At 38.5% G+C, this 60,948-nt stretch overlaps 2 protein-coding genes across 4 annotated transcripts; both read left to right on the forward strand.

Annotated features, from left to right (window-relative positions):
* Positions 1 to 19,372: 19,372 nt before the first annotated feature.
* Positions 19,373 to 23,693, forward strand: LOC124086433 (protein PET117 homolog, mitochondrial). The gene is made up of 2 exons (XM_046434621.2): positions 19,373 to 19,568; positions 23,535 to 23,693. Exons 1-2 carry the CDS (start codon positions 19,473 to 19,475, stop codon positions 23,682 to 23,684), a joined length of 246 nt encoding a protein of 81 aa, XP_046290577.1. The 5' UTR covers positions 19,373 to 19,472; the 3' UTR covers positions 23,685 to 23,693.
* A 272-nt stretch (positions 23,694 to 23,965) lies between these two features.
* On the forward strand, positions 23,966 to 60,736 carry Kat14 (lysine acetyltransferase 14). Of its 3 annotated transcripts, none has more exons than XM_046434590.1 (10): positions 23,966 to 24,238; positions 26,092 to 26,210; positions 31,143 to 31,264; positions 39,293 to 39,474; positions 41,951 to 42,370; positions 42,580 to 43,148; positions 54,934 to 55,070; positions 55,511 to 55,686; positions 56,998 to 57,188; positions 60,009 to 60,736. In XM_046434590.1, the coding sequence occupies exons 1-10, from the start codon at positions 23,980 to 23,982 to the stop codon at positions 60,180 to 60,182; spliced, it is 2,349 nt and encodes a 782-aa protein (XP_046290546.1). In that variant the 5' UTR covers positions 23,966 to 23,979; the 3' UTR covers positions 60,183 to 60,736. The 3 variants fall into 3 exon arrangements, with proteins under 3 accessions (XP_046290546.1, XP_046290555.1, XP_046290563.1); XM_046434599.1 differs by having other exon boundaries at positions 41,954 to 42,370; XM_046434607.2 differs by lacking the exon at positions 60,009 to 60,736 and adding an exon at positions 55,928 to 55,974 and having other exon boundaries at positions 56,998 to 57,132.
* The last annotated feature ends 212 nt before the right edge of the window (positions 60,737 to 60,948 follow it).

A 60,948-nucleotide genomic window follows, 5' to 3' on the forward strand; every position in this document is an offset into this window, starting at 1 on the left:
CCTGCTGTCAGGCTCAGAGAAAAGATTGTTGGAATACTTTTGTTGCAATTGTTCATTCTCTCATTTATCATATGGTACACAGCAACAGATTTATTTTATTGTTTGTTAACACTTTTTATTTTGTAAATTTTAAAATAATATATGCATATGTGTGTATATACATATAGATAAATATATATGTATATATGTGCATATATATGTGTGAAAAAAACACAAAGAAACAGGAAACACATATATGCATATATATGCGCATACACACACACATACACACACACACAAACACACACACATATGTATAACCATAGGCAGTCTTTTAGGTATCCCATAATGGTTTTAATGTGACATTCTCTAACAACAAATAATGCTGGGTATTTTTTAATATGCTTATTTGCCATTTGATTATCCTCTTCAGTGAAATACCTGTTTATATGTTTTGTTAATTTTTAATTGCATTATTTGCTGATTGTTGAGTTTTCCAGTCTTTGTATATTTTGTAAACAAGTATATGTATTGAAAAAAAAACTTGCCCAACATACAAGAAAATGTGACCAAACATTGCCATGACTTATAAAACTCAAAGAATCAATACCTGCAAAACAATAACACAAATCAGAGCTACAGCAGATTAAGAAATGAAACAACCAAAGAGATGAAATGAGTAACTTCAGCAAAATGATGAACTATGAAGCTCAAAGCTCTTGTTCACTTACAGAAGGATCAAGAAATCAACCAGAAACCATATGCCCCAACTTTATGAGAGATTTTGAAAATAGCCAAAGTTCTACAGTGGCCAAGCCAAAACTCAAGAAAAAAACAGCTGCAAAATAGTAGAAAAGTTTTATAAAATTTTACTTGCTCTTGCCCACTGTTGAATGGCACAGTGGTGGTTTTGGTCTTGAGCTGTAGCAGCCCAATACAAAACTGTCATCTATGAACCAGAGAGAACAGAGCAGAGCTTATTTGTGAATTATTATGTAAGTCAGTTCTCACCTGGCAAAGAAATACCTGAAGGACTTGTTCGCTATCTTGCAGAGCTCAAAATATAGACAGGAAAAGCAAAAAGCAGTGCTCATGAAAGCTACAAAGGGACCTCAGACCAACAGATGCCTGAGGCAAGCAAATATGGAGAGATGGGTACACTAGGTAATCCATAGTCCAGAGGAGAAGCAAGGGTGAGGTTATTTGGGAAATTATGGCATTCAAAGGCAACTATGTATATGTGGAAATTTTTTGCATTCTTAGCCTAAGATTTCACATTAGGCTTGCCTCTAGGCTCAGAACAAGCCTAACTAACTGGTGAAGAACTGTCCTAACACAGAAGTGTGCAAGGAATGGGAGTGAGAGATGATTATTCTTCCTCTTCCTTCTCTTTATCTTTCTCTCTTTCTCCTTTCTGCTTCTTCGATTCTTCATTTTTGATCTGTTTTAGCTCCTGGTATTCAAGGATATCTCTAACAATATTGTCTCAACATTAGGAGAAAAGCAGCGAAGACTTCAGTAAACACACAAGACAAAGGATACCTTTGCAATAACAGTTTGGAAAAATCTCAAATCAAATGGATGACTACAGCCTTCAACCATTGAAAAAAGCAGACCTTGATAAAGGTGTAGAATGTGATTTCCACATAATCATGTGCCCAACTTCTAACAAAAAGTCATGAGACATACAAAAATCAGGAAAACTTGCTCACTGAAAAGAATAATATAGGGGCTGGGGTAGTGGCTCAGTGGTAGCGCACTCATCTGGCATGTGTGAGGCACTGGGTTTGATCCTCATCACCACATAAAAATAAATTAATTAATTAAATAAAAGTACTGTGTCCATCTACAACTAAAAAAATTTAAAAAAAGATATAATGGTCTAAAATATTTTTTAAAATAATAACAATAAAATAAATTGAAAGTAACATGAAGAAGACTATATATTGAACTTACCAGGCAAAGTATTTAAAACAACTGTCTTAAATATGCTCAAAGAGCTAAGGAAACGTAGAAAAGGAGAAGAAAATGAAATTAATTATGAAGATTGAAATGGTAGCATGTGCCTATAATCCTAGCTACTTGGGGGGCTGAGGCAAGAGAATCACAAGTTTGAGACCAGCCTTTGTAACTTGGTGAGATTCTGCCTCAAAATATAATAAAAATTGTGGCATATGTAGCTCAGTGGTAGAATGCATGCTTAGTGCATGGGAGGCCTGGGTTCAATCCATAGTACTACAAATAAAAAGAGGAAGAAAAGAAGAACAAAATAATGTCAAAAAGATCTAGAAACTATGAAAAGGAACTAAACATATTCTGGAGGTGGAAAGTACAATAGCTCAATTCTAGTGAAGTTAAACAGTAGATTTGAACAACCAGAAGAAGGAATCAGTGAACTTACAGTTAGAACAGTTTACATTATTGGGTCTGAAGAGTAAAAAGAAAAATAATGAAGAATGGTGAGTTGATACTAAAGAACCTCTGGAACACCTTCACTCTGACCAAAATACATATTATAGTGATATTATTTGAAGAAATAATTGTTAAGTACTCCCCAACTTGATGAGATACGTTTATCTACAATCCAAGAAGTTCAGCACACTCCAAATAGGATAAATTCAAAAAAACCCACATCAAGAAACTTTATAATCAAATTGTTGAGAGACAAACATGAGATAAATCTTGAAAGCAGACAGAGAAGTGAATTTTCATATGTAAATGATTCTCAAAGAGCTGATTCATCTAAGAAACCTTGGAAACCATAAGACAATTAGATGATATATTTGAAGTGCTGAAAGAAAAAAAAGAATACTGTCAATGAGTTAGATATCTGGCAAAAGTGTCCTTCAAAAATGAGGGAGAAATTGCAGGGCATGATAGTGCATGCATGTAATCCCACCAATTCAGGAGGCTGAGGCAGGAGGATGGCAAGTTCAAGGCCAGTCTTAGCAATGTAGTGAGAGCCTGTCTCAAAATAAATAAATAAATAAGCAAACAAATAAAAAGAATTGAGAGTGTAACTCAGTGGTAGGGCAGCCCTGAGTTCAATCCCCAGTGCTGGGGAAAAAATGAGGGAGATATTAAGAGATTCCCAGATAAGTGAAAGCTAAAGAAATGAATTATTACCAGGCCTATCCTACAGAATGTTAAAGAAAGTTCTTCAGGTTGAAATGAAATCATGCTCGTGGTAACTTGGAGTCATATTAAGACATAAATGTCACCAGTCTAGGCAAGTACATGGGGAAATTAAAAACCAGTATTGTTATCTTGGTTTATAAATCCACTTTTGTTTTCTATAGGATTTGGAATAGAAATAGATAAGAATAATTATAAATCTGTGTTAATTTGGGGCTGGGGATGTGGCTCAAGCGGTAGCGCGCTCGCCTGGCATGCGTGCGGCCCGGGTTCGATCCTCAGCACCACATACAAACAAAGATGTTGTGTCCACCGAAAAATAAATAAATATTTAAAAAAAAAATCTGTGTTAATGAGAAAGATATATAAAAATGAATTTGTCATATCAATTAACATAAAGTGGAATTTTTAGAGGAGTAGTATTTTTGTGATTGAATTGTGTATTAATTAAAATGTTATAATTTGAAGATGTTATATGTAATTTCCACAAAAAACCCAAAGGAAATATCCATTGAATGTATGAAAAAGGAAATGTGAAGGGAATAAAAATGTGTTGCTACAAAAAATCAGTTTAACACAAAAGAAGGCACTGCTAGAAGTAGTGACAAAGAAATATGAGACCTATGGAAAACAAAGAGCAAAAGGGTAGAAGTCCTTCTATGTCAGTTGGTAGTTCTCATTAAATGTAAATTAATTAAACCCTGTAAACAAAGAGCTGAGATTGGCAAAATGAACAAAAATGACCCAATTATATGCTATTTATGAGAGTGCAGTTTATATTTACAGATAAAATTAGGTTAAAAACAAAATCATGTAAAAGATATTCCATGCAAATAGTAACTAAAAGAGAAATGGAATGGTTATACTAATAAAAGACCAAGAAGAATTTAAGTAAAAAACTGTTACAAGAACATAAAAAGGTCATTATGTCCTAATAAGAGATCAATTTACTAAAAACTGAAATAATTAAAAATGTGCACCAAATATTAGAGCTGTAAAATATATGGAGGAAGCATTTGTTGGGGGCCATGGCCAAGTCGGGATGGTGCCTGGCATTTTGCCAGAAGGAGTGGTTGAGAAGTAACGCCATGGAGCCATTAAGATGATGATAATTGAGTTAAGCTGTGTATAATTATTAAGATAATGACTGGTTGCTGTAACTGGATGATGCTAAATTGAAACAAGCAGTGTATTTAGTTGTGTATATAAACCTCTGCTGTCCGGCAATAAGGCGGCTCCTGCTACCTCGGGTGCCCGCTACTTTTGAGTTCTTGCGGAGTTCCTGTTGGCTCTTGTGGAGTTTCCGTGGAGTTCTGGAGAGTTCCCGTTGGGTTTGGGTAATAAAGTAGTTCCTGTTTGAACCTACAAGTGGCTCGTGACCTCCCGGTTATTTTGTGCCCAGCCAGACTGCGGCAAGCATTGAGAGCATTGAAGGGAGAAATGCATAGTTTTAAGATGCAGCTAGAGGCTCAACACCACTTTCAATAATGGATAGAATAGCCAAGCAAAATATCAATAAGGAAATAGAGGTTTGAACAATATTATAAACAAAAATATCCTAACAGTCCACCCAACAACAGCCAAATATACATTTTTTCCCCTCAAGTACATTTGGAAATTCTCCAGGACAATTGTTAGACCACAACACAATTACTAACAAATAAAAAAAGATGGAAGTCATAAAAATATATTTTTGAGTCACAATAGAGAGAAACTAGGAATCAATAACAACTAACTGGCAAATCCACAAATGTGGGAAGATTAAATTACATATTTTGAAGCAATTAAAAGTCAAAGAAAAGATCACAAAGAAATTAGAAAAATGACCTAAAACAAGTGAAAATGAAAGTATAACAGAGGGCTGGGGATGTGGCTCAAGCGGTAGCGTGCTCGCCTGTCATGCGTGCGGCCTGGGTTCGATCCACAGCACCACATACAAACAAAGATGCTGTGTCCGCCGAAAAAACTAAAAAATAAATATTAAAACTCTCTCTCTCAAAAAAAAATTTAAAAAAAGAAAGTATAACAGAAAAACTTATGGGATGAAATGAAAAAAGCATTAAGGGAAAAATTTTATAGCTGTGACCACATACATTTAGAAAGAACAAGGTTTTTTTTTTTTTTTTTGGTGCTGGGGACCTTGTGCATGCAAGGCAAGCACTCTACCAACTGAGCTATATCCCTAGCCCTAGAAAGAAGAAAGATTGTAAATCAGTGAATTAACTTTGTACCTTAAGGAAAAACAAACAAAACCCTAATCCAGCAAAAAAGAAGAAAATTGTAAATATTAGAGCAGCAATAAATAAAACTGAGACTAGAAAATTAAAAGAGAAAAATCAGCTAAGCCAAAAATGTTTTCTTTGAAAAATTTCAACAAAATTGAAAACTGCTTAGCTAACTGACAGTGATAAAGAGAGAACTCCTTACTAACATCAGAAAGTAGAGGTGTTACTATTGATTTTTTAAAAGTAAAAGGATTATAAGGGAGTACTATGAACATCTGTATATTGAGAAATTGGATAACACAGGTAAAATGAACAAATTCCTACAAACATACAACCTTCCAAGACTGAATCATGAAAAAAAAAAAAATGGAAAATTTGAGTAAGCTAGTATGGAGAATGAATCAGTAATCAAAACTCTTCTAACAAAGAAATGTCCTGGTCCAGATGGCTTCTGTTTAAAAGAGAAGGAAGTCACGTACAGCATTGCACTCTTATGATCCCAGGGACTTAGGAGGCTGAGGCAGGAGGATCTCAAGTTCAAAACCAGCCTTCCAGGAACTTAGTGAGACCTTCAGCAACTTAGTACCCTGTCTCAAAATAAAAACAAAGGAAAAAAATAACTGGGAATATAGCTCATGGTAAAGTGCCCCTGAGTTCAATTCCAGTACCAAATAAATAAATAGATAATTTTTAAAATAAAAAAAAAGTAACACCAGTCTTTCTAAAAGTTTTCCAAAAAAATTGATGTGGGAACACTTCCTAACTAATATTATGAGGCCACCATTGCCCCAATACCAACACCAGAAAAGAAACCAAGAGAATAGACCAATATTTCCTATGAATAATGATGCTAAAGTCCTTAACAAAATATTAACAAATAGAATTCAATATTATTTCATGCAAAGTTATATACCTTGACCAAGTTAAATTTATTCCTGGAATACAAGAATGCTTCAATATATGAAAATCAACAAGATAGCATCTTAGAAGCAGAAGGCAGCTTTTAATAGACACTAATTCCAGCTTCTTAATCTTGGACTTAGCCTCCATAGCTATAAGGAATATTTTTTTTTGTTTTTATAAATTATCTAGTCTCAGGTATTTTATTATGGTAGTACAAATGGACTAATAGAGCCAAATATGAAAAGCCCACACAGTTAATATCATACTCATTGTTGAAGGATTGAAAACTTTCCCTTTAAGATCAGTAATAAGGGCTGGGGATGTGGCTCAAGCGGTAGCGCGCTCGCCTGGCATGTGTGCGGCCCGGGTTCGATCCTCAGCACCACATACAAAGATGTTGTGTCCGCCAATAACTAAAAAAATAAATAAATATTAAAAAAAAAAAAAAAAAAAAGATCAGTAATAAGACAAGGGATACCCACTTAAATTTTTTTTTTTAAATTTTTTAGTTGTAGATGGACACAATACCTTTATTTTATTTATTTATCTATCTTTTTAATGTGGTGCTGAGAATCGAACCCAATACCTCACATGTGCCAGACAAGCACTCTACCACTGAGCCATAACCCCAGACCCAAGGATACCTACTTAAAAAAAAAAAAAATTGTTGTTGTTGTAGATGGCAAAATGCCTTTATTTGTTTATTTTTATGTGGTGCTGAGGATCAAACCCAGTGCCTCATGTGTGCTAGGCAAGTGCTCTACCACTGAGCCATAACCCCAGACTCAAGGATACCCACTTTTGCTACTTCTATTCAACATAGTATCGGAGGTTCCAACTAGAATGATTAGGTAAGCAAAAATGCATTCAGTTGGATACGAGGAAGTAAAATTATTTCCGTTTGCATGAATTTTTTTTTTTTTTTTGTGGTGCAGGGATTGAACCCAGGGCCTTTGTGCATGCAAGGCATGCACTCTACTGAGTTATATCCCCAGTCCCCTGTTTGCATGATAATATATGCAGAAAATCCTAAAGATTTGTTTCACAAGAAAACTTTTGCAGCTAAACAACCAATGAAACAAAAGATTCAGAATACAAAATCAACACACAAAACTGAATTGCATTATGAATCAGACATTGCTTTCCTATGTTCATATATGAATACATGACCAGTGTAATTCCACATCATGTACAAACAAAAGAATGGGAAGTTATAATTCATGTATGTATAATATGTCAAAATACATTCTACTGTCAAGTATAACTAAAAAGAACAAATAAATAAAAAAATGAATTGCTTTCATACACAATAACAATGAATAATCCAAGAAGGAAAATAAGAAAACAATTCCATTTAAGACAGTATTAAAATAGGATATTTAGGAATTAATGAAGGAGGCAAAAGATTTTTATGTGGAAAACTACAAAACATTCTAAAAAATTTTAAAAGACAATAGATGGTACAAATATGTAACAACAAATACCACCATTATGTACAACTATAATGCATCAATAAAAAATATGCCAAAAAAAGACATTAAATGGAAAGTCACCACTTGTTCACAGATTAGAAGACTTAATATCAGTGAGATGACAATGTTATGCAAAGCAATCTACAGATTTTATATAATACCTACCAAAGTTTAAACATTGCTTTTTTTTTTTTTTACAGAAATAGAAAACTAACCTCAGATTCATATAAAATATCAAGTGACCCCAAGGAACTGAAACAATCTTCAAAAGAAGAACGAAGTTGGAGAACTCACATTTTTTGATTCCAACACTTATTATAAAATTATAGTAATCAAAACAGTATAGTACTGACAGGCATAGGACAGATACACAAAGGAATCTAACTGATTAGAGAGCCCAGAAATAAACCCATATGCAGTCAGTTGATTTTCAATGATGATGCCACGATCATTCAATGGAGAAAGAACAGTCCTTTAAAAAATGTTTTGGGGAATATTGGACACCAATATGCAAAATAATGAAGTTGGACCTTACCTTACAAAATATACATAGATAAACTCAAAATAAGTGAAAGATCTAAATGTAAGAGCTAAAGCCATAAAACTTATAAGAAAACCCAGAGGGAAAGCTTTGTGACATTGGATTTGTCAATGGTTTCTTGGATGTGACACCCAAAGCAAAGGTACCAAAAGAAAATATTAGATAAATTGAACTTTAGCAATTAAACACTTTTGTGCACATAGGGACACCATTAAAAGTGAAAATAGAAGAAAATATTGTGAATCATGTATCTGATAATGTATAAAGAAGTCCTGTGGGCTGGGTATATAGCTGTCGGTAGAGTGTTTGCCTCACATGCACAGGGCAATCCTGGGTTCAATCCTCAGCACCACAAAAATAGGGGTGCGGGGGAGAAGAAGAAGAAGTCTTGGAACTCAACAACAAAAATGAGTGAAGGACTCAGACATTCTCCAAACAAAATTATGTAAGCAGCAAATAAGCACATAAAAAGATGTTAACATCACAAGTGATTAGGGAAGTGCAAATGAAAATCCCAGTGAGATACCACTTCTAGCTATTATATTATCAGAGGAGGGAAGAGACAGATGGAGGGCACAGAGAGAGAAACAGAGAAGGGAGGGAAAGAAAAAGGGAGGGAGGAAGGAAAAAAGAAAATAAATGTTGGTGAGGATTTAAAGAATTGGAACCTTCGTGCATTGCTGGTGGGAATGCAAAATGGCACAGTCACTGTAGAAAATAGTCTATCATTTCCTCAAAAAATTTTTTTTGGGGGGTACTGGGGATTGAATACAGGGGCACTCAAACACTGAGCCACATCTTCAGCCCTTTTTTAGAGACAAGGTCTGGATAAATTACTTAGAGCCTCAGCCTCCCAAGCCGCTGGGACTACAGGCTGTGTGGGCCAGCACCCAGCTCCTCAAAAACTTGAGTGTGTGTGTGTGGTTTGTATTGGTACCAGCATGGAACTCAGGAGTACTTTACCACTGAGCTACATCCCCAGTCCTTTTTATTTTATTTTATTTGGTACTAGGGATTGAACCCAGTGGTACTAAACCACTGAGCCATATCCCCAGCCCTTTTTTATTTTTTATTTTGAGATAGGGTCTCACTGAGTTGCTTAGGGCTTTGCTAAATTGCTGAGACTGGCTTTGAACTCGAAATCCTCCTGCCTCAGCCTCCCAAGCTGCTGGGATTACAGGCATGCACCACCATGCCTGGCTCCTTTTATTTTTTATTTTGAGACAGGGTATCAGTAAATTGCTAAGGCCCTAAGTTGCTGACTCTGGCCTTGAATTTGTGATCCTCTTGCCTCAGCCTCCTGAGTTACAGGATTACAGTTGTGCACCACTGTGTCTGGCTTTACAATTTTTTTTTAAGATGAGATATGAGTTAAAAGCATTGGAAAAAATAATAGGAATTTTAAAAATACATTCTAAAAATCATTGCCAAAGTATTTTGTAAAGCTAGAATTGAAACTGCTAAAGTGAGAAACATACTGAATTGAATTGAGAAACATGGGTAAATGCAATCAAAGTGACCAGAGTTAATAAAAAGATGAGAAAGAAAAATGATAAGTGTGGAAGGCAAGCAGAGGAGACCCAATATACACAAAATTCATGTTCCTGCTGAAGAAAATGGAAGAGATAGAACAGAAACTATATTTACAGATGAAATTTAAAATATTTTCAGAGATAAAATTATGAATCTAAAAATTGAACGGGGACCTCCTACCCATGGAAAATTGGCTCCAAAACAGTCTAGTTTTTGAAGTTATTGGTCTTCAGAGATAAAGTATACTTTAAGCAACTAAGCAAAGTAATGTAAGTAATGGAAAAGGAGATTAGACTGGCCTCAAAGTCTTTATAGCTATATTAATATTGGAAGATAGATGAGTGAACTTTATATAGTCTTCATGAAGAGTGTCAAGAAATTTATACTCAACCAAACTGTACCCCAGGTACAAATGTAACACAAAAATATTTTTGTGTGTGCTACAATTCAGGAAATACATTTCCTACAATGCTTTCTTAGCAATTCATTTTTTGGTGGGTGGGTACGGTACTGGGGATCCAACTCAGAGGCACTCAACCACTGAGCCACATTTCCAGCCCTGTTTTGTATTTTATTTAGAGACATAGTCTCACTGAGTTGCTTAGCACCTTATCCTTGCTGAGGCTGGTTTTGAACTTGCAATCCTCTAATCTCAGCCTTCTGAGCCATTGGGATTAGAGGTGTGGGCCACTGCACTGGCACTTTAGCAATTCTAATAGAGGGAAAATGGAGAAAATATCCTGGAGATCTTTAAATGGAAAAGATTCATTTAAGGGGCTGGAGATATAGCTCAGTTGGTAGAGTGCTTGCCTTACATGCACAAGGCCTGGGTTCTAATCCCCAGGACCACACACACACAAAAAAGATTCATTTAAATATGGAACTAGGTAATATTAAAGCAAATGTGGTTACAGAATAGAATGTAAATATTATAAACTTTCATGGTGAAGGAATGATATAACCAACAAAACTTGGCTGAGAAAGAGAGAGGAGATAGCAAGTAGGTTATGTATGCTGATATCTTCCATCTTTGGAGCTGATGGCCAGGAAAAATGCCATTTAAAGTTGATAAATATTAAAGGATAAAGGTTAAGACTAAACACAATATAACCCCCACCAATGAGTGGTATGGCGGGTGGATATATCATGTTTATAGAAAGGAGTAAAAAATAATAATCTAAGGAAGATCCCAGGAAAGAGTGTCAACTGTGACAGGAGAATCTGTTTTTGCAAATGTATGAAACAACTTCACTGAAGGGGTGAGAAAACGGTTCTGAATTAGTAACTTTAGAATGAATGACGTCACAAAATAAAACAAATAGGAAGTGCACATAAGCACAGTGCCCTTGTTCTTTCCTGCAGGGCTACAGATAACAATCCTGAGACTGCTGTACATGTATACTGAAGCAAGCAATTATATAAATGATGGCAATGGTGGGAGCCAAAGGTTGGAGTAGGAGTTTACAGATAAACAAGTGGAGACAAGAATAATCCACATGATAATGAACTAGAGTTGGAGTCCTCACTAACAACTGATGTTTTACTGCATATAGATTCAGATGATTACACATAGAAAAATTTGTAGGAAAAAAGAGAAATATTTACAGATATGTGCACATATACAGGTTGGTATACATGTATATATTTATTTGATCCATCAATTTAGAGGATTTAAATGAAAGGACAATCCATTAGCAACAAGCACACCTTCTTGCATAAAAAGAACCAGGGAAGCCAGGCACAGTGGTGCATGCCTATAATCCCAGAGGCTCAGGAGGCTGAGGATCACGAGTTCAAAGCCAGCTTCAGCAATTTAGTGAGGCCCTAAGAAACTCAGTGAGACCCTGTCTCTAAATAAAATACAAAAAAGGGCTGGGAATGTGGTCCAGTGGTTAAGCACCCCTGGGTTGAATCCCTAGTACCATTAAAAATAGTAATAATAATAAAAGCCAGGGATCCTTGGAGGAATGGCTAATTTTAGGACTAGGGCACAACATTTATAAGGGGGGACATACCATAGCACCAGAAAAGAAGGAAGTGTTAATAAAGAAAAGCTCACGTTGATGGGATTTGTCAAAGGAGCCCTGGAGCCAAATGAAAGAGCTCCCAATGGCCAAAGCAGGAGCCATCTGAGTATAAAATATAGTAATGTTATATTATAACCCAAAGTATAAAATAGCCATGAGTACATGTTGATATACATAAATGATTGAATAAATTTTAACTGGGGGGTGGGGAAGAGAGAAATCTCCCGCACAGAATTCCAAATTAGTTTTGGAGATACATTATTGAGTTCACAGCAATTAATCCTGGTGCTGGAGGAAAAACCGGCGGTTTTGGATTTCCTAAGAATGTCTATTGTCTTCAACCTGTCACCTTCTGTGTTAGTTTTCAGTCACTGTAACAAATACCTAAGAAACTTATAATGAGAAAAGTTTAACTTTAGCTAATGGCTTTAAGAGTTTTCAGTCCATGGTTGCTTGACCCTGTTGTTTTGGGTCTGTGGCATCACCTCATGGTGGGGAGCATGATGTGAAACAAGGCTGCTTACCTCGTGGGTGGGAACTGAAAAAGACAGAGGTCACTCTATCCCCTTCAGGGCAGTGACTGCAAGATCTACCAGTAGGCCTTCCCTCTTAGAGGTTCCACAACATCCCCAGAGTGCCGACTTGCAGAACTAGCCTCTAACACACAGGCCTTTAAAGGATATTCCAGATCCAAGTGATAGCACCTCCTATGGGATTTTCAAGGGTAGTTTTGACTATATATTTTAAAATTTTGGCTTCAATATGCTGACGGCACCCTTAATAACCTCAGCCTGAGGAAGCTGGGATTCAAAGACACTGGCCACAGGTGGAGCCTACTACAGGGCCATCCACAAGGAAAGGCTTTTTTGCTTTTATTTATTATTCATTATTTATGTACTTATTTGTGGTACTGGGCACTGAATACAGGGACATTCTCCCTCTGAACTATATTCCCAGCCCTTCTTATTTTGAGACAAGGTCTTGCTAAATTGCCCAGGCTGGCTTTGAATTTGTGATACTCCTGCCTCCTGAGTAGCTGGGATTGCAGGTGTGCACTCCAGACTGTTTTTTTTTTTTAATTTTTTTTTTTTTTTTTTTAGCTTTAGGTGGACACATATCTTTATTTTTTATTTTTATGTGGCGCTGAGGATTGAACCCAGTGCCTCATACATGCTAGGTGAGCATTTTACTGCTGAGCGACAACCCCAGCCCCACACTAGACTCTTGTTTGCCTTTTAAATGATCATAATGGTGCCTTAGGGGGTGCCATGTGGCATGATATTTCTGCAATCATCTGATACTGAGTTGGAAACATTTACAGGAAAATCAGTCACTGATGCCAATGCTGCCAACACCCTCCACCTTCTTCCCAAACAAACCCCCCCTCCCTCCTCCTCTTTCATTCTCAGTCCTGCCCCATATAATCATTGCTTTCTAATCATTACTTCATGCCTCTCCCCTCACCTGTTAAGTTCATGCCCACTGTGGATTCCACCTTAAACCTCTGCCTTCCTCTGAAAACCATCTAGTAGAGTACTAATGATTACTATTCTTTAAGACAGAGGTGACTTGAAACTCATCTCTTCCATAATCACTACAAGGACCTGGCCCTGATTCAAGCCAAATAACGTAAGCCAAATAACGTAAGCCAAATTACACATTTCAGTGGTGAGAGCATTTTTCAAGTCCCCACCCTGTGTGAGTGAAGGTGGAACAAGCATTCTGTGACCACATTGTTCAAACATGGGGTGATGACTGTGTTCCCTCCTCTTACTTTTTTCTTTTCTTACCACTGACTACACCTCCAGTCCTTTTTATTTTGAGACAGAGTCTCACCAAGTTGCGGAGGCTGGCCTTGAACTCATGATCCTTCAAGCTCAGCCTCCTGAATTGCTGGAAAATTATAGGCAAGTGCCACAGTGCCTGACTTAGTTTTCAATTCTTGATTCTTCTCAAGCCCTGTACTGTTTGATGTTGCCTCTTACTTACAGGAGGCTGAAGGGGGAGGAAGAGGGTAGGATGCTGTTGTAAAGCATTTGGAGCAGCCATTTTTCCCTAAAGGAGAGCAGTGGTTACTCTGGGCACACCTAGGTCAATCCAAAATTGAGAGGGGCATGTGATTGAGAGCTGATGTGATCTTGGATGCCAAGACATTAGAATAAGCCTTGGTAACATCTGTAATCCCAGCTACTCAGGAGGTTGAGGCTGGAGAGTTGCAGGTTCAAGGCCAGCCTGGGCAATTGTTTTTTGGGGGAAAAGAAAACTAGAATAAGGGCAGATAAACAAGGTTCAAAAATTCTAACCTAAAATCATATTAAATTAGCCATGCTTCCTAACCTTTGTCCCACCCATTAAGCATAAAAAATGATAATATTTGTATAGCTTGCTGAGATCAAACTTGAAGGAGTTTATATAATTCTAAATGAAGCTTCAAGGATGATAATTACATTTCCTTCACTTATGAAAAGGAAAAATAAAAAACACATCATATAATTACAAGACAAAAAGGAAAAAGTATTGAAGTAGATTTAAATACCAAATTTGTGTAAAATTTCCTGATAACATTTATAATAATATTTCTAAATGAAAAACTAGAACTTGCTTTTTAAAGTCTAATTTATATATATAATTTTTTTAAACAGTACCAGGGATTGAATCCAGGGGCATTCTATCATTGAGCTACATCCTCACCCTTTTTATTTTGAGACAGGGTTTCACCAAGTTGCTGAGGCTGGCCTTGAACTGCAATTACAGATGTGTGCCACAGCACATGGCTTCCTGAATTTGTATTTAAAGGATCTAACATTTTTCTTCTATAATCAATGTATTTTTTTTTCTAGTAATTGTGAGTGAATTTTGAATCCAAGAGAACTTAGTCATACCAAATATAGATCATCCTAGACTTAGGTTTTACAATTTTTGGACTTTACGATAGTGCAAAAGCAATATATATTCAGTAGAAACTGTAATTAAAATTTAATTTTTTTGGCAGGGTAGAGGGAGGATTGGGGATTAAAGCCAGGCCCTTAAAAATGCTAAGCATGCAGTCTAACACTGAGCTACCCACCCAGCCCCAATTTTGAACTTTGATCTTTTCCCATGCTAACAAAGTGCAATGTGATCCTCTTCATGATGCTGGGAGGGCAGCATCGCACAACTCCAAGTGAGCCACAGTATCATAAGGGAGACAACTGACACTCGATGGTGTGCTATGTGGCTTAGTTGGGATATTTCTTCGAAAGGTGAGGTGTATTCAGTGCATTTTCAATTTACAACGAACTTGTTGGTACCTAATCCCATTGTAAATTGAGGAACATCTATATTTTGAAACAGTGAAACTCTAATTCACAGCTTGGGCAAGCACTGTCAGAGGGATCATACTGTCACCATCTGGGATCTCACCAAAAGCCTATTCAGCTACAAACTGATATTTTCAAAACATGTGAAGACAAGGATTCAGAGCCACTGTCCACAGCCGAAGAGAGAGGAGCCCTCCCTCTGCCTTCCCCCATCTCCTTCCTGCAGGATTGAGGGGGTCCAGGTCTTCTGATAGACCTGGGGGCCCCTGGGGGCTCATTGGCTGCAGTGCTCTCACATGCCTTTTGCCACATGCCTCACTTTGGTGCAGTCATACTAGTAATTAACCATCTCAACTAGCACACCAAAAAGAAAAAAGACATTATTCTCCCCATAGTATAGAGGAGAAAACTAGGCTCAGAGAAGTAAGAGATTGTCCCCAAAATGTTCAGCATGGGATCAGCTGCATTAAGCTAAATGTTCTACTTCCCACCGGTTTCTTGCTCGCAAGGCCAACTTCTGATAATGACATCCAAGCTGCAGGGCTGCAGCAGCTCTCCTGCTTGAAGGGAAGCATGCAAGACCCAAATATGGAATCTTAAAAGGCACGTTTCAGCTCAAGTCCATTTTCAGGTGAGCAAATAGCATTCCCAGAGGGCAAATGCCATTACTTGTGTATCAAGTGACTGTCATTTTGTTGTTGTTTTCTTCTATGTTTCCATTCCCCCTCTCTCACCTGTGTGTCTATTCATATCTCTTTCCCTCCCTCTCTTCCTAGTTTGTAATGGCCATCTTCTTGCTGTGTCCTTACATGGTAGAGAGAATAAGTTCTAGTTTCTTTCTCTTCTTAAATAGGAATCTCATCAAGGGACTCTAGCTTCATGACCTCACCTAACCTTAATTACTTCCCAAAGTCTCCACCTAATACCATCCCTTTGGTGATTAGGTTTTCAACATATGAATTTCGGGGATGGGAGAGGTACACAGCATAACAATTCGCTACTTATCAATATCATTTTTGTCTGTTTTACTGTGATTATTTGACACACCAATCTGTCTTCCTTCCATGAATTTAGTTGCTTGAGGGATGGAGGGTGACCTTGAATCCACTCCTCCTGGGACATTCCCAGTTTGTTGGAAGAAGGAAAGTAATCAACACAGAAAAGAGCTGATCAGCAAGTCTGGATTTTTCTCTTTGAAACATATTCATTTATTCATTCATCTTCAACTTAAAGAAACTCTTTAAGTTTTCCTAGAAAACTATTTTTATTCTAAAACATTGCATATGCTTAAAAATGTACTTAAACTAGATGGAAATTATTTTAAAGAGAAAAAATTACTTTTCAATGTTTGATGGTATGCAGTCACTCTCTCAACTCAGTAATTTAAGTGACAGTAATCATACAAAAATCTTGCTTAAGTTTATAAATATTTAAACAGATAATCCACTTTTTAAATTTCAGTTCATACCCAAAGGATTTTTTTTTAAGTAGAGTTCTTTTCAAGAAGACAAGCTGAAAAATCACAACAGAATGAAAGGTCATCTAATGACCTGATAAGGACATGCATCTCTGTTGAACCCTCACTGATCTATAGGGGGAAAATATCTGGGATCTACCACAAGTAAAGAGCAGTCAAATTATAATATAATTATAAAAAATATAATAAAATATAATTCTATTTCTTTAGCTTAAATGTGTAAATACACCATAAATTAAAATGGTTCTCATTCCAGAGTTCATTAGGAATGGAACTTCATTTTCCAATTTTTAAAAAATATTTTTTAGTTGCTAATGGACCTTTATTTTATTTATTTGTATGTGGTGCTTAGACTTGAACCCAGTGCCTCATGCATGCTAGGCAAGCATGCTACCACTGAGCCACAACCCCAGCCCTCATTTTCCAATTTAATAGTACATTCTCCTCAGGCTGCAAAAAACAAAAAAACAAAACAAAAAAAGTGCTGTGGCTGGACTGACATTTGAAAAAGGTATCTTTTAAAATTTTTAAAATTGGGCTGGGGATGTGGCTCAAGCCGTAGCACGCTTGCCTGGCTTGCCTGGCATGCCTGCGGCCCAGGTTCGATCCTCAGCACCACATACAAACAAAGACGTTGTGTCTGCCAAAAACTAAAAAATAAATATTAAAAAAATTTTTTTTAAAATTATATTTCAATATTTTTTAAAAATATATTTTAGTTGTCAATGGACCTTTATTTTATTTATTTATATGTGCTGCAGAGAATAAAACACAATGCCTCACACATGCTAGGCAAGTACTCTACCACTGAGCCACCACCTCAGCCCCTACATTTCAATATTTGAGTGATATTTGCCTCATACTATTTATGCTCATATTACAGAGCCTGGAATGAACACAGATTAATGGTGGAGAAGCACTTAACTCTAAGCAAGACCTACCCCTAATCAATATGGTATGTAACTATTTTCACAGAAAGAAGCTTTTTCAATATGTATTTTAGTGGGAAAGACTGATTTAACGTTAAACATGTCTTTATGTACTGCACTATCAGACACTTAGAGTTTTCTGCCATGCGTGGTGGCCCATGTCCATAATCCCAGCTTCTTGGGAGGCTGAGGCAGAAGGATACAAAGTTCAAAGCTAGCCTCTTAGTGAGGCCCTACCTAAGCAATTTAGCGAGACCCTGACTCAAAATAAAACAAAATAAATAGGACTGGGGATACAACTCAGTGGTGAAGTGCTCCAGGTTCAATCCCAACCACCACCCCCTGCCCCGCAAAAAGAAAAAAAAAAGTTTCTGGGAGGCCATACCTCTTTATTCTAGAGAAGTGAAAATGATGCCTTACCTAGTTCTTAAGCTACATTCTATCATTTGTTTTCCTAATAATATGATTATTAGCATTACTGATCAAGAACTGAGGCTTCAAGGGTGTAAAAGTGATCTCTTAAAAAATTATGTGGGCAGCTCGCCTATAATTCCAGCCGCTCTGAAGACTGAGGAAGGAGGATCAAGAATTCAAAGCCAGCCTCAGCAAAAGCGAGGCGCTAAGCAACACAGTGAGACACTGTCTCTAAATAAAATACAAAACAGGGCTGGTGATGTGGCTCAGTGGTCGAGTGACCCTGAGTTCAATCCCTGGTACCACTGAAGCCAGATTTAAAGTTAGGTAGTCAGTGTAGTTAGGTAAATAGGGTCTAATAGCAAGTGAAATCTAAAATGGAGGCCATGCTGAGAATGAATTCTGGGAAACGCAGGACAACTCATGGAATGTTAATGAAGTCCCGAGAAAAGCCCTAGGCCCAAAGTCCATCCCAAAGAAATGTTAATGAACAGCAAACTTAAAGATGCTGACTTGGAAGTGCCCAGATTACTTCTTTGGCCCACCTGTGTCCCACCCCTAAGGCCTTCCCACCTACATTCCATCAGCGAAAACTATAAAAAGGGGAAACAACCGCACTTCCACATTCCATCTCTTGGGTCCCTTCTTTCTCCAGGAGAAGTCTTTTCTGCTGTCCTTTAATAAATTCTAATTTTCCACTCTGACCTTGCCTCGGGGTACTTCTCTGGTGTTATTCTTCAACATTGGGGAAGCAAAGACTCGTCACCGGTCAACAGCGGTAACACCACCCCCACCAAAAAAAAAATTATTAGGGCAGCTAGGGGAGGACAAATTTCCTATCAGGAGGTGTGGCTGCCCAGTTAGCATGCTTTTTAGACACTTTTGGGTTTTGAGAAAACTCAGAGCTTGACGGTCCCCCCACCGGGTGAACGTGAAGTCAACTGTATCTATCACGTTTAATTATGGGTCCTCAAGCCAAAACTCCACGACTCCCACCCGTGTCCCTGGAGCCACCAAACTACCGATGGTGGCATCTACTCCACAAAAGGACAACAAGGGCCTGTGTTTAGGTGAGGTATCCAGCAAAACACCTGGGTCAGCCAGATGGTCAGAAGTATAGGTGTGGGAGAAGGGTCAGCATGCTACTCCAGTGTGAATAGCGGACCCTCTAGGACACTCCGGGCCGCTGGGGTGAGGTGGGGACGAGACCGAGCTCAGGCACGGAATGCCGAATCTGGCAAGCTGCTGGGGTCACCTTTGGGTCGGAGCTTTTTGTAATTGAATCGGGCTTGTTTTTCTGCCCGCCGGGTAGGAAAAAGGTCCCACTTGTCCCAGGGGCCCTTGTCAAGCCACTCAGTGAGCAGAGCAAGGGCGCATCTCGGTGCTCGGCTCTCGATTGCTTGAGCCTGGAGGCGGGCAATACACAAAAAATCTGCGCTCGAGGTGTCACGCCTGGCCCGAACCGGCAGCGACGCGCTCACGGCTGTGGCCCCGGCGCCTGGGGCTGGCGGGAGGCGGCCAGGGCGGCTCGCGCGGGGATGTCGAGGAGCTCGAAGGTGGTGCTGGGCCTCTCGGTGCTGCTTACGGCGGCCACGGTGGCCGGCGTGCACCTGAAGCAGCGGCAGGACCTGCAGGTCGGTGTCACGTGACCGTCTCTTCCGGGGCCCTTGGGCTGCAGCCTAGGGCCTCTGGTGGGCTCTGCCAGCGTGGTCCCCGGCTGCTCCCCACGACTTTGCCCCCTCCTTCTCGCCTCTGGGCTCGGCGGTGGCGCGCCCTGCATCCCCACGCATTCGCGGCCGTGAACCTGAGGTCACCCCGGCCTACGGCTCCCGGCGGCCAAGCAACCCCGAGTCCTGGCTGACCCTCTGCTGGCCAGCGCCCAGGAGCCAGCTCCAAGGGGCCTTTCCCGCGAACGCACGCTCCTGGGTGCTCAGCAGTTCTGTTTTCAGCTCACAGCCAGCCCGCTGCCAAGCGAACCTGTCGCGTCCCGCTTGGGCCGCTAGAAAGTACCAATCAGGGAAGCGCTTTTTTTGCGGGGGTGGGGTGGGGGCTCAGTCTCAAGTTATCCACCTCTCACCACCCCTCGGGCCCCAGGTTGGCGCTGAACCCTAAGGCGGTTGAGTGCTAAAGATTTTATCCGGTGGTAAAGCTGGCTCCTCCTCACCCACCCACTTTCCGTGCCTTTTGGCCAAGGTAATTTGATGAGATGTTTGTAATTTTTGCTTAGGTGAATATTGACTATGGAAAATGTAGACTCTGGGAATGATAAAGATACAGTCCTCCAAATTTTCTTTTTGGTACTTCTATTTCTGGAGATGTCTGTGACTTAACTAATCCATGACTGACCGTCAGTCTCTCTCTCTCAGTTCGTATTTTCTTTCTCAAGTTGGCATATCTTTAGTGATTAATCACTCTCTGCCAGGCATAGCGCTAGGTACTTTGGGAATACAAAGACAAAGAAACAACCGCTCCAAAGTCTGTAAAGAATTTGCAACAGTGCTAAATATTGCAAGCAGTTCATTGTTGAACTTTCAAGTAACACCTTCTCAGGTAGTTGAGTAGAACCTAGTTTGCCAAGGGTAGATGTAATGATCTGAATGATCAAGAGTCAACAGTCTTCTTAATTTACTTGTCCAGGATTTGGACTATGCTATGTGGTTGGTATATGGAGATGAAGCAGATGAGGTCTTTGTCATTGGTGTTCATAACCTGTGGAGACAGGAGAGAAATCTTGTAATGGCACAAGAATTTTGTGATGGGGTTGGGATAACCACTGATGAAAAGGCACAGAAAGATTAGAGATTTGGGATTAAAGTATGTCTATAAGAAGGTAGCTTTTGGAATAGAGGCAGGGTTCTTCCTGTGTTGAAGGAAAAGATGATGGTCCTGAGAAAAATTGAGATGAAGGGGGTGTCTTTCTGCTCTCTGGGTAGGAAAGAGATGAAGAAAAAGATTGCCCTGTTTTTACATCCAGACCTTCACTAGGTACTCTCTAACAATGGGAAAGAATAGAACTAGAAGTACATGGTAGGTGTGTCTGAAAGTTGAAAGAAGCAAGAAGTTAAATAGTGACTACTGTTTCCTGACTGGAGTCTACCACATACCAGACACTCATGTTCAGTACTCATGGGTTACTCTTCCTTCCAGAAACCAAGTATAGATGGTCCCTAACTTACAACTCTTCTACTTAAAATATTTTGACTTTACAATGGTGAGAAAGCAATATGATTTGCACTCAGTAGAAACTGTACTTCAGATTTCAGTATTTTTCCAGGATAATGATTAGGGACTGTAATCCTCTCTTGAGATGTTGGGCAGGTGGAGTAAACCACAGTTCCCAATCAGCTACACAGACATGATTTCAGGTAAGTGGTGCTAAGCTGTAATGTTTGGTAGGTTGGGTGTATGTAACACATTTTCTTTTCTTTCTTTCTTTTCTTTTTTTTTTGGTGGTGCTGGGTATTGAACCCAGGGCCTTGTGCATGCAAAGCAAGCACTCTACCAACTGAGCTATATCCCCAGACCAACACATTTTCAATTTCTGATATTTTCAACTTTAAATGGGCTTATCAGGATATACCTTATCTTAAGTCAAGGAGCATTTGTAGTGCTACATGAGCTAGAGTTCAAGGTATCAGAGTTGAGATAGTGAGGAGGTCTTAGGTGGTAAGAGAGGTTCAATTCACAGGAAGGATGTATGAAGCAGTCACCTGGAGAAAGATAACAAATGATGGAATGGCAAGTAAGATCGGAGCACATGCTGACATCTCTGAAAAAGGAGATGAGGACCTGGGAGGCAGATGTAGAAAGAATGATCTCAACCAATGGTATAGGCTTTGGGAACAGGATGTGTAAATGTAAGGAGGTTGGTGACAGGTAGACCTGCGGTGGGGAAAATGGAGTAAGCACCTGTTGTTGTCTCAGTAGGGATCTTGCCAAGGACACAGGATTTAAGAAAATCTAGTACCAGTTGAGTTATCAGTCCTGGGACTCTTAAATTTCCCAACTCCCTCATAATAGCCAATGAAACTCCAGGCCTGGAAGATGTCCAGCAAGTAGGTACTAGGTGAGTTTTTAAAATGGATGAAATTTTTTTTTTTTTTTTTTTTTTTTACAAACCAAACATACTCAGCCCTAAATTAATTCTATTTTTAAAAACTGCTGTTAAAAATTTATTGGGGGGGGGGGCTGGGGATGTGGCTCACGCGGTAGCGCGCTCGCCTGGCATGCGTGCGGCCCGGGTTCGATCCTCAGCACCACATACAAAGATGTTGTGTCCGCCGATAACTAAAAAATAAATATTAAAAAAAAAAAAATTTATTGGGGGATGTGGCTCAGTGGTAGAGCACTTTCCTGGGTTCAATCTCTAGCACCAAAAAACCAAAACAATAGAAACAACAACAGAAATGCCTTATCACCTTACTGAAGTATTTTTGAGCTATGAACTATAAAATATTAGTTATTAGTAATGACTGAATTGATATTTTAAAAAGTCTCAAGCTGGGCATGGTGGTAAATGCTTGTAATCCCAGCTACTTGGGAGGCCAAGGCAGGAGGATGACAAGTTCAAGGCCAGCCTGAGAAACTTAGCAGGACCATGCCTCAAAAATAAATAAATAAAAAAGGGTGGAAGGTGTAGCTCAATGGTAACCCCTGGTTTCAGTCCTCAGCATCCCACCCTCACACACACAAACACACACACAAGTCTCATCTTAGGTACCAAGTCTGCATTCTGAAATTTCTCCTTTTTAGTGCTTATTAAGGTAACTAACTACTATTGATGGGTTTTATTTTTACCTCTAGAATTAGTAGTCTTTAAAAAAAAAAAAACTTTTCTTTTTACATAATTGATAGTATTTTGTATAATTTCTACCTTTTCACTTTATATACTAGAAGTCCAGTTCTTTATGTTTTTTGGTTTTTGTGGTGCTGGGATTGAACCCAGTGCTTTGTACATGCTAGGCAAGTGTTCTACCCACTAGACTGTATCCTCAGCCCATTAACCCAATTCCCCCCCCCTCCTTTGGTGGTGCTGGGGATTGAATCCAGGGCCTTATGCATGCTAGGCAAGCACTCTACCCGCTGAGCTATATCTCAGCCCCTCTTTGTTTTCTTGTACCTAAATTGTTAAGATAATTTGTTCAATTTTTAGTAACCTTTCTTTTTCTCTTGATGTTTATTATTCACCTAGGATAACTGTTAATAGAAAAGTAGTTCAGACTATTACTGTAGTAACAGCTAATTTTTAAAGAATCTTATATCAGCTGGATTTTTAAAATTCAACATAGTGCCATATAAAAAATTTTTTTATTTTTATTTTTTGTTATTTCCCAATAAGTTTTCTGGACAAAATGTTTAGGAATATCTTAAAATGAGAAAGAAATCATTTTAGTAATGATATTATAGTGCACTACCTAATTTATCTGAAGGTTTTTTTTGTTACATTTTACATTTGTACAGAAAGTTAAAATAGTAATTGGGTATTTGGAATCTGAACATTTTAAGTGTATTTTGGTAACACTGTTATTTGGATTTGAATGGCACAAGGATAGGAACCACCTGTTCAGGGTGTTACTGAAATCTGTTTCTTTCGTTTTTAGAGGCTTCGTGACGGAGTGATCAGAGATATTGAGAGGCAAAATCGGAAAAAAGAAAACATTCGTCTTTTGGGAGAACAGATTATTTTGACTGAACAACTTGAAGCAGAAAGAGAGAAGATGTTATTGGAAAAAGGATCTCAAAAAACATGACTTCAAAGGAATGTGAAATAGCACTGAAACCGTGTGTGTTATGTATGTGTGTTGATAGAGAATAGCTTAGTGAGATCTTCACCCTTCTTGTGACAGTCCTTTTAAATTTGGTAAAGGACAGTAGATCCTATACTCTAAATGACTTTAAGAATCCCCTATGTTTGAGCAAAGAAGTTGTGGGCAGACACTCTGAAGAGTTTCTACCTGTGTGATTCTGATAGAAGCCTCTTTAAGTTCAGCATCCAGAGTTAGAACTGTTACTGAAGAGCACTTCTGAACTTGTGAAAAGGGAGGGATGGATAGTAACATCCACCTCAGTAGTTTGATAAGTCGACACGATGATGAAGCCACAAGAACATCTACCTCAGAAGGGCTGGAAGAGGGTGAAGTGGAGGGAGAGACTCTCTTGATTGTTGAATCTGAGGATCAGGCATCTGTGGACTTATCTCATGACCAGAGTGGGGATTCCCTCAACAGTGATGAAGGAGATGTGTCGTGGATGGAGGAGCAGCTGTCCTACTTCTGTGACAAGTGCCAAAAATGGATACCGGCCAGTAAGGAGCTTCTCAATTCCTTTATTTGTCAATTCCTGTGTGAAGGTTTATTTTTCCAACCTGTGAAAGAAACATGAATGTAAAATAGATCTAAATAAAAGGATAATTATTACATTCATTAACTTAGATGATCAAATACAAATTTATATAACACATAGACACATTTGTACTAATAAAAATTGTTGCCAACCACTATTCCATTGTTAAATTAATATTCTTGATGGTGACCCAATAAAAATTAGAAAATTAGAAATCCTGTGTTACTGAAGGAATTAAACCACATTTTTCTAACAAGATTATGTTATGGACTGGGGTCCAGATTCTAGCCTGAGTGTAGAATTAAAAGTTCAAGTTCAAAACCATTACTGTGGTATATTTAACTTATGTGGAAAACTATCATCTGTCACTTTAACTTACAGTTAAAGTGAGGTTAGAATTAGTAGTTTGAAGGTATTTAATGGCCTTTCCTAGGACCAGTCTTGTTTCCCACTTGCAGTTCTCTTTATCTGCTGACAAGAGTTATGCACACACATCTTGTTTTTAGCTACCAGCTTCTTAACTCCTGAGCTTGCTTTGCTAGCCATCATATAATTTGCACTAAAACAGGATTTTCCATCAGGCAAGAAACTAGAAAAGACGTGTGCTAAAGAAATGCTTTGTGTAACGGAATTCATAACTAAGTGAAATTTATATATTATACATACATTTATATACATATTATATATATGTGTATTATATATATTTATGTATAGTGAAGTGACTAATTTTCTGGTATGTGGCTGTGTTTATGAATGAGTTCAACTTTTCAAATGAATAATTACTATTAATAAGTTTTTTAGCTGGCTTTTGTGGTCTTGTTTATTAGTGCAGGGTTTTGTCCTGAATATCTTGGTGGCTGTTTGTCCTTAGAGGATAAATTTTAAACACCCTGTGGTCAGACCCCTGCTAATTTCTTCAGCCTCTTCTATCCTTCACATTAACAGAACTTTATTGGTAGGATGAACTTTTCATTTTCCACAAACAATTCTTTCTTATCCCTGGGACTTTGCACATTTTTATTTCCTTTCTGGAATATGTATCTCAAGGGTACATATGGCCCCCAACCCCACCACCAATTTCTAGTCTTCCCTCAGGTGCCTGTAGACCTCTCTTCCCAACTTAATCTTGTCTCCCTTTTATGTGCTCTCAACTGCCCTATGGTGCATATCATGTTCCACTCCTGTGATTTTCAAGTCCCACAAAGCATTAGCATCATCACCTAGGGAACCTTAATGCAGAGGCCTAGGCTCTACCTCAGAGACTGATTCTTTTCATCTGGAGAGACCTAGACATAGTTAGAAAAACAGCAGCTCCTTGAGTGGTTCTGATGCACCATAAGAGGGGAAAAGTTCCATGCAGCTAGTACCTATTGCCTATTTTCTCCTTTGCTGCCCTCCCTGACTTCTAGACCAGTGAGAGCAGGCACTATGCCTTTGTCTTGGTTATTGTATACCCAATGGTTCCTAGCTCAGTGCCTGGCAGATTGTGGGAGATCAAACGTTTTTTGAAAGAATGCTAAAGGGACCCGCCTAGAAGAGTCCAGGTATGTAACGATTGGAAAATCCAGTTAGAGCAATCATACCTGCTTTTCCAGTACCTTTCTCCTAAAAGTTAAGGATCCACAGATCCTTGTAGGGGTGTATATCTGATGTTAGAAGAATAAAACTCCTCTCCCTTTCCCAGGCCCATCCTGCTATTGTGGGTTGGCTGATAAACTCAGCATACTTAGAAATCTGGTTGACAAACTGATTAAACCTTTGGGTTGCCTGTGCTCTAGATAAACCTGTGATGTGACTTTTTTTTTCCCTCCCTAGGTCAGCTGAGGGAACAGCTCAGTTATCTTAAGGGTGATAATTTTTTTAGGTTTACTTGTTCTGATTGCTCGGCAGATGGCAAGGAGCAGTATGAGAGGCTGAAGCTGACATGGCAACAAGTGAGTAAAAAGCTCTTCTCTAGAATGTCATTTTGGGTCCTCCAGGAAATTTGTTGGAATGAGTATTCAGAGCAAGGAAACTACCAATGAGCTTTTGTTGTGTTTTAAGAGATACCATTCATTTCACGATGAAAATTGGATATGGAGTGTGTGGACAGAGGAATTCTTGGTAAAAATAATACTTGATGTTAACTTAGTAAATTGGGTTTAAAATTCTTGAAAATGTCATGTAATTTTATGTATATCTAACACTAAGCTCTGATTTTAATTGAAAGTATGGTTTACATTTTTTCTATTAGCAATTTTTAGAACAGCAAAATCCATAGGATGGTTACATTGGAAATAGATTTGGAAGAAGTAATATAACTAGATTGTAAATACCAGTGTAACCCAGCCTTTCTACATTTGAGCTCAGATGTTTATTTTTTTGTTGATGAATATTTAATATCTACTTTTAACCATCTCCAATACCAGCACTCTAATCCAAGCCACCTATGACCTGAGCAATAGATTTTTTTTTTCAATTTTTTGTAGTTGTCGATGGGCAGAATGCCTTTTTTTTTTTTTTAATTTATTTTTATATGGTGCTGAGGATCAAACCCAGTGCCTCACACATGCTAGGCAAGCACTCTGACACTGAGCTATAGCCCCACCCTTGAGCAATAGCTTTTTTATTTATTTATTTTAGTTATAAGTGAACACAACACCTTTATTTCATTTTTATATGGTGCTGAGGATCGAACCCAGGGCCTCATGCATGCTAAGGGAATGCTCTACCTCTGAGCCACAACCCCAGCCCAAGCAATAGCTTTTTACTGATCTCTGACTTGTGCCCAAGCAATAGCTTTTTACTGATCTCTGACTTGTATTAATTTTTTTAGTTTTGTTTTTGTATTAATATTTATATATAATAAGCTACCAAGGTGTAAATAGTCTTTAAGTTGAAAAAAACAAATGAATTGCTCAGTTTTTGTGTACATCCATTTGTGTGTGTGTGTGTGCGTGTGTGTATTTTGTTTTGTTTTTTTTGGTGCTGGGGATCAAACCTGGGCCTTGCCTATGCTAGGTTAAGTGCTCTATTGCTGAGATACATACCCAGCCCTCAGTTTTGATGTGTATTTAACAAATACTCACTCCTCAGTCCCTGTAGTGAACCAAATACTTTTCTATTCTAGATCTTCGTTTACTGTGGTAAATGAGACCACAAAGGCCACTGTCCTCAGGCGGCTGACATTCAACATTTACTTTAGATAATAAACAGATAAACATGATAATTACCCATAGCACTTACCACTTTGAAGAAAATAAACAGAATGATGAGAAGGATTTTAGATTATACCATTTTGGCCTTTATGGTGTTCCTTGTAAATTGTTGCCATAGCAGCCTGAGACTATTATCTTAATTACTAGTACTTTATTAGACTATCTCATGAAATCTGTCACTGGTGAATTTAGAAAACCTTTTTTGACTTGCCAAAAAAAAAATTTATATATATGTGTGTGTGTGTGTGTGTGTGTGTGTGTGTATGGAAATAAGGGAAGTTTGAATTGAGGATATAATCACATGAATATTATTGGGATAGTTTTCTCAACGTATACATGGGATAATATATATAGGCAAATCATGTTAATATTAATTGAGCAGATTTATATTTGGCTGACAAGTGGATTCTCATAAAAGCAGTAAATGGAAAAGCAGCAAAATATTTGCTGTAATTTGTCATTTTTAAGAATGGGTTTCTGGGGGCTGGGGATGTGGCTCAAGTGGTAGCGTGCATGCGTGCGGCCCGGGTTCGATCCTTAGCACCACATACAAACAAAGATGTTGTGTCCGCTGAAAACTAAAAAAAAAATTAAATATTAAAAAAAAATCTCTCTCCTCTCTCTCTCTCTCTCTTTAAAAAAAAAAAGAATGGGTTTCTGTGGAGGTTGTTTTTAAAAGAAAAGCTAGCTTTTTTATTATATTGCTCAGAATATACAATATTGGCTCAATTTGCATATTTAATCAGCATCACTTGAAAAATATTTTTTCACTTCCAGAAGACTATCAACCGTGAATAATACCCTGGTAGGATGAAGTGACAACTTAGGTCACACACATGGTTCTCAGCAAACTACTGACCAGTATTTCTAGTTACATCTGAAAAAGCCCATAGTTCATCAAAAGTCTGAAAGAATCAGTTGGTCTTAAATAATTCCATTGATGTCTCCAAATACTTAGGATATTGGAATGTGGACTTTCTCTTTTTTAAGTCTTAAACTCTGACTTATCAAAGTAATAAGTAGGCTAGGTATGGTGGTACATGCCTGTAATTCCAGCTTCTTGGCAAATTGAGGCAGGAAGATCATAAGTTAGAGATCAGCCTGGGCAACTTAGCAAGACCTGTCTCAAAATGGAAAAATAAAAGATTGAGGATGTAGCCCAGTAGTAGAGCACCCCTGAGTTCAGTCTGCAGTACTGGGGGGAAAGAAAAGTAATAAGTAGAAATGCTTTTAACAAACAGCATTTCATTTGTATTACAAAATACCAATAGTGAAGAGTCTGGTTTCTGAACCAAAAGGCCCCTTCCTTCTAAACCTCTTCCTCCTTGGTGACTCTTGAGAACAAGTTTGATATATAGAAGAAAATTTATCAAACATTTAAGAGGGAGGGGGCATTTTTGCATTCATGTACTAGAGACTCATGGCACAGGTGAAAATATCATGATCTCTGCTTATTTTTTATCTGATTGTTTTTCAACAGATAGTTCCTGTGGCATTGCCAATCCTGAGCTAGGCCTTGGGGATACATTGATCCACAAGGCTGGCTTCATTACTGATGAGCTTAGTCTGGTACTGTGAGATTAGAAAACTCAACTGGATTCATTCTTTCAGATCACAAATGCCAGAAGAGGTGGAAAAACAGGTTCTTTATGTATTAGAATATAGTTTGTCCAGTAAATAATAAGTGATGATACTGAAAAATTATTTTCAAGTAGGTATGTGAACTTTAACTTGTAAGTCATTAAATATCTCAGGCATAAAGGAAAGTACTGGAAATATAATAACAGATACATACCTATGTTTGAGATTGAGTGAATGCATGTTTCTGAATACTCTTGTATCTGAGAGTGGGAAAAGCTCATTCTGTAATCAAAGTATTTATTGAACAGCATCCATCTCTAGAACTTTTATCTTCTCTCTGTGGGCATTAACTGTTAAGGAAGTAATTTGTAGGGGCTGATGTGGATCAAATGCAAAATTAAGAGAAAGACTTTTTTTTTTTTTTTTTTTTTTTAGAGGAAGACTTATAAAATCTGGTAATGGGGTGAGTTGTATAGTACACTCTCTGCAAGTGTTGTGTGTTTAAGGATGGCAGAAATTGAAACTCAGTGAGGTATCAGAATTTCTGAGCCTATCTGGTGTAGACATATCTCTTCTCATAGAATTATTAGGGATTTAACGCTCTGAATAAGATGCTGGGGCCACTAATTGCAGTTTTCCAGACTTCTAAAAGCTGAAGACTTCTCCTTATAGAAAAAGTGTTATTTAAAAATCTTTTCTAGATTCTGTGTCCTCTTTTCTGTTTCTTTGGCCCAAAATAAGTTATGATTTTTATTAGGTGGAAAACATGGTTTTGAATAGCTTCTACAGTTTTGTCCACTTACATAAAATTAAATATATAAAACATCTACATAAATGTGAGTGCAAAGAAATGTGTTTGGGCAGCCAGTGATTGATTGAACCCCAGGCCTTCCCCATACCAGGCATGTGCTTTACCACTAAACTACACCCTATCCCCTAAAAGTGGTTCTTTCTTTTTTGTGGGGCTGGGGGGATACCAGGGTTTGAACCTAGGCACACTCAGCCACTAAGCTGAATGTGTGTGTGTATTTTGTTTTTTGTGTTTAATTTTTTCTATTTTATTTAGAGACAGAGTCTCACTAAGTTGCTTAGTGCCTCTCAGTTGCTGAGGCTTGGCTTTGAACCCGTGATCCTCCTGTCTCAACCTCCCAAGCCGCTGGGATTACAGGCATGTACCACTGCATGTAGCAAAAGTGGTTATTTCTTTTCTTTTCTTTTCTTTTTTTTTTTTTTTGGTGCTGGGGATTGGACCCAGGGCCTTGTGCATGCGAGGCAAGCACTCTACCAACTGAGTTATACCCCAGCCCAGTAATTTCTTGATGGTGGATTTCAGTGATTTTTACTTTTTTCTTTTCTCTTTTCTGTATTATTAAAATATTTTACAATGAGCATGTGTTATTGATATTCCTGGAATAAACTCTCTGTCCAGGGCCATGAATCCTTGTCTAAAAATAATTAGATTAGGAGTTTGCACACTGAGCTTTGGGGTGACTTGGAGCCCACTGTGTATGGGTTGAGCAGCCAGGCCTTTTTAGTTCTCTGCCTCTTGTGTGGTGATGATTACATTTGAAGAAAGGTTTCCATAGCTTACAAATGGCTAAATCACTGAGTATATAACCTCTAAGATCATTTTCAGCTCTGAAATTCTGATTGTTTTGTTTTTGCCCTATAAAGAGCTTTGAAAAATATATATGCAGGGGTGATTTTCAAAATATTTTGTAAAGGGTGGCACCATTTAGTCAAAAAATGCTGACTGTGTAGGCATACAGTTGTCCAGTAGTTAACCCTTCATTTAGGGCTGTATTTCATAGAGGGTGGGGTGCTTGCGACAGTGCCTGTTCATCAACCCTCTGAGGTAACTTAGCTTAGCCACGCATCTGCCCTACCTGTGTTACGCTGCACGTGATATCTTACAAAAGCAAAAAAGAAAGCAAATAATTCACCCAGAATATGTCAAAGTATCATCCTTCCCTTATTCCACCATTCCTTACCATTCCTACTCAGAATTTAAACAATGCTTTAACCCCCTTCAAGATTAACATCCCTAATCATGCCTATCTCAGGACTCCTGTTTTATTTGTGTTTCAGGTTGTCATGTTGGCAATGTACAACTTGTCTCTGGAAGGAAGTGGACGGCAAGGTTATTTCAGGTGGAAAGAAGATATTTGCTCTTTTATTGAGAAACATTGGACTTTTTTACTAGGGAATAGGTAATGTGGTTTTTAAAATCTTATGCTTGAAGGATATAAAAAACAAATATATATGATTTGACTCAGCCTAACATAGCCCTGTTATTAGAGATTCACAGGATTTGTTTGTGGAAATCATAAAGAATTTTTGAATTCCAGATTTTTTGTTGTTGTTGTTGACTTTTTTTAAAAGCCCTTTTTTAAAATTAAAAAAAATTTTTTTTAGTTGTAGTTGGACACAGTGCTTTAATTTAATTATTTTTATGTGGTGCTGAGGATTGAATCCAGCACCTCACATATACTAGGTGAGCACTCTACCGCTGAGCCACAACCCCAGCTCCTGTTGTTTACTTTTTTAAGTTAGAAAGATTTGTTTATGAAAAATCAGAGTAGAATTATATGCTATAAAATTGTAGGTTTCCATAGTTCTCTCATTCTACTGCAGAGGAAAGTGTTGGTTTCTACCAACTATGATATTTTTTTAAGTAATTCTTTGTTAAAAAAAAAAATTGAGAGTTTTACTAAATGGGGGATGTTCAAGTGGTGGAGAAATAAGTGGGATTATTATGTCCTTTTAAAATCAATGACTTACAGGTCAGAAGAAAAAAAAGATAATGGTAGTTATTTATATTGCTCTTAATTAATTGAGGTATTATTAGAATTTGTTTTTATTAACTTGGAAAGGTAAATACTTTTGTATACTACTTGATATTTGTAGTGCTTAGCAAAGTCTTGAGTGCATTAACATGTAAATGGTTTACTCATTAATTACTCTTTTTATAATTTTGCTTTAATTTTTGCTGGAGAGTGTTCCTCCTTTGGGTCATTACACATAAGGATCAGTATCTGTCTTAGGATGCACAGGCACTGAGACTATTTGTTAAAGATCTGTGCCAATTTAACAAGAATTTTATTGCTATTAGGTGAATTTTGTTTAAGATTCTGATTGTGTCTGAAGTCCTGTATAAGATTCATAAATCTTGCATAATTACTGGGTTTGGTGGCACATAACTATAATCCTAGCAACTCAGGAAGCTGAGGCAGGAGGATTGCATGTCCAAAGCCAGCCTCAAAAGCAATTTAGTGAGGCCTTAAGCAACTTAGCAAGACCTTATCTCAAAAAATAAAAAGGGCTGGGAATGTGCTCGGTGGTAAAGCACCCCTGTATTCAATGCCCAGAATCCCTGTCCCCCCCCCCCAAAAAAAAAAAACCAAAAACTTACATTCTTACATAGTTAGGTCAGTGTAGACACAACAGAGCTTCTCATAACTTCAGGTCAAAGTTGGGAATTGTATCTGTCCTCACTGGACTCACCACAGCCTCTGTTAACCTTCAGTTCTGAGAAATCAGTTTGCTCAGGTTGCAGAGAAGAAGGGAAGGCAGTGGAAAGGAGGGGCATCCTCTAAAGATTTGCTGTGAAGAAAAAAACAAAATAGACTCAGAACATTTTACAAAATGGGATTATTTTAGTTATTGAGTTATTTAGTGCTGAGAGAAGAACTGACACTATGATTAGCTCTTTCTCATAAGGAAAGGACTTCTGTTGTCTTGGTTTAATGCTTTAGCGCTATTTATGGAACTTAATATACCCCATTTATAAGGGACAAAAAAGAGAAAAAACTGGTAAAATTAGATCTTGGAATTTTTTCATGATCTCTGAGTGCTGTTTTATTTAGTGGATTATTTTCTGGAAGAAATTGGATTTAAATAGCCTGCTCTTAAGAATATTGTTGTATTTTAATAGAAGTTGCTCAGTTTCATTTGTTCATTTCTAGAATATGTTCTGAGAGGAATCAGCTAAAGCTTTTTTCTTTTTAACCTTCTAGTGAAACGCATTCATTGCTTTCCAGCTTCTATGTAGCTTAACTATTAAACTAGAGGTATTTTGCTATATTGGCATATCACTTGAATTATTATTTACTTAATATTTCTATTTAATAGAAATATTAAGTAAATAATAATTACTTAATTATTAGTCACTGATCTGGGCATGGTGGCAAACGTCCCTAATTCTGGCATCTCCAGAGACTGAGGCAGGAGGATCACAAGTTCAAAGCCAGCCTCAGCAATTTGGCAAGGCCATAAGCAATTTAGCAAGATCCTTTCTCTAAATAAAAAATGAAAAGGGCTGGGAACATGACTCAGTGTAAGTGCCCCTGGGTTCAATCCCTGATACCAACAAACAAACAAACACCCCCCCCCCAAAAAAAAAAAAAAAAAAAACTATACAAGAGCTTAATTAATTAAGGTTAATTGCCATTGTGCGTATGATTATTTAATCTACTTTTACAATCCTGTTTTGAATTCTTGTAGAAGGTATAGTTTTGATTACTGAAGAATATTTTGAATACTTTCTTCTATTATCATATTTCATTGACTTTAAGATGCACAATTTTCACATTTTGACATTTCTGATAGTTGGATACATCTTACAGTTGATGATATGTCATAATTTAAATTGGTAGCCAACTCTTTCATATTTGTACTTAAAATGGTGTATCTTAAAGTCAATGAATGTTAGATTTGATGGAATGTGATAGAGTGCATTCATATGAATTACAATTCAAAAAACTGAGGTGGGTCCAGGGAAAGCAGTATAGGAAGCACTAGAAATTTGTCTCCCCACCTAGACAACAGTAGCATTGATAGAAATCTGTTTCTGAGAACTATTTTGGAACTCTGGAGTCTAATGAAGTCTTACAACTTCTAGGAGAAGGCTTGGACAATAAATTGTGATTTATTATGGTCAGTTTAATTATTGACAATAGCAACTACTCATCCACCACCTCCAGCCCTCAGATAGGGAGCTATATGCTTGTGTTTTTTGTTTGTTTGTTTTTGTTTTTGTTTTTGTTTTTGTACTGGGAATTGAAACCTAGGGAACTTTACCACTCAGGTATAGCCCCAGCCCTTTTTATTTTGAGCAGGATCTCATTAAGTTACTCAGGCTGCCCTTGAACTTGAGATCCTTCTGCCTCAGCATCCCCTGTCACTGGGATTATAGTATATATTCAAAGAAATTGAAAGCAGGGCCTGAAAGCTGTGTTCACACCCATGTTCATAGCAGCATTATTCACAGTAGCTAAAATTTGGAAGCAATGCAAGTGTCTATCAACAAATGAATGAATAAGCAAAATGGAGTATATACATACAATGAAATATTATTCACTTATTTATTTATGTATTTATGTGGTGTTGGGATTGAAGCAAGGACCTTGTGCATGTGAGGCAAGCACTCTATCAACTGAATTATATCCCCAGCCCTATTTATTTATTTTTCAGTTTGATACACAGTCTTGCCAAATTGCATAGAGCTTCACTAAATTGATGAGGCTGGCTTATAACCTATGATCCTCCTGCCTCAGCCTCTGGAGTAGCTGGGATTATAAGCCTAATACCACTGCATCCAGCATTATTCAGGTCTTAAAAAAGAAGGGAATTCTGGCACATACTGTAACATAGATAAGCTCTGAGGATATAATGCTAAATAAAATAAGCCAGTCACAAGAATACTGTATGTCTTTATTTCCATGAGGTATGTAGAATAATGAAAGTCATAAATAAAGTAAATAGAACAATGGTTGTCAGGGTCTAGGGAGGAGGGCAGAGGGCATAATTGGGAGTTATGTGTTTAAGGGATATAGGATTTGTTTTGCATTATAAAAAGAATTTTGAAGCTGGATGGGGGTGATGATTATAGAGGATGAATCTTCTATAATCAAGGTGTTGTAAGCTTGGTTCCTTTTTTTTTTGGTATCAGGGATTGAATTTAGGGGAGTTTAACCACTGAGCCACACACCCCAGCTTATTTGATATTTTATTTAGAGATAGAGTCTCACTGAGTTACTTAGGCCCTTGCTGAGTTGCTAAGACTGACTTTGAACTCAGGATCCTCCTGCCTCAGCCTCCTGAGCCATGGGTTAGTTCCTTTTGAGGGCTGTGAGAAACGGTCTATTCCAGGCCTCTTTCTCAGCTTTGTTAGTCTCAGATAATCCTTGGTTTGCAGATAGATGGCTTTCTCCATGTGTCTTCACATTGTCTCTCCTCTGTACACATTTGTCTCTATGTCCAAATTTTATTGGATAGTATCCAACTTAATGACCTCATTTTAACTTGATCCTCCTACAAAGATGCTGTTTTCTCATTCACATGTCCTAGGGGTTAGGACTTCAGCATCTTTTTGTGGTGGGGAGGTAATAATTCAATCTGTGACAGTGATCATTAACTTTATGAACACTTAAGTTATTCCAGCTTTCCCCCATTTAAATCAAACTTGTAAAGAATTTTCTTATGTATACATGCTCTGTAGTTTTGAGATTAGAAAATTTCTGAGGTCAGAGGATACACATATTTTGGATACAAATTATGAAAGTAACCTCTAGAAAGTATATACCAATTATATTCCCACTAAATGCATCATTGCTCACTTCCCAAACTCCCATCAACAACACATTAGTTTTTAAAATATTTTGAATTTTGTCAGCTTTTTGTTTATTTATTGTGATTTTTAAAAAAAAATCTAAATTTACATCTCTTAGCTTTTTTTTTGGTACTGGGGATTGAACCCAGGGGTTTAATCTTATACCTATCATTAAACATTTACCACTGAGCCACATTTCCAGTTCTTTTTATTTTTTATTTTAAGACAGAATCTCCCTGAGTTGCTTAAGGTCTTGCTAAGTTGCTGAGGCTGGCCTCAAACTCGTGATCTTCCTGTCTCAGCCTCCTGATCTTCCTGCCTCAGCCTCCTGAGTCACTGTGATTACAGGTGGACACACCACACCCAGTCCATCTTAGCCATTATTAAGTGTTGCAGTTATGTGATACTAAGAATATTCACATTATTATGCAACAGATCTACATAATTCTTTCTTCTTGCAAATCTGAAACACTGTACTAATTAAACAACTGTCCTTTCTCCCCTCTTCTTAGCCTCTGATAATCATCATTCTACTTTCTGTGAATCTGACTCTTCTAGATAGTGGACTCCTATAGTATTTATCTTTTCATGACTAGCTTTATTTCACTTAGTATAATGTCCATGTTACAGTCTGTAGTAGGATTTCCTTCCTTTTTAGGACACTGTGTGTGTGTGTGTGTGTGTGTACATGCAACTTTTTATTATTATTATTATTTTTTTTTTATTGGGAATTAGACCGTGGGATAGTTGGTTCACCCTTTACCACTGAGTTACATCCCCAGCCATTTTTATTTTTTATTTTGACATGGTCTTGTTAAGTTGCTCAAAGTTCCTCAACCTCCAGGGTTGCTGGGAATACAGGTGTGTGCCACCACACCCAGCTACATACAACATTTTGTTTTTTCATCCATCCCTATTTGGATATTTGGGTTGCCTCTATCTTTGTTGATCTTTTTTGAGAAGCTGAAAAGAATCATTTCTCTTTCTAATCTTACTTTGTCATTCCAACATTCCCAACCTCCTATTATCTGTTGGGCAAAGTGAGGTTTGGGGACCCATGAGGCTTATACCATCCACTCTTATTTGTTATTCAATAAAAAAGGTACATGTAGGGCTGGGGATGTGGCTCAAGCGGTAGCACGCTCGCCTGGCATGCGTGCGGCCTGGGTTCGATCCTCAGCACCACATACCAACAAAGGTATTGTGTTTGCCGAGAACTAAAAAATAAATATTAAAAAAAAAAAAAGTACATATAGTAGAATGGATTTTAAGCTTTTTGGTCTCAGGATCCTTTTATACCCAAACATTATTGAGGATCTCAAATAGTTTTTGTTTATGTTGATTATTGCTATTGATATTTTCTGTTTTAGACATTGAAGCAGAAAATCTTAAAATATTTATTAGCCTGACACAGTGGTTCAGGCCTGTAATCCCAGCAATTTGGGAGGCTGAGGCAGGAGGATCACAAGTTCCAAGCTAGGCTCAGCAACTTGTTGAAACACACCTTGAAATAAAAAGGGCTGGAGATGTAGTCCAATGGTAAAATGGCTCTGGATTCAATCCTCATTACCCCCCAAATTTTTATAATTAATTTATTTATAAAGAATAATAACTAACAGATTTCTTGTTAACATAATATTTTTGTAAAAAATATTTTCCAAAACAAAAATAATAGCAAGAAAGGTCACATTGTTTCCTTTATTTACTGATCTCTTCAATGTACGGCTTGTAGAAGATGTATTTCAATATCAAGCTATAAAATTGCTGGAAAACTACTACACACTTAGTGTGAAAAAGGCAAACAGCATCTTATTTTTGTTATGAAAATAATTTTTATCTCATGTATTCCTGACAGGCTTCAGCCCCAGGGGTCTCAGGACCTCATTCTGAGAATTGCTGGTACAGCCAAGCTAAGCTGGTGTCAGCCATTTTGGAAGGCATGATATTTCACTTCTTTTTCTTGAAACCATGATGGTCAAATTAGAAAAACCTTCCTTTGAAAGAGTGAATTTTTTTTTTTTTTGTACCAGGGATTAAACCCAGAGGTGCTTAACCACCAAGTTACATCCCTAATCCTTTTTATATTTTATTTTAAGATAGGGCCTCACTAAGTTGCTTCAGGCCCTACTAAGATGCTGAGACTGGCTTTAAACTTGCAATCCTCCTACCTCAGTCTCCTGAGATGCTGGGATTACAAGTATATACTATTATGCCTGGCAAAAGAATGATTTTCAAGTGATGGGTGAGGTAAGAAAACAAATAGAGTGGTTTCTACTCTAGTTTTATTCCTTGGGTGAGACAGAGGATTTTGGAAAATTTAGAAAAAAGTAGGTAGTAGGAGAGGTTCCCTGCGACCAAGGGCTAAGGTTGGAAACCAAGTTGTTATTCTTCCCATTTTAGCTTTCCATTACTGTAAGGGTATATCTGACATAAGATATTTATGAAATAAAGAGATTTATTTTAGCTCAAGGTTCTTATAGGTTCAAGCCAAGATTGTATGTATGGCCCCTTTGGTTTAGGCCACTGGTTAGAGCAGGTGGTCACATCTCAAGCCAGGTACAGAGAGAGAAAGAGAAGAGAGAGACTAGAGTCTTATAGTCCTCTTTGAGGGTACACCACCAGTGACCTAAGACCCACCTCTTAAATGTCCACAGTACCTTCCATTACCACTGTGTCAGGGATCGAGCTTTTACATATGGACCTTTGGGGGACACTCAGCCAAACTGAAAAACACTGAAGAAGTGTTTTTTTTTGTTGTTGTTGGTTTTTTTTAGAATTTCTTGTTCACTTACATTTTCAAGATGGAAATAAAATAGTTGCCTTTAAAATAATTTTCAACAGGAACTTTTTTTTTTTTAAAGAGAGAATTTTTTAATATTTATTTTTTTTTAGTTCTCGGCAGACACAACATCTTTGTTTGAATGTGGTGCTGAGGATCGAACCTGGGCCGCACGCATGCCAGGCGAGCGCGCTGCCACTTGAGCCGCATCCCCAGCCCTCAACAGGAACTTTAATAGTTGATTTTTTTTTTTTTTCTAAGTCATATAGGCTCTCTGTATTTGTGGAACATACCATGTAATTTTATTACCATTTTAGTATATCAGAGCAAACTGCAGCAGGCTGAGAGATGCTGAGAGATGCATCTATCTCCCTGGTAAAGTGAGCCATTTACCAGGACTTATCATAACTACCCAGTCTTGGATTTATGCTTCTTGTGTGCTTTATTTCTTGAGAGCTGTGCTCAATTCACATGTAAAAGCAACTTAATTAAAGCTTACAGAACTCTATAGCTTAATGAGTATGATGAGAACTGTTTTATGTGCTTTGTTTGAGTTCTTTCATTCAATCCTCTTAGCAACTGGTGGAGTAAATTCTATATTCTGATTTCACAGATTAGGAAACTGAGACAGTGGAAAGATGATAGAGCCAGGATTTGAAGCTAGTTAGATTCCAGAGCTTCTCTCTTGACTCGTATGTTCTGTTCCTTCAACAATAGGGGGGATCCATAGCATGTCATAGTCTAGAAGTCAAAGAGAATATATGTAGAGTGTATTTGCTATATGATGATCGACTTAAAGTGCTAATGGTTTGTAAATTCTTGGGAATTTACAAATTTTTTCCTCTTTAGGAAAAAGACTTCAACATGGTGGAGCACAGTAGCAGGTTGCCTCAGTGTGGGAAGTCCTATGTACTTTCGTTCAGGTGCTCAGGAATTTGGAGAGCCTGGATGGTGGAAACTTGTTCATAACAAGCCCCCAACAATGAAACCTGAAGGAGAGAAGTTGTCTGCATCCACTTTGAAAGTAAAAGGTACCGCTGTAAAAGGTGCAATTCAGGCAGAGCAGAGCAAATGTTAGCACAGGAGACAGTCCTGCTTTTATCAGCCATAGCTCATCAGTCTCTCTGGAGCTATTCCACTTGACAATTTTATGATGACACTATTCTTTTATATTGTAAATAAATACTATGTAAAAACAACATTTTATCATTTCTTAATCAAGTTACCAGTCTTATAAATTTCCTCTGATGTCTGAAAGGTTCAATGTTTTTAATCTGATTTCTTTTTAACTTTTTATTATGGAAATTTAAAAGCATACAGAGGTAAAGAAAATACTATAATAAATTCCCATGTGTCTTTCACCTTACTCCAACAATAGTAACTCCATGCCAGGTGCTGGGCTGGAGGATACAAGTTCAAGGACAACCTGGGCATTAACAAGATCTTGACTTAAAATAAATTAAATAACAACAATAACAACAAAAAAAAAAACCCACCAAACCCAAAAAAACAAATGTTGAATGTTTTTTCTGATATAAGGCTACTAATTCATAATGAGGATGAGGGGAGCATGGGAGGAATAGACGAACTTTAGATAGGGCAGAAGGAAGGGAGGGGGCATGGGGGTAGTAAAGACGGTGGAATATAATGGACATCATTACCCTAAATAAATATATGAAGACACTAATGGTGTGACTCTACTTTGTGTATAACCAGAGACATAAAAAAATGTGCTCTATATGGGTAATATGAATTGAATCGCATTCTGCTGTCATATATAAAAATTAGAATTTAAAAAAACATATATATATATATATATATATATATATACACACACACACACACATATATATGTGGTGTGGGTATGTGTGTGTGTGTGTGTGTGTGTGTGGGTGTATATATATATATATATATATATATATATATCAGTAAGAAATAAGGATTCTTTCCTTTTCATAGCCTAACCATAGTGCTGTTTTACATTTTTTAAAAAATTAGTAACTCCTTAGTAGTACCCATTGATCTGATTTTTTTTCCTTGGGCAATACTGGAAATTGAACCCAGGGCCTCATGCATGCTGAGCACATACTCTACCACTAAGTTATATCCCCAGCCCTGCCCCCCTTTTTAAATTAATTTTTATTTTGAGAGAGTGTCTCACTAAATTATATAGACTGTCCTCAAACTTGAGATCCTCTGGCCTCAGCCTCCGAAGTAACTGGGATTACAAACGTGTCAATGTATCAGGCTAGCTTCTGGGTTTTTTTGGTTTTTTTTTAATCCAAAAATTTTTAAATGAGCTTTAACAATTTTCAACATATAATGGTAAAATATCAAATGGTATTGAAGGGTATAAAGTCTGAAAATCTCCCCTCTCCCACTACAGTTTTACTCCCCAGAGTAACCAGGGTTATCTCTCATGAATGCTTTTAGAGATTACCTCTGCATTTTAAGCATTTTTTTTAAAGCCTAAATACACTCTAATACTTATTCCCCATTTCCCCCCAGGACACCTTGGACATCCTTCCATTACAATACATATAGGTTTACCCTATTTTCCTTTATTTCATTGATTCGATTATATGGTTTTATGATTATGTATTAAGCCATTCCCCTGTTGATGGACATTTTGATTGTTCTGCCCGTTGTTATTTAATCAGTGCTTCAATTGCACAAATTTGTATACATGTACAAACTGCAAACAGTTGCTGTATCAAAGGGCATATTCATTAAAAAATATGAACCTCCAGACAACCATCTTAAAACTTATACCCTATTAAAAAGTCATGAAAATGCCTATTTGCTGAGCATTATCAAACTTTTAATGTTTACCCATTTTAATAAGTGAAAGGTAATGTTTGTTTAGATTTACATTCTTTTTTAGAATTTAGATTTAACTTCTTTTTTATTAAGAGGTATCTAATTCTTCTAACTTAAGGCATTCATCAAACATTTCTATATTGAACATGGTTCTAAGTTCACAGTAATACATTACAAAAAGAAATTAACATTGAGTAGTTATTTTAAAATTTGGAGCTGGTATTCCGTACCTGTAATCCCAGTAGCTCTAGAGGCTGAGGCAGGAGGAGTGCAACCAACCTTAGCAACTTAACGAGGCCCTGAGCAACTTAATGAGATCCTATCTCAAAATAAAAAATAAAGCTGGGCATGGTGGCGTATGCTTGTAATCCCAGCAGCCCTGGAGGCTGAGACAGGAGGATTGCGAGTTCAAAGCCAGCCTCAGCAATGGCAAAGCGCTAAGCAACTCAGTGAGATCCTGTCTCTAAATAAAATACAAAATAGGGCTAGAGATGTGGTTCAGTGTTGAGTACCCCTGAGTTCAATCCCCAATAACCGAGAAGAAAAAGAAAAAAAACCTAAATAAATAAGTAAAAAATTTAAAAAGAACTAGGGATGTAGCTTAGAGGTTAAGTACCTCTGGTTTCTATCCCTGGTACCAAAAAAATAAAACAAAATAAAAATAAAAGTTGGATATTTACTTTCTAGCAGCCTCAAAACCAGCATTGGATCCCATCATTACTGTCGAGGGACTTAGAAAACGGGTGAGCCGGAATCCTGTGGAATCTGCCATGGAACTAAAAGAGAAAAGGTCTCGAACTCAGGAAGCCAAAGACATTAGAAGAGCCCAGAAGGAAGCAGCTGGCTTTCTGGACAGAAGCACATCTTCTACTCCTGTGAAATTCATAAACCGAGGCCGCAGGCCAGACGTGATTCTTGAGAAAGGAGAAGTAATTGATTTCTCATCCTTGAGCTCTTCTGACCGCACCCCTCTAACAAGCCCATCTCCTTCTCCCTCTCTGGATTTCTCTGCCCCGGGGACGCCTGCCTCTCATTCTGCCACTCCTAGCTTGCTTTCAGAAGCTGATCTGATTCCAGATGTGATGCCACCGCAAGCCCTGTTTCATGGTAAGACTTAACCTTCCTCAAATTTTTTTTATCTTGGGTGTGGGCCAAGTCCTTTATCTTGGGCGAGAGTTTTCACCTCTTGCCTTCTTCTTTCCTATGTCTTTTCTTTTTTTAAACTTTCCTGGTGCTGGGCATTGAACCCAGGGCCTTGTGCTGAGCTATACTCTTCTTCCCTATGTCTTGATACTACTGTTTTATACTCTGTGTAGATGATGATGAACTGGAAGGCGATGGAGTCATAGACCCAGGGATGGAGTATGTTCCACCCCCATCTGGGTCAGCAGCTTCTGGGCCAGTGATTGGAGGCAGAAAGAAGGTCAGAGCACCTGAACAGATAAAGCAGGAGGTAGAGAGTGAGGAGGAAAAGCCTGACAGGATGGATGTTGACAGTGAAGACACGGATTCAAACACATCTTTGCAAACAAGGGCTCGAGAAAAGAGGAAGCCTGCACTGGAGAAAGACACAAAACCTAAAGGGCCCAAGTACACTCCTGTGAGCATCTATGAGGAAAAACTTCTGCTTAAGAGGCTGGAAGCCTGTCCCAGTGCAGTTGCTATGACACCAGAAGCTCGGAGACTGAAGCGGAAATTGATTGTCAGACAAGCAAAAAGGGATAGGGGATTACCACTTTTTGACTTGGATCAAGTTGTTAATGCTGCTCTTCTGTTAGTTGATGGGATTTATGGAGCCAAAGAAGGAGGAGTTTCCAGGCTTCCAGCCGGACAAGCCACATATCGGACTACCTGTCAGGACTTCAGGATTCTTGACCGATACCAGGTAATGTGAGCATGCACCCTAAAACTGTTAGGGGTTGGGTGGAAGTCCGGCAGGCAGCATCTGGCAGTGGACATGTTACGCTTGACTTTTTTTTTTTTTTGGTAGTGGGGATTGAGCCCAAGGGTGCTTTGAGGCACATCCCAGCCCTTTTAATTTTTATTTTGAGACAGGGTCTCACTAAGTTGCTTGGGGCTGAGTTGCTGAGGGCTGGCCTTGAACTTATGATCCCCTGCCTTGGCCTCCCAAGTTGCTGGGATACAGGCATGTGTCATCATGTTGCTATGCTATGACTTTTAAAATCATGAGTAATTTTAGGAGAGAAAAGAAAAGAATAAGGGAGGAAAATGCAAAAATTGCTTGGCTTTATGTTTCAAAATTATTCAGTACATCTTCATTTTCTTTTCCACTGAGCATTTAAGACATAACCTAGAGGATTTTTTTCCTGTCTCTCTGTCTCTGATGGTAGTTGTACATGCTTCAAGTCATTTTGATTGGCAGATTTGTTGAGGATGTGCAGTGTCCCAGACACTATGCAGAGCAGGACCTGCAGGTGTATAAATATCTGTATAGTTAGGGCAAAACATAAAACAACATGAAATGGTAACTGAGGTATCAGTGTTTGGTCCCCTCTGCTCAGAGACTGTTCAATGGAACCCACGTTCTGTGAGTGCTCCTGGAAACAATTAATTCCACTCAGAACTTCTGGGACTTCCCACTAGCAGGTAGGAAATGTCTTATTTCCCTCTCTCTTTGCTAGCACTAGATACTACCCAGTCTTTTCTATTTCATTTCTTTGGTTACAGGTAAGGTTAAACGTGTTCCCTAGTTGTTTCTTACCCTGTGAATTTTCATTTTTCTGTTTTCTTATTTTTCTCTGGAAGGTAATGGCATGTCTCTTTATTGCTCATGGTCAGATATTACTCAGTGATATACCAAGGATGGGGCTTCTTTCTTTTGTTGTGCTGGTCATTTGACTTGTAAGTCCTTTCGATTTGACATGCCTTCTTCCTGAGTTCTAGAAAGTCTTGATTTCCTGTCTTCTATTTCCTCTGTTCTGTTTTAGGAACTTTCCTATTGTTGCACATTGGACCCTATAGACCAGGGATTGGCAAACTTTCTTTAAAGGCAGTAAATATTGTGGGTCACACAGTCTAGGTCGTATTTATTCAACTCTGCTGCTGTAATGGGAAGCAGCCATAGTAAATGACTATGTCCCAGAGAAACTTATTTAATAAAGTGGGCAATGGCTGGATTTGTCCTGTGGGCTATAGTTTGGCAAGACCCCTACTCATCTTAATTGTCTTTTCTTTTCCCACTTACTTCCCATCTTTTCTTTAAAGTATTAACCTGCCTACCTACAATCCGGGAGCCAGGTGGGGAGTAACCAGGAGCCTACCTACCTTTAAAGCAACCTCCCATGACTCTCCCTGTCTTCCAGACAGGCCTTACTCCTAGCTTGGTTCCCTGTGTCCAGAATTTCTCGAGACTCTGTGGAGGGTCCAGTCTTCTTCCTATGGAGGGAATGATAATTTCCTATGGATGAGCAAACTAAGAGCCTCTCATTCCGTAGTCCCACTGCCTGCCCTCAGCTTTAACAGAGCCTGATCCCTCTAATATCTGTGCTTTCCTGAGGCTGTTGTGTAAATCACTCTGTTCTCTGCCTGTCTTTATTACAACCTAAGGTTTCAGCTTTCTTTAGTCTATTCAGTCATTTTCTGCATATTCGCATGCTTTTGCTTACAGTTATCTGTTCACCTGTTCTTCATTCTTGTGTGTCTGTGTTTTTAATCCATATACTTTATTTTTTTTCTTGATTTGTTCTATACTTTATTTTTTTAACTTTGAAATGTGTCTTAGAGGTTATTTGGGAGACTAAGGCAGGAGGTCAGTTTGAAGTCCAGCCCCAGCAATTTGGCAAAACCCTATTTCAAAGTAAGAAAAAATAAATAAATAAAGGTGGTGAAATGCCCTGGATTCAATCCCCAGCACAAAAGCAAAAACAAACACTGAACAACATGCACAAATCTAACTTCAAAGAAATTGTCACTTTTAGAGAAATGCTGTGAAAGAAGATAATGCAAAACAGTTTTTCTGAATCATAGATTTGGATTAGTTGTGTCTTTCAAAAGGATCTATTGACACCCCCACCTCTGTTACCTGTGAATGAATTGACCTTATTTGGAAATAGGGCTTTTACAGATATAGTCCTATTAAAATGAGGTTATTCTAGAGTAGGGTGGACCCTTAATCCAATTCAACTGATGACTTTATAAGAGACACAGAGATCAGTCACTGGGAGAAGACCACATGAAGACAGGCAGATATTAGCCGTGCCTATGACCCACCAGATCCCAGGGATTGCCAGCAGCACCAGAATCTTAGAGAAAGTTACAGGACAGATTATCTGGTAATACACTCAGAGAGAGCATGGCCCTACCCATACCTTGATTTCTGACTTTTGAGCTCTGAAGCTGAGACAGTTAATTTCCTTTGTTTTAAGGCACCCAGTTTATGATACAGTCAGTTTTTTGTATCCACGGAGAGGGAACCCACAGATTCAACCAATTGTAAATGGAAAAAATTTGGGGAAAAATTAAATCTGTACTGAATATATATATAGATTATTTTCTTATCATTATTACCTAAACAATTTGTATGACATCTTTTTACATAACATTATTTTATGTATAATAAATAATATAGAGGTAATTTTAAGTATGTGGAAGGATGTGCTTAGATTATATGCAAATACCGTGCCATTTTATATAAAAGACTTGAGCATCTGTAGATTTGGGTATTCTCAGGGGATCTGGAAACAACTTCCTGCAGATACTGAGAGACAACTATACTTTGTTCTGGTAGCCCCAAGAAATACAGTTATGTTCTGGCTTCAGTTTCCATGAGCCCTGCCTGGGCAAGTAAGTGATCAGGGTCATTAGGGGTCCTGGGAAACAGAATGCTCACCACAGTTTGAACGTCAGTTAGAGTTGTCGTATATATATCAGGAACCATGGCAGAAATCTGGGCAAAGCCAGGCATGGTGGTATACAACTGTAATCCTAGCAACTCGGGAGGCTGAGGTAGGAGGATCGTGAGTTCAAGGCCAGCCTCAGCAACTTAGTGAGGCCCTGTCTCAAAGTAAAATATAAAAAGGATTGGGGATGTGGCTCAGTGGTTAATAGCCTCTGGGTTCAATCCCCAGTACAAAAAAAAAAAAAAAAGAAAAAAAGAAAGAAAGAAAAAGAAATCTGGACAGAGGGAGTGAGATTCTCTATAGTTCCTGCTAAGGCTGACATGGCTTCTATCTTGTAAGTAAGTCAGTACAACCTGTGTAGTGGGTATCCTTCTCTGATCCAGGGGGCATGTACTGAGAGGGTACAGGAGGCTCAGAGTGCATGGTTTAGAAAAGCTGAGCACAGCTGAGATTATTCTGGGCCACCACTTATTCCTTAGGTTTAAAGGATGGTTGGTGGTAACAGGGACTTAGTGACGACAGCCTCTTGTGTCTGCCCCTGGAGTCACACTTGTCCACTTTGTGCTGGCCACTTTTGTGTGTGAGACTCAGCAGGGGTCCTACTTTTTCCCTTCTCCTGCAGTTCCTTTGCCCATCCTGTGTGTTTGATTTGTTTCCTGTGGCCCTTCTTTACCTGTTGGTTTCCTAAGCAAAGCTGCATAGGAGCTGGGTACAATGGCACACACCCATGATCCCAGTGACTTGAGAGGCTGAGGCAGGAAGATTGCAAGTTCAAGGCCAGACTGGGCAACTTAGTGAGACCTCATCTCAAAATAAAAACAAAAAGGGCTGAGGATATAGTTCAGTGATAAAGTGTCCCTGGGTTCAACCCCAAAAAAACCAACCAAACAACAACAACAACAACAAAAACAGATGCATGGGAGGTAAACTTTGAGATCTGCATGTTTGAAAAAGCCTTAAGTTAAACCAGAATTTCAAGCCAGTGGCAGATGAAGTTGAAAGCCAACCTAATAGCAAACTGGAACCAAGTAGACAACGGGCAATGCTTTCAAATTCTGAGGAAAATGCAATTAAACCTGTGATTCTGTGCACACTCAGAGTCTAGGTGAGTCCTCTGTGGCAGGCCCTAACAACTCTGCTTTTAAGTCTCTCCTCATGAACTGGTCAGAGTTCCCAGGGAAGAGTTTCCAGATTCAGAAACCTGGTTGCCAAGTGAGAGAAGAGGGACCTTCCCACTCACCTTATTGCTATCAGAACCCCTGTTACACCTTGTGTAGAGATGGTACTTCCCAACTGCTGCTAGGAGAGGGCAGCCACCCACAGCAGGGAATTGAGGGATAGGGGATGAGGAATCTTGCCAACCACCTAGGTTTTTAGTTCTGTGGGTTCTACAGCATTGACTGGGCTAGTTCTCACTGTATCCAAAGTCATCTTAGGATTTTGATTAAATCAGTTATTATTTGTCCATTTGCCCCCTAGTTTCTATTGTTTCTTTTCTCCATTTTTCTGTTCTTGTGTGTTTACCACCTCACCCCCCACCATTCTGTTTCTGTAGTTTTAATAGGGGGTGCTTGTAGTTAATCCTCCATCTTAACCTGGACTTTTTCTTTTGGTACTAGGATTTGAACATAGGGGTGCTCTACCGCTGAGCTTCATCCCCAGACCTTTTTATTTTTTATTTTGAGAGAGGGTCTTGCTAAATTGCTCAGGCTGGACTCAAACTTAACCATTCTCCTACTTCAGCCTCCCTAGTCTCTAGGATTACAGGCATGTACCACCATGCCAAGCAGCCTGGACCTTTAGTATGAGTTTAATGCAGTTACACAGGTTGGCAGTTGCACATTCACTTATTCTATTCATAGTCTTCCTTACTTTCTGACAAATGTGTATTCATAGTTATAAATATCCCTATAAGTACTGTTACCTATAATTTATGGCTTTTAAAATGATGTGACTTTATTACCAATCAGTATTTAACATTCTGTAATTTTCTTCATTATTTCCTCTTTGCCCAAGAATTAGTGCCATCTTTAGTTTTTAAATAAAATAATTTTAGTAATCAGTTTTCAGATAAAATATTTTTTGGTAACTAGATTTATTTCTAGTCAGATTATATCATGGTCAAAGAAAATAGTCTGTGATTAATTTTTTTAAGTTATACATTTTATTTTTATAGGTCCTAACTTAAGACATTTATTTATTTATTTGTTTATTTATTTTTAAGACATTTATTGTTCTGTACTAATTTTTTAATGTTGTCATCTGGTTTTCTTCCCAAACTAAAATATTTTTGCATGCTCTCATTTGTATTTTTTCTTTGCATTACTTATTTAAGTGGTAAGTAAATTTTGCTACATTGTTTATTCTCTCTGGTTTCTCTCTCTCTCTCTCTCTTTTTTTTTTTTTTTTTTTTTTGATACTAAAGTGATTGAACCCAGGGGCACTTGACCACTGAGCCACATCTTTAGCCCTATTTTGTATTTTATTTAGAGACAGGGTCTCACTGAGTTGCTTAGCTCCTCACTTTTGCTGAGGCTGGCTTTGAACTCACAATCCTCCTGCCTCAGCCTCCCAAGTCACTGCGATTACAAGTGTGCACCACCATGCCTGGCTCATTATTTTTTTTTTCTTTTTAAATGTTTATTTTTTAGTTATAGGTGGACACAATATCTTTATTGTATTTTTATGTGGTGCTGAGGATCAAACCCAGTGCCTCACGCATGATAGGCAAGTGCTCTACCTCTGAGCCATAACCCTAGCCCTCATTATTCCTCTCAAATTAATTTCTTGCTGGACTTCTTCCTCCTAGGGTTCTTTAAAATGCAGTCTTTTTGAGGTTAATTTTGAAAATCTGTATGTCTAAGATATCTTCATTTCTTTCTTGCATTTAAATGATAGCATATCTAAATATAAAATTGTGATTTTTTTTTTCCTCTGACATTTTGAAATTATAACTCTGTTATCATCTTACATATATTTTACTTCTGAGAGCCCCAGTATCAATCTTATTCTTATTTCATTGTGGCCTCCTTTTAAAATTCTCCCTTCTCCTGGAAGCTTTCGAGATTTTCTCTCCATTTTTTATCTTAATGCATTTTTAAGTGTTTTTGCTGTCATTTAACTTGCTTGCAACTCTTGACTTTAAGTCAGAGGTGTTGCTTGGCATTTATCTGGCTTGGTGTTCTCCAGATTTCCTGGATCTGTGGTTTGCTGTCTGACATTAATTAGGGGTTGTTGTTGCTGCAATTCTTTTTTTCTTTTTCTTTCCCTTCACTGGTATTATGCATATGTTACACTCTTGTATTTGTCCCACATATTTTGGATATTCTATTCCATTCTTTCTTTTGCAGACATTTTTCTCTTTGCATTTCAACTTTAGAAGGTTTTAGTGACATGTCCTCAAGCTTAGAGAGTCTTTTCTTAGCTGTGTGTCCAGGCTACTAATGAGCTCATTATCAAAGCATTCTTCTTTTCAGTTATTTGCTTTTGGTCTCAGAATTTCTTGTTGATTCATATTTAGAATTTCCATCTCTCTGTTTAAAGTACCCATCTATTCTTGCATGTTGTCTACTTTGTCCATTAGAGCCCTTGACTTTTTTTTTTTTCCTTTCTTTCTTTTGGTACTGGGGTACTGGGGATTGAACCCAGGGGTGCTCTACCACTGAGCTATACTCCCAACTCCTTGTATTCTATTTTTGAGGCAGGATCTCACTAAGTTGCTGAGGCTGGCCTTGAACTTTCAATCCTCCTGTTTCAGCCTCCCAGATGGCTGGGATTACGGGTGTAGGCCACCATGCCCAGCTAGTAGGGCCCTTAATATATTAATCATAGTCATTTAAAATTTCTGGTCTAATAACTCCCACATAACCCTACTATATCTGAGTCTGGTTGTAATGCTTTTTCTATCTCTTCCTACTGTGTTTTTTGCCTTTAGTATGCCTTGTATTTTTTTTGTTGAAAGCCAAACATGATGTTTTGGATAAGATGAACTATAGTAACAAGTTGTTAGTGGTGCCAGGAAGTGTTAGTTGTTCTATAGTCCTGTGATTTAGGTCTCAGTCTTTTAGAGAGCCTGTGCCTCTGGGCTATGAACTTCTCTAGTGCTTCTCAGTTTTTCTCCCCAATCAGTGGGAAACTCTCAATCAATGGGATGACTAGACAGTGTTGGAGTTTTAGAGTTGGGTATTATCTCTTCTCTAAGGCCAGTTATCCACTGAGGAAACCCCTGTGGGTGAGGCTTTAGTAAAATAATTTTTCCTGAGAGAAGGCATCGTTAAGAACAAAGTTCTCTATCCTATTTCAAAGTGGTTCCTTTTCCCCCTCCCCTGCTGATGTGGGGCTTAGGAGGTTCTTTGATCTTCACTTTGAGAACCTGGTCCAACTCTTGGAGATAAAACGTAGAACAGTGTGGGGTTCCCTCTCAGTCTGGGCCCTCTAGAATTGTCTCTGCCTTGACCACACTGAGATTCCAGAAATTCAACTATAGTTTAGGTTTTCCTGCCCCAATACTGATTCCTGTTTCTGCTCCAGTCTCTCTCTTTAACTTGAGGGGCAGCAGTGTGCCTTGTCACCTCACTTCTGGTGCAGATCTAAGAAGAGCTGTTGACTTTTCAGTTTGTTCAGTTTTTTGTTAGGATGACATGAAGCCAGGGATGCTTTACCACCAAGCCACATTGCAGCAAAATCTCCTCCTCTGCCCCTCCCGCCCCCCACTTTGAGACAGGGTCTTACTAGGTTACTAAGGGCCTCATTAAGTTGCTGAGGCTGGCTTCAAACTCACCATCCTCCTGCTTCAGCCTCCCAAGTTTCTGGGATTGTAGGTGTGCACCACTGTGCCCAGCAACACCAGTACATCTTTTTTCTCTTCCTTTGGCTTTTTAAATAATTCCTTGACCTTCCCTACCATCATTCACTGAGTGCTTTATTTCAGCAACCGTGTTTTTAATATCAGTTATTAAATAAGAAACACTTCATAACTAATCCTTCCTATTTCCAGACACCTCCATTACCTTGGAGTCTTATTCATTATGCTTTTGCTTTTGTAGCAGCTTCATTGAGATACAATTCATGTACCAAACAATTCACCCATTTAAACTGAACATTTTAGAAGTTTCTAATATCTTCACAGAGTCTAAGCATAATCAATTTTAGAACATTTAATCACCCCCAAAAAACACCCTGAGCCCTTTTGTTTATACTGCCCAAATCCCTACTCCTATCCCCATTAATCTACTCTTCACCTCATAGGCTTCCCTATCTTGGATATATATAAATGGAGTCACATATGATTTGTGACCACCTTCTTCACTTATATAATGTTTTCAAGTTTTATTCTCTTTATGGCTTAATATTCCATCAGTTGATAGACATTGGGATTGTTTCTGCCTTTTGGCTATCATGAATAATGCTGCTGTGAACATTTGTATCCAAGCTTTTGTGGATATATGTTTTGATTGGGTGTATATTTAGGAGTGGAATTGCTGGGTCAGATGGTTTACTGTATGTTTAACATTTTGAAGAACTGCTAGACTGTCTTCCAGAGTGGGGGCATCATTGTTCACCATGTATAAATGTTCTGATTTCTCTGTATATCCTCACCATGTTGTTATTATGTCTTTTTTTTTGTAGCCATCTGTGGGTATGAAGTGGTATCTCACTGTAGTTTGGATTTGTATTTTCCTAATGACAATTATTGTGCTTTTTAAAAATTCTTATTTGGTAAATTATTTTTCCAATAGTTTGTTATACTCCTTTAGTTTTATTGTACTCACTTACGAGTCTTGGTATTTCCTCTTTGAACTCTTATTTCCTCAGTCTTTTCAGCTATCTTTGTTGGTAGCATACACCTGGCAGAAATAAAGGCATGTTCCTAGCTTGTGACCCTCTTGGCAAGTTTGGTAAAATGGCGTGCTCTGGGCTAACCCACTTTCCATCCTCACCTTTTTCCAATCAGGCAGCCTCACCTCTCAAGGGTCCTCACAGCACCACTGGCCCTGGGACTGCCTTTTTCTCCCTTTGTTGTCACTGCTGGATTATGTAGTGCTCAGGGTTGTCCACAGTGGAGTCTCCCCTCTACCTCAGGAAGACTCCAGTGCTGCTGTGACATAATCCTCCATCAGAAATGTGGCTGACAAAGTTGATTTTCAGTAATGTATTCACAGCAGCACTGGGAGAGAGGTTGTGTAACCAGGCAGCTCCCAGCCTCATTTGGCGGAGAGCTGTGTTCTGCTTTCACTGCCTCACTAGGTCCCAGCACTATTGAGCTCCCCAAGTCTTTTCTCAGCCTTGTGTTCCATCTTCCCTGTATTCTCCCAGGTCGGGTTTTGGAATGGATCCAGCAGCCAATCTAGCTCTCCATTGTGTTTAGAATTAGAATTTTGAAGAATATAATATTGTTCATACTTATTTGACTTTGGGTTGTATTTTCCCCCTTTGTCATTTCCCACTTTATCATTCAGATGTAACTTGAGTACTTAAGATGTGCCAGGCACCAGTCTACCTGGGAATACTGCAGAGTTAAGATTGCCTTTATGGAGCTGACCTCCTCAAGCAGAGAGATGATGGTGACTAGTTTAATCAACACAGAGATCTCCTGATCCAAATCAAGTACTGTGGTAGAGGAGAGGAGCAGAGGGCAGTGGCACCACTTTGTTCTGGGGGGTTAAAGGTAGCCTCTTAGTAGAGGTAACACTTGAACTAAGTCCTGATTGGCAAAGAGAAGCCAGAATAAAGAAAGCTCAGGGTTGAAGGTCAGGGAAGTCCAAAGGCAGGAGTAAGGCTGGTTTGTATGCCTGGAACATGGTGATGGCGGAGGAATTAATGGGTGGAAGAGGAGGCTTTAGGAGTAATGCAACCAGATTCTACATGATCCTGCAAGTCACAATTGAGGAGTTTGAATTGTATCATGAATATATAGTGGGAAACTACCATGGGAATTTTGATCAAAGGATGTGGATATTTCTTTTTTTCTTTCTTTTTTTTTTTTTTTAGGATGTGAATTTATGTTTTTTGTTTTTTTTTTTAATTTTGTTTTTTGGTACTGGAGATTGAACACAAGGGGCACTGAGCCACATCTCTAGGCCCTCTCCCCTTTTTTAAAAAATTTGTATTTAGAGATAAGGTCTCACTAAGTCACTTAGGGCCTTGCTAAGTTGCCTAGGGTGGCTTTGAATTGTGATCCTCCTGCTGCAGCCTCCTGAATCGCTGGGATTATAGCCACCATGCCCAGAAGATTCTGGCTTCTCAGTAGATAATGTGGGGCGATGTAGTAGTAGCAAAGAGACCAACAGGAAACAGTGATGGTGGTCCAGGCAGAGTGTAAGTTGGTTCAGCATAGGATGAAAGCAATGGAGATGGAAGAAAGTTGGGAAGCATTATAACATCCAGGGGGTGCCACAGGACCCACCTTGAGACTAACCAGGTATTTTGAGTATTTTGTGGGCTACCTGTTAAGTGCCTAGTGTGTTAGTTTACTGTTGCTGCATTATAAACCATTCCAATTTAGTGGCCTATTATAATAACTATTTAATATTTCCTCTGATTCTGTGAATTTACTGGGCTCAGCTGCGTTGTTAACTTCGAGTGCTGAAGACTGGGGTCACTTATATGGCTGTACTTGCTAGGGAACTGGGTTGCGACTGTAATGCCCAGAATACTTCTCTTTTTCCAGAGTCTGTCTCCATGTGGCCGCTAGTCATTCACTGGTTTAGCACATGCATGCCAATTCAAAGAGGGAGATATGGGAAGCTGCCAGTGTCTTTAGACCTAGATTCCAAAGTTCATGTTACTTCTCTCATTTTCTGATTGGTCGAAACTATTCATAAGACCCACCCAGATTGAAAGGGAGGAGCAATTGACTGTGCCTTTGGATATGAGGAGCCACTTATACCTACAGGGATGATTACTTTGAAACTTACTTTAAGCCTTGGAAGAATTTCAAAGATGGCTTTTGAAAATTTTGGTGTCCAGGTTGGGAAAGTAAGAGCAAATTACGAAGGAAGAAATCTTGCTCTTCTTTCAACAAAGTTATTTTCTAGGCTAAGAGAAAACTGATTCTACAAAAACAACTCAGGTTTCTAAACTTCATCCAACCCTTGGCAATCCACTTTATAAATGTGCCTTTTAATCTTACTTCTGAGCTCTTTGCTATAAAACCCTAATTGCACATGTTCTGTTACTACACAAATGAGGACTCTGGAACAGCAGTCATTGCAGAAGAGCATGCCTTCAGTGCTGCTCTTGGGCTTCATAGGGAATGTGTGAAGTTCCCCAGTTCTGCTAGGATACCCTCCCTCTGAGAGGGCCTCCCTGCTAATTGAGATTTGTTTTCACTCCCATTTTTGTCAGTTTGGCTCATGAAAAATTGACATATTTCAGAAAACCCATACACAAGGACAGCAGTAATTGGCCCCTGTGGCACATTGCATAATAGTGTAGTCATACAATATGTCCCATGTGTATGTTACCTACTAGATGCTAGTGCTGGTTAGTATTTAGAGACTGGCTAAAATATAACATAGACAAAAAGAAGCTGTAAATCCAGTGTTTAGTCCTGCATTTCACTCAAGTGACTTAAGATTTTTAAATTTTTAGAAATCATTTTGACTTTATTATAACTGGGGTTAGTTTTTTGTTATCTAGTTGGCAAAAGTTGTCTACAAAGTTTTAACTGAAATTTGAGCTTTCCAAATAAGTAATGCAGAAAGACCTACTTTCTGACACATAGAAATACCATAAGTACTAATTACATATGGAAATTAACCAATCCTTTGAGTAATTTTATGTTTATATAACCACGTTTCTTTCACATAGACTGCCTTGCCATCCAGGAAAGGATTTCGGCATCAGACCACCAAGTTTTTGTATCGTTTGGTGGGATCAGAAGATATGGCTGTGGACCAAAGTATTGTCAGCCCTTATACTTCTCGAATTTTGAAACCCTATATCAGGTATATGGGGAAGAGATGTGGTGTTGAGTGTGTCACAGGGAGTAATGTTTGTGCTTTCTGCACTCCATTTTTCTGTGACCAAAAACTTCTGATTTGGGTGCTCTTCCATCCTTTCTTTGTTTCAGCTGTCCTTTTACAGACAAGATGGTCCTTTTATAAAACAAAGATAAATCAACTAGTAGATTTTTTGTGATTATCTTAATCATTTTAATTTTAAATCTTATAGTTTAATAGTCTCTGAAATGAGAAAAAATGCAGAGATGTCTCAGTTGAGCCAGTATCCAGACTGGCTTAGGATAATTTCGAATAATGAGTCTATCATATAGAGCAGTGTAAATTAGTTTAAAATTTAAAGTAGATCAAAGTATGTGTGAGTTAGCTAGGAATAATATAAGCTATTTTTCTTGACTTGAATTTGTTTATTTTCTGTGTTGCTGGAGGCGTGATTATGAGACAAAGCCACCCAAACTACAGCTTCTGTCACAGATTCGTTCCCACCTGCACAAGAGTGACCCTCATTGGATACCTGAACCCGACGCACCTCTCGATTACTGCTATGTCCGACCAAATCACATCCCAACGATCAACTCTATGTGTCAGGAGTTTTTCTGGCCTGGTATGTTCCCCCTTCCAAACCAGGCAGATCAATTTTCTATATAGTTCACCTTTTTAAATTAGTGTATGCCACATGACCCTAAGACCTTTAGTCATATGATTTCATGTAGTTTGTTTCTACTAACATAGAAATATTAAATTATAAATGCCTCTCACTTTCCTAAGATCAAGAAGAAGCCAGCAATTAAAGTAATAAACAGTGTTTTTGTTTGTTTCTCTTCCCTGTTTGTCTCTGCTTCCAGAATAAAAGATTCATCCTGTTTTGCTTCTACCTATGTTTAGATACCAGGTAATGTCTATCAAAGATACACAGACTGGTAGCTTGGGTGCGTTTGGACACTTTTGTTTTTGGCTTAATAGTTCTTTATGCTTTGTTGGTTTAGCTGTTCCTTAGTGAGTGTTAGTACTGCCAAAAGGTGTTTTTAAAAGTCCAAATACCTCAGTCATGGACTTTGAGAATAAAAGTAAACCCAGTAGGGTTTGTTATCTTATCAGCCTTAACAAAATTGTCTCTGAGGACCAGAGCCATCAATTAGAGGAACACATTTTAATTGCTAAATATTACACATGTTGTTTTGGATCTGCTTTGAAACTTAAAGGATTATTTAATCCATGTCTTCCAGATGTTAGGATTTCACCAAGATTTAGAGCCATGTCATCTTTACTGCCTAATAATCATGTAATAATGCATGTGGTGGCAGAGCTGTGCTCATTCTTCTGGGAGTGGTACTGGGGCCAAAAGTAGCATTCTGGGAGCATCTGCTGCTTCTGCCATTATGCTAGGTACCTTCATACATCATGCACAGAATCATTTTTTAAATTTTACTTCTTTATTATAAAAGGTAGCATTTATATAAAAAACTTATAAGTTGTATATGGAAGGGGTAATATGAAATGGACACTCTCTGGGATCTTTACCCAGCTCTGTCAGGTCTGGGTATGCTCCTTGCTTACATGTTGCAGGAACTGAGGCCCTGAGACATTTTGAAATGTGCCAAGTCACACACATGGTAGAGGAGGCTGAGTCAAAGCCAGGTGTGTCCGGTTCTGAACCTGAGCGCTCTCTCCTATCCAACCTGTCCTGCCTCTCATCTTTTTAACATATGTATTTAGAAAAGACTATGTTAATTTTGATATTTTCTAAAATTCATTTTTGTGATTTGAATGTGTGGTATCTATGGTAATATCTTTGCCTCCAATTTTGGGATTTTTTTAGCATGCAGGTATAGCTATAAGTACAAATTGAACAGCTTGGTGTTCCTTAATTCCAAAAGGCACACAGTTTGAGTCTCTGGTTGTTTCTTTTCTTTAGGCATTGACCTGTCTGAGTGCCTGCAGTATCCAGACTTCAGTGTAGTCGTCCTTTATAAAAAAGTCATTATTGCTTTTGGCTTCATGGTTCCTGATGTGAAATATAATGAAGCATATATTTCATTTCTGTTTGTCCATCCTGAATGGAGAAGAGCGGGGATTGCAACTTTCATGATCTATCATCTGATTCAGGCAAGTGGTCTGTGCTCCTGATTTACCTTTCAGGGCTCCACTAAATGACCTGGAGTCATGAAGCCGAGGTGGTCCTGTCCAGCACAGCCCAGTGGTGGGGCCTCAGAGCCCAAGTGAAAGGAAGCCAATCATTACCACTCGGGGCTATAAGAGCCCCCCCTAAAATAAAATTACTGTTCAAACCCTGGTTTCAGAGAAACCATTTTGTGAATATATGTCATAAATTAAACAACAAAACACCTAAATGTAAGACTGTAACGTATGTGTGCTATCCATACTGGTAACTGCTGCTGCTCTTGGACTCAAACTGTCAAAATTCTGAGAAGTTTTTGTTTTGTTTTAAGTAGTTGTAATATTTTAGCACAACTGTATCAATAAATAGCATATAGTCTATTTATTTTAATTTGGCTATCACTGTATAAACTGTTGTGACCCTTCTACAACTTGATTCTAATATTCAATTCTTCCTTTGATATATCTCTTTTATCTTTGAAGAAAATATATCACATATTTGTATGCTAATGTCAAATAAAAATGCAATAATTTCCCCTCTCCAAGGAATTATTTTTCTCCCTGGTAATGTTTCTGGTAACTATTGTTTAGGAAGTATTTAGTATAGAGTACTGAGTGTAAACTTGATGTGACCAGGATTCCTTCTAAAGAGAGGCTGGAGATGATAAAATGTTTTTCCAATTTTTAATGGCACTTCTTTTCCAATTTGTAATGAAACTTTATTAATAATTCCCAAATGTTGGTAGGATCCTTAAAAACCATCTTGCTAGAAATTGCTTTATTCTCAAGAAATCATTCCTAGCAATTAACCTGTGCTACTTATGTTTCAACTGAGACCCATTCAGTTATTTCTACCACATCCCACCCACAGAATGGATCTTCTCTGCAGGGTGCCTATAGGGTTCTCTGCCTTTTGTGTTACCAGAAAGGGCCTGTAGGGAGGGCAGGGATGACATCTCAGTGTGTGTTCTCAGTGCTGATTATAAGACCTGTCATGGAGGTGATCTTTGCTAAATGGGTGGAGGAGTGGTTCATCTTTGTATGTATGTATCTTGCACCCCATTCAGATCATCAATCCCAGGGCCTAAATTCAGGGGGCTCAATTGGTAGTACTTGGTGATTGTCAAGGTTAGGTGATGTGTATTTGTCATCTAGAAAACACTAACATCACCCCACAAAATTTACTTTATAAGCTCAATATGCCCTTGTCCTGGTTATAGTGGCAGGGCTCTTTTGTCCCCCAAAATGGCTTTGGGTATAAATTGTGGGTTAAGCAGAGAAAAGAAGGTAGCTGCCAGGTGGCCTTCAGAGTGCTTACAGAGAGGCCTTGGGAATCATGGATTAGAAATCTCAGGACTCTGTCAACTTCAGTCCCCGTTCCTTCCTCATTAAAAAACAACTTCTTGCTGGGTGTAATGGTGCATGCCTTTAATCCCAGCAGCTTGGGAGGCTGAGGCAGGAAGATCACAAGTTTATGGCCAGCCTCAGCAACTTGGTAAAGCCCTGTCTCAAAATAAAAAGGACTGGGGAAGCACCCCTGGGTTCAATCCCTGGTACAAAAAAAAGAAAAAAACGAGTTCCTAATTTCTCTGGCTTTTGGAACACCTTATTCTGTGTAGCTGGTTAAAGAACCTAAGAGTGTCTTGTGTTCACAGAACAATTATTACCCTTTTCCTCAAAGATTAGGCCAATGCAAAATTCAGGAATATCATTTCTGTGAAGCAAATACTGTCAGTTTTGGAGGGATGGAAGGTGGATTTGGGATTCAGAGGGTCTGGACAAGGTCCTCAGGTTTTATGATTAAATTCTTAATATTTAGTAACAAGATCATGGCATTTGCAGGGAAATGGATGGCATTAGAGCAGATTATGCTAAGTGAAGTTAGCCAATCCCTAAAAAACAAATGCCAAATGTCTTTTCTGATATAAGGGGTGGGGGGATGACTCAAAATGGGATAGGGAGGAAGAGCATGAGAAGAAGATTACCACTAAATAGGGAAGAAAGATGGGAGGGAAAAGGAGGGAGAAGGGGAGTTGCACGGAAGATGGAAGGAGATCCTCATCGTCATGTATGATGTTGTGAGGAGAAAAAGAAAAAAGCAGTGTGTCACATTAGATTGGATAGAGAGAAGTGATGGGAGGGGAGGAGAGCGGAAGGGGGGGATAGGAAGGGCAGCAGAATAAAATAGACATTATTATTGCTGTATGTATATACGTGACTGAGCAATGTGATTCTGCAACCTGTACAATCAAAAAAATGAGAAATTATACCCCATTTGATTCAAATGTATGAATTGTCAAGATCATTGTACTGTCATGTGTAGCTAATAAAAAAAATTCTTAATATTTAGTATCTATGTGTGTAGTTTAGCACCTTTTCTAGCACGTCTAGGGAGGAATTTGTATGTTGGCGGGGCAGGGTATGAGATGACATTTAGTTTATAAAAGTAGAACTATCTCAGTCTCTAATTCTTGAAGGTTGTCATAGAGTTGATGCTGATATGTTTGACATTTAAATGTAATTCAATTATAAGTAGACAATAAAATATCTCCCTTGACCCTTTGATTCAGAGGAAAACAAAAACAATGCCCAGATTTTCATTATCTCCTTAGTCTTAGGAATGTTTAGATCAGCAGCAAAATGTCCTTCGGTTTCTAGCCGTTGCTAAGTACTGTGGTGCCTCGGCCTCAGTCCCTTATTTCCCCAGTTTCCATAACTAACTGCTTACGCTTAAAAGAGTTTCTTCACCTACTCATTTTCCCTCAGGCCTTTTTGTTTTCATCTTGTATTTTTCCACTCTTTTGGCAGACCTGCATGGGCAAGGATGTAACCCTTCACGTCTCAGCAAGCAACCCCGCTATGCTGCTCTACCAGAAGTTTGGATTCAAGACTGAAGAGTATGTTTTAGATTTTTATGATAAATATTACCCGTTGGAGAGTACAGAGTGTAAACATGCGTTCTTTCTGAGGCTCCGGCGTTGATGTGAACCAGCTCTTCCCAGAGAAATGTGTGGGCTATCAGGGAATAGGTATTCACAGAGTCCTGCAGGCAGTTATTGGTTTCATAGTGAGCTCAGATCTCCTCTGCCATTAGATGGATGGTCCTCCACACCTCAACTGGGGAGAACCAAGCAGCAGGCAATGAAGTGAGTGCTGAACAGCCCTCCAGCATAGTCACCCTCCAGTCTTTCATGGAGCGACCTTCAACTGACATCTTGGATTCCACCATTCACTAAAACTGAATGCTGCTGCTGTCCCTCCCTCCACCTGACAGCTTGTGAGAATAAAAGAACTTCTAGATTGATATTCTTGGTGAGAGAGAATCTGTGTGTCCTTATTGAGAGGACAGGAAACCCAAGAAAGCACTGTGTCCTAGGATGAGAAATTATGGGATGATTATAAAAAGGGGATCCCACCCTGTTCCCAGCCAGTGATGTGCTGACATTAGATCCAGGAGGACTTCTAGGGCATTGAAGTTCTTGTCTTTTGCTGACTTTTGTCACTGCCAGGAAAAATAAACTAAATGTCTGTGTCTACATGTTGCCTTATCTATTGTACCTGTTGGCATCTGTTTGCAGAGATAGACCTGGGAATGAGGGATCTCTTTCTCCCCGTGGTCTGAGAAGTCAGTAGGGGATCCGAGTGGTCGAGCAGGCTGCCATTTAGATTGCCTCCCCTGGCATGCCCAGGACATTTGCAATATATAAGTGGAGGTGGAGGTGTTTACAAGCAGAACCTGCCATGGATA

Source organism: Marmota monax, unplaced genomic scaffold, assembly GCF_021218885.2.
Source record: "Marmota monax isolate L192 unplaced genomic scaffold, Marmota_monax_Labrador192_F-V1.1 WCK01_AAM20220418_F8-fsc00005, whole genome shotgun sequence".
Classification (NCBI taxonomy): Eukaryota; Metazoa; Chordata; class Mammalia; order Rodentia; family Sciuridae; genus Marmota; species Marmota monax.

Excerpts from the sequence above, each read along its gene's own strand:
- Kat14 (XM_046434590.1), top strand. The coding sequence starts at position 23,980 with ATGGATAGTAACATCCACCTCAGTAGTTTGATAAGTCGACACGATGAT. Across the intron at positions 31,265-39,292 it reads ACTTTTTTACTAGGGAATAG|GAAAAAGACTTCAACATGGT; the intron begins GTAATGTGGTTT and ends TTTCCTCTTTAG. Across the intron at positions 57,189-60,008 it reads TGATCTATCATCTGATTCAG|ACCTGCATGGGCAAGGATGT; the intron begins GCAAGTGGTCTG and ends CTCTTTTGGCAG.
- LOC124086433 (XM_046434621.2), top strand. The coding sequence starts at position 19,473 with ATGTCGAGGAGCTCGAAGGTGGTGCTGGGCCTCTCGGTGCTGCTTACG. Across the intron at positions 19,569-23,534 it reads AGCAGCGGCAGGACCTGCAG|AGGCTTCGTGACGGAGTGAT; the intron begins GTCGGTGTCACG and ends TTTCGTTTTTAG.